General features: G+C 42.3%; 1 long non-coding RNA gene across 1 annotated transcript; it reads left to right on the top strand.

Annotated features, from left to right (window-relative positions):
• Nucleotides 1-2809: 2809 nt before the first annotated feature.
• LOC129049906 (uncharacterized) lies at nt 2810-18827 on the top strand. The gene is made up of 3 exons (XR_008513295.1): nt 2810-3529; nt 7137-7293; nt 18443-18827. It is a non-coding gene; the product is annotated as an uncharacterized LOC129049906 (long non-coding RNA).
• Nucleotides 18828-62964: the final 44137 nt, after the last annotated feature.

Below are 62964 nucleotides of genomic sequence, written 5' to 3'. Positions count from 1 at the left end.
GCCTCAGTAGGGTTAAGGAACAGACCACACCCACCACATATTTATAGCTATTGTTTTGATGTGTAAGTTTACATTTCATATTAGGAATGGCCATGGTACTGTGTACAAGTGAATGTAGGTGGGTATGCATGTTTAGACGTAGAGTCCTGCCTTTGGTCAAATAATGAACCAGTATTTAAAGGTGCACCTATTGAGAGGTGACAACGTGCTAGCAGCCCTCACTCGCTCTCAGCGCCTTCTCGGCCTTGGCTTCTGCTCTAGCCACACTTCGGGAGCCCTTCAGCCTGCCGCTGCACTGCGGGAGCCCCTCTGTGCTGGCAGAAACCAGAGCTGGCTTCCTCTGCTTGCAGGGCAGTGTGGAGAGAGATGTGCTGGCGGGAACCGAGGCTAGGCTCGGCCCTCATGGGCCAGCACGAGTTCTGGGTGGGCGCGCGCTCGGTGAGCTCCGCACTCGTGTGACCGGAATTGGTGGGTTCTTGATTTGACTTAAAGAATGAAGCCGCAGACCCTCGCAGTGAGTGTTACAGCTCTTAAGGTGGCACGTCTGGATTTTGTTCCTTCTGATGTTCGGATGTGTTCGGAGTTTCTTCCTTCTGGTGAGTTCGTGGTCTCGCTGGCTCAGGAGTGAAGCTGCAGACCTTCACGGAGAGTGTTACAGCTCTTAAGGCACTGCGTCTAGACTTGTTCATTCCTCCTGGTGGGCTCATGGTCTCCCTGGCTTCAAGAGTGAAGCTGCAGACCTTTGTGGTGAGTGTTACAACTTATAAAAGCAGTGTGGACCCAAAGAGTGAGCAGTAGCAAGATTTACTGCAGAGTGAAAGAACAAAACTTCCACATTGTGGAAGGGTACCAGAGCGGGTTGCCACTGCTGGCTCGGGCAGCCTGCTTGTAGTCTCTTATCTGACCCCACCCACATCCTGCTGATTGGTAGAGCCCAGTGGTCTGTTTTGACAGGGCACTGATTGGTGCGTTTACAATCCTGGAGCTAGACACAAAGGTTCTCCACGTCCCCACCAGATTAGTTAGGAGTATCCATACAAAGGTTCTCCAACGCCCCACCAGAGTAGCTAGATACAGAGTGTCCATTGGTGCATTCACAAACCCTGAGCTAGACACAGGGTGCTGATTGGTGTGTTTACAAACCTTGAGCTAGATAGAGTGCCAATTGGTATATTTACAATCCCTGAGCTAGACATAAAGGTTCTCCAAGGCCCCACCAGAGTAGCTAGAAACAGAGTGTCAATTGGTGCACTCACAAACTCTGAGCTAGATACAGAGTGCTGATTGGTGTATTTACAATCCCTGACCTAGACATAAAGGTTTTCCACATCCCCACCAGACTCAGGAGCCCAGCTGGCTTCACCAAGTGGATCCCGCACTGAGGCTGCAGGTGGAGCTGCCTGCCAGTCCACGCCCTGCACCCGCACTCTTCAGCCCTTGGGTGGTCGACGGGACTGGGCGCCGTGGAGCAGGGGGCAGCGCTCATCGGGGAGACTCGGGCGGCATGGGAGCCCACGGTGGCGGTGGGAGGCTCAGGCATGGCGGGCTGCAGGTCCCAACCCTGCCCCGCAGCTAAGGCCGGGCGAGAAATCGAGCGCAGCGCCGGTGGGCTGGCACTGCTGGGAGAACCAATACACTCTCTGCAGCCTCTGGCCTGAGGGCTAAGCTCCTCATTGCCCCGGGCCGGCAGGGCCGGCCGGCTGCTCGGAGTGCGGGGCCCGCCAAGCCCACGCCCACCCGGAACTCCAGCTGGCCCGCAAGCGCCGCGCGCAGTCCGGGTTCCCGCTCTCCCTCCACACCACCTGGCAAGCTGAGGGAGCCGGTTCCAGCCTTGGCCAGCCCAGAAAGGGGCTCCCACAGTGCAGCGGTGGGCTGAAGGGCTCCTCAAGTGCCGCCAAAGTGGGAGCCCAGGCCGAGGAGACACCGAGAGCGAGCGTGGGCTGTGAGGACTGCCAGCAGGCTGTCACCTCTCACTCGGAGCGGCCGGCTGGCACCACCAGCCCGGCGCAGTGAGGGGTTTAGCACCAGGGCCAGCAACTGCGGAGGGTGCATTGGGTCTCCCAGCACTGCCGGCCCGCCCACGCCGCGCTCGAATTCTCGCCGGGCCTCAGCTGCCTGCCCGGTGGGGCAGGGCTCAGGACCTGCAGCCTGCCATGCCCGAGTCCCCGCCCCCTACTCTCCGTGGGCTCCTGGGCGGTCCGAGCCTCCCCGACGGGTGCCGCCCCCTGCTCCACGGAGCCAGGTCCCATACACCGCCCAAGGGCTGAGCAGTGGGGGCGCACCCCGCGGGACTGGTGGGCAGCTCCAGCCAGGGCGCAGGATCCACTAGGGGAAGCCAGCTGGGCCACTGAGTCGGTGGGGACTTGGAGAACTTTTATGTCTAGCTAAAGGTTTGTAAATGCACCAGTCAGCACTCTTGTGTCTAGCTCAAAGTTTGTAAACGCACCAAGCAGTGCTCTGTGTCTAGCTAATCTAGTGGGGACTTGGAGAACTTTTGTGTCTAGCTAAAGGATTGTAAATGCACCAATCAGCACTCTGTGTCTAGCTCAAGGTTTGTAAAGGCACCAATCAGTGCTCTGTGTCTAGCTAATCTAGTGGGACTTGGAGAACTTTTGTGTCTAGCTAAAGGATTGTAAATGCACCAATCAGCACTCTGTGTCTAGCTCAAGGTTTGTACATGCACCAATTAGCACCCTGTCAAGATGGACCAATCAGCTCTCTGTAAAATGGGCCAATCAGCTTTCTGTAAAATGGGCCAATCAGCTCTCTGTAAAATGGGCCAATCAGCAGGATGTGGGTGGGGCCAGATAGGGAATAAAAGCAGGCTGACCGAGCTAGCAGCCTAACTTGTTGGAGTCTGTTTTTGTTCTGAGAGGTGGTTTGTTGTTTTGTTCTTTGTACTAAATCCTGTTGTTGCTTGTTGTTTGGGTCTGTACTGCCTTTATGAGCTGTGATAGTCCCCGTGAAAGTCTGTAGCTTCACTCGTTAAGCCGGTGAGACTATAAATTCAGTAGAAGGAACGGACAACTCCGGATGCACTGCTTTAGAGAGTTGTAACGCTACAAAGGTCTGCAGCTTCACTTCTGAGGTCAGTGAGACCCCTGAGGCCACAGGGAGGGATGAATAATTCCAGACGCGCTGCTGTAAGAGTTGTGACACTCACCGAGAAGGTTTGCATTTTCACTCGTGAAGCTAACGAGAGTACGAACCCACCAGAAGAAAGAAACTCTGAACATGTCCAAACATCAGAAGGAGCAAACTCTGGACACGCCATTTTTAAGAACTGTAACACTCACTGCGAGGGTCCGTGGCTTCATTCTTGAAGTGGGTGAGACCAAGAACCCACTGATTTTGGATACACTATTTTATGGTTAGGACTGAAGACTCTTTAAGCAGAGTGGCACAGTTTTAAGTGCATTTGCATATATTTGAAAGTAAACCAGGCTGGCTCTGGGTGAAACACTGAAATACGGTTGGCTGTTGGTGTTTTGGGCTATCATTCCTTATGTTTGACTCTCCTGTTTCAAAGGTGAGGATCCTTAAGGTTGGGCTGGTGTGTTGGACAAAAAGGGAGTGGTGGAAACATTTGCCGTTCTTGCTGTGCTACGAGGCTACTGAGGGCTGAATAGTTCCGGAAAGTGGGTGGGCTGTGGAGTGTGTGGGATGGTGAAGCACGCTCAGGTGTGCGTTTGAGTATGCTTAAAAAGAAAGTACCGCCGAATGGAAATTGAGCTCCAAAATGGGAACCAGGTTGTACCCTTGGAGAAGGGGGCGTGGCCCAGGAAAGTTGAAAACGATAGCAGAAGACCACAAAAGCAACTAACATCCAGCCCCACATTCAGTAGAATAAGCTCATTTAACCGTAGGCGTTTTCTGTGTCATTTCTTGGTGGACCATTTTAACCACAGGCTTATTTCCGTCCTGAACTCAAGATCTTACAATCAGCTGACCATTTCCTTCCGCTCTCCTTTATCTGACTCCTGGATTTTGAGAATGCCCACCCTGCCCTATCACCTGTCAGCTTGTCTGTGGCCAGCTGCTTCTCTCTGTCTCAACTCCAGCCCTGACTGCAGCCTCTGCGGGATGATGATGGTGCTCTTTCTTCCTGATCTTGTCATTCACTGCCTCAGGACCCTGAGTTTCTGCTGTTTCAACTTCTACATTACCCCAAACCTGGAATTGCCACTTCATTTTAAGAACAGTTGGGCTGGGCTTGGTGGCTTATGCCTGTAATCCCAGCGCTTTGGGAGGCGGAGAGCAGGTGGATCATCTAAGGTCAGGAGTTCAAGAACATCCTGGCCAACATGGTGAAACTCGATCTCTACTAAAAATATAAAAATTAGTCGGGGGTGGGGGTGCTGGTGGTAATCCCTGCTACTCGGGAGGCTGACACAGGAGAATCGCTTGAACCTGGAAGGCAGAGGTTGCAGTGAGCCAAGATCGTGCTACTGCACTCCAGCCTGGGTGACAGAGTGAGACTGCATTTCAAAAAAAAAAAAAAAAAAAAAAGCAGCTGGATATACTGCTGCTGGGATTGGGGTGGAGACAAGGGTTGGAAGGGAGGAACATGGATGGATAGTACAAGTGGGTAAAGCACAGGAAGTGGCTGTTGGGGTAGCAAATGCAATCAATTCATCTTTTAATTGTGTGTGTAGGGGATTAAGTTTTGAAAGACTACGTGTTATTTATAGATACTAGAAGTACGGCACAGGGGAAAAAACTTTGTTATTTAAAAAAATTTTTAACTCACATATTCTTTTTTTATAAATATGAGAAAAAAAGTCTTAACACGTGATAGGAAGCTAAGTATAAACATTAGAATCAAAATTAAGATAGAAATCTTAAGCACATTCAAAGCAGCAAAGCTTTGTTTCAATTCAGTGTTTCATGAACCTAGCATGCGTCAACCACACATGAAATTGTTAAGGAAAATAAATAGAAGAAAAACGTACAAAATATCATTAATGATATGATTGAAAATTCTGACCAAAAATGAAGATGTACTTAGAGATTTTATAGTATTTTAAGTTTTCTGGAATGGAGCCACCATCATCCCATGAATATCTATGTCTTTCACACATTTGGGGTTAGCACAAAAAAAAAACCTTTAAATTTTTTATTTATTTTTTTTGAGACGGAGTCTTGCTCTTTCGCCCAGGTTGGAGTGCAGTGGTGAGATCTTGGCTCACTGCAACCTCTGCCTCCCGGGTTCAAGCAATTCTCCTGCTTCAGCCTCCAGAGTAGCTCAGATTACAGGCATGCACCACCACACCCGGCTAATTTTTCTTTGTGTTTTTAGTAGAGATAGGGTTTCACCATGTTGGCCAGGCTGGTCTCGAACTCCTGACCTTGTGATCCCCCCGCCTCGGCCTCCCAAAGTGCAGGGATTACAGGCGTGAGCCACGGCGCCCAGCCTGATTTTTTTTTTTTTTTTTTTTTTTTGAGACAGAGTTTTGCTCTTTGTCACCTAGGCTGGAGCGAATGGCATGATCTCGACTCACTGCAACCTCTGCCTCCTAGGTTCAAGCGATTCTCTTGCCTCAGCCTCCCGAGTAGCTGGGATTATAGGTGCCTGCCATGATAGTGGACTAATTTTTGTAATTTTTAGTAGAGACGGGATTTCACCATGTTGGCGAGGCTGGTCTTGAACTCCCGACCCCAGGTTATCCACCTGTGTCAGTCTCCCAAAGTGTTGGGATTATAGGCGTGAGCCACCGTGCCTGGCTATTTTGATTTCTTATAAAGTTGTTAATTATATAAACACCTAATTGCTTGTACCCTTTTGCCAGGCATGTGATTATCTGTACATTTTATTTGGTTAGTACAAAACTGTTAATATATGTTTATGCTTCTTTTTGTTTTGCTTATGTATTCCAAATTTAAGAAATTAGGCCAGGTGCAGTGCTCATGCCTGTAATCCCAGCGCTTTGGGAGGCAGAGACAAGAGTATTGTTGGTGGCCAGGAGTTCAAGACCAGCCTGGGCAACATATCAAGACCCCGTCTCTACAAAAATTAAAAAATTAGCTGGGTATGGTGGCAGGTGCCTGTAGTCCTAGCTACTCGGGAGGCTGAGGTGGGAGGATCACTTGAGCCCAGGAGTCTGAGGCTACAGTTAGCTATGATTTTGCCACTGCATTCCAGCATGGGTGACAGCAAGACCCTGTCTCCAAAAAAAAAAAAAAAAAGATTTTTTAAAATGAAGGATATTGCCTTAGTGTGCCTGTGCTGTATAGAGCTGTTCTGTTAGATACTAGTGGGGGAAGAAAGCTAGAAGAGACTGAGTGATGCTAGCAAAATAAATAGCTGAGTTGAAAAGAGAGTGGAAGGTTCAGGAGGGCTGAAAAGAAGGAAGAATAAATGAGGTGAGGGGGATCATCTGGGAACTGAGGACTGGGACTGATACCCGCAGCATCTGGGTCAGCAGATGCTCCTCATTCTCTGTATTCGGGGGACCCAAAGAACCGAGAGACAATTGCTGCCTCCTTGGGTGGTCAGAAAAGGTCATTAAAAGAAAAACTTAGTCTGAACCACAGGCAGGAATGTGTAAAATTCAAAAAGAAAATATATGCTTCTTGGCTAGCTGATGGAATAAGAATCTGCATTGGACACAGAATGGAGCTCAGTGGTTGGGCAGAGGTTATTGAGAACTAAGTGGTCTTTAACAATAATGAGTAACAGTTGCCATTTTTTAAAGGGCTTATTATGTGCCAGGCGCTGTTTTAAGATGTTTGCCTGCATCTTTTCCTTTAACTGGCTTAGTTTTCCTAAGAGGTGGTTCAAAAAGATGAAAGCAACTTGCCCAAGGTTAACTGGCCCAGTTAGTAAGGGGTGGAGCTGGGAGTTGACTGAAGCAAGTTGACACTAGAGGCTGATACTCTTAAGCACTGTACTGCATCCCTAGGAAAACTTGGATCTGTACTTGAATCTTAAATATGTTAATGGGGATATGTTGATCACTGGGAAGGTACATCTCTGTTGTAAATGATGAATGTTTGATTTATATCTTGAGTTCTTGTTGATTTGGTTAGAATTTAGAAAGCCTTAGTCCTGAAGGGTTTTATCAATATGTGGTTTGATCAATACCGCTAGAATGTTAGCTCAGTTTTGTCTGCTTTGTTCTCTACTGTTTGCTCAGCATCTGAAAAACCTCTTGCACATGAACAAACATTTATTGGAGGAATGAAGACAAAGTTGGAGACTGCCTGTAGCTCCATGACGCCTCGTCTGACAAACTAGTCAGCTCTCCTCGGACTTAGCCATGGGAAGGCTTTCAGATGGTGGCAAGAAACTCAGTGAGTCGGATATTTTACCTTAATGGTTGGCAGCATTGTTGGGGGATACGATCTTTTTGATAAGGAACTTGAAGAAAAACTAAGGTCTGTCATATAGGTAAATAACAACTGTTGAAAAAAGGTAAGAGAAAGGAAAAATCAACATAGAAGAGAAATATCTGGGATGGCTTTGTAGAATAATAATTTATTCGACACTGTCAATTTGTCAAGGGCTGTTCTAATTTCTTCATATATTTACACGAAAGGTGGTAGGTAGAATTAATGGTCCCGACCTTTGTCTCTCTTTGTAGCCTAACTTTCTGCCATGAGATTTTGCAGTTCCTCCGACTAATATGGTAAAGTATATTTTCCAGCTCCTTGACTTTAGATTTGGCCATTGGAATGTTAGTAAGCATATATGATGGGGTGTCCTCAAAACCACCCTAAGGTTGAATGACTTGCTAGTATGGACTCACATGACTCAGAGACATTCGTAGTCACAGCTATGATTTCTTACAGAGAAGGAATACCAAGCAACATCAGCAAAGAGAAGGGTGCATGGGGCAAAGTCCAGAGGGAACCAAGTCCAGAGCTCTCTCCCCGGGAAGTCACACAGGACATGGCTAACTTTCTTAGCAATGAGTTGTGACAACACATGTGAAGTGTTGTCCTAGGGAGGTGTGTAGAAAAATTATCAGTAGGGTCCCATGCAGTAGGGTGGAACTCACTTGTAGTTATCCCTGTTAGGGGTCGTGGGCTTAGTCAGCTAAAATGAACCTCATTAACCATAAAGGTCTATTTTAGAAAGCCAGGTGGCTTCCTCCTTGAATTTCTGTATAAACCTTTTGTTTCTGGCCTGAGGTATCAGTTCAGGGGCAGCACAACTCTGGCCAGTAAGCTGGAGACTCCAGGGCCGGGGCAGTCCTCGGCTTTAGGGAGACTTTCTGAGACAGTCAGTTCCAAACAGCTCTGCTTGTCAGTGACATGGCTTCATTTGCCTCATGTGTGTGGACACTTACAGGTGTGCTGTACAGAGCGCAGGGGGCTGGAGCCGGCCAGCTGTGGGTGCCACGGTCAGCGCTGGCCCCATGTGGCTTTGGCTCAGGAGTCAGTTTGAATTCAAAGTGCCCGCTTCGATCTTGGAAAGGCAGCATGGGGAGTTTTCCCTCATGAAGAGGAGGAAGCTCCCAGAAACACTTCTAAAAACAGAAGTCATTAATGCCTCCCTGCCCCTGCCCCATACCTCCCCAGTGTTTTGTTTTTTCTTCCTTGTTACAAAATCAGTATTTCCCATTTTGTAAGCATTACTTTATGGTTTTTTCGTAGTCACTTTTTTCTTCTTTCATCAGACCTTTTGTCTGAAAGGTTATAGGCAAGGGGACAAAAGCATTTTCACAGAAAAACAGTTTTATGCCACTTAAGCAGAAAAGCACGTCATGTTCAGGAATCAGGACAGAGTCCTGAAGTTTCAGAAAGTTCCAAAATGATTGACATAACCTCCCACCTCTTTTGTCCTGATCATGTATCTAGTGAGCAGCCTAGAAAAGATCAACCCCTTTCTGGAAACAGTTGCATTTAACAATTAACCTGCCTTCTGTATTGTGTGTACCAGGAGAAAGGTGAGGGAAGTAGAATCAGGTTGTCAATTCATTATAGTCAACGGCAGCGAATCCAGAACACAACAGGTCAACGGATGTAAGACCCAGAGGGGCTTGATAGTCTGGTCTGTCTGGGCGGTGGAGGGGTAACTGGGATCTCTTCCATTTCAGTTGCTGTGATGTGCTTCCCCCAGGGTGTAACTTTTGGCAGTAATTGCAAGTTAGGAACACAGTCCGCAGGTGTATTAGAAACACAGAACGGAGCAGCTCAATTTCAGGTGGTCCCATCAGAGAGTAAACGTTCTTCCATGAGCATCTGTATGTGACCCAGATGGTCCAGCCAGCATCCGTGATGTTTTCATAGCATCCATGGTCCAGCCAGCGTCCTTGATGTTTTTGTATGTCTGCACGGAGGAATGTCTGAAACCTGCACTGGTCCTCAAGTTGAAGTCCTATTCACCTAACCTATGCCTGCTTTCAGTTGAGCACAGCTTGTCTGGAAGCTGTAACAGCTCATAACAGATAGTGTCTGCATTTAGCTTAAAGTCCCAGGAATTAGGATCTGTGATTTCAAAAATTCAAAAAAAAGCAGAGGCTTTGCTTTCGCAGCAGCAAAGGCAGTCTTGCAGGGGCAGACATCTGTGTTCCAAGTCCAGGTGACAAGCAAGGCTTTTTCTGAGGCTTGTGATAAATGTCAGTCCAAACTGACCTTAAAATATGCACGTCAGGCCAGAAATTCATCAGCCTTCCTAAGGGTCAGACATCTGATTTTGAGAGAGTTCATTAGCAAACTAAAAACTGGTCTTTAAAATTCTAAAAATGTATTTTTATCTGGAGATTGCTTCTCTTCTCATATTATCTCCTTTTTCCCTGAGGCTCCAATTGGCAAAAATAGTAAAAATCATCAGTTATGGAGACTGGCTCTGTTTTTTACTACAGGCCTATTTCAGACATTATAGATTCAAGTTTCAGACTGCCTCAAGAAAGTGAGTTACACAAATTTTTTAGTGTCCCAGTGCATGAAGAAGTTATATTTATGCTTTATGCAGCATTATGTATAGAGAAATACGTGTCTAAAAATGTCCATACCTTAATTTAAAAATACTTCATTGCTAAAAACTGCTATATACAGCATTATGTATAGTGTAATACATGATATCTAAAAATGTCCAACCTTAATTTAAAAATTCTTCATTTCTAAAAAGTGCTAATCATCATCTGAGCCTTCAGCAAGTTGTCATCTTTTTGCTGGTGGAAGGTCTCGCCTTATGTTGATGGCTGCTGACTGATCAGCTGAAGATTGGTTGCTGAAGGTTGAGGTGGCCCTGGTGATTTCTGAAAATAAGACAGCAATGAAGTTTGCCACATAGATTGTCTGTTCATTTTATGGAAGTTTCCTCTGTAGCATGTGATGCCATTTGATAGGAATTTGCCTGTGGTAGAATTTAAAAATTGGAGTCAATCCTCAACCCTGCTGCTGCTTTATCAACTGTTCATGTAATATTCTTATTCCTTCGTTGTCATTCTAACAATGTTCACAGTATCTTCACTAGGAGCAGATTCCATCTAAAGAACCAATTTCTTCTCCTCATCCATAAGAAGCAACTCATTATTCATTCAAGTTTTATCATGAGATTGCAGCAATTTAGTCATATCTTCAGGCTCCACTTTTTATTCTAGTTCTCTTGCTATTTCTACCACATCTGCGGTTACTTCCTCCATTGAAGACTTGATCCCCTGAAAGTCATCCATGAGGATTAAAATCAGCTTCTTCCAAACTCCTGTTAATGTTGATATTTTGGCCTTCTTCCAAAAATCACAAATGATCTTTATGGCATTTAGAATGGTGAATCCTTTTTGGAGATTTTCAACTTACTTTCCCCAGATTCTTCAGAGGAACCACTACCCATGACAGCTATAGCTTTACGAAATGTATTTCTCAAATAATGAGACTTGAAAGTCAAAATTACTCCTTGATCCACGAGCCGCAGAATGGATGTTGTGTTAGCACGCATGAAAACAACATTCATCTCCTTGTACGTCTCCATCAGAGCTCTTGGGTGACGAGTGCATTGTCAATGAGCAGTAATATTTTGAAAGGAATCTTTTTTCTGAACAGTAGGCCTCAATAGTAAGTTTAACATATTCATTAAACCAAGTTGTGAACAGATGTGCTGTTGTCCAGGTTTTGTTGTTCCATTTATGGAGCACAAGCAGAATCAATTTAGCATAATTCTTAAGGGCCCTAAGATTTTTGGAGTGGTCCAGGAGCATTGACTTCAACTTAAAGTCATCAGCTGCATTAGCCCCTAACAAAGGAGTCAGTATGTTCTTTGAAGTTTTGAAGCCAGACATTGACTTCTATCTAGCTATGAGAATCCTAGATATCATCTTCTTCCAATAAAAGGCTGCTTCATCTATCCTAAAAATCTGTTGTTTGGTGTAGCCACCTTCAATGATCTTAGCTAGATCTTCTGAATAATTTGCTGTGGCTTTTGCATCAGCACTTGCTGCTGTACCTTGAAAGAAGATTTGGGACACAGCTTCTTTCGTTAAACCTCATGAACCAACCTCTGCTAGCTCCCAGATTTTCTTCTGCAGCTTCCTCACCCCTCTCAGCCTTCATGGAATTGAATAGAGTTAGGCTGAGCGCAGTGGCTGACACCTGTAATCCCAGCACTTTGGGAGGCCGAGGCGGGCAGATTGCTTGAGGTCAGGAGTTAGAGACCAGCCTGGCCAACATGGTGAAACCCCATCTCTACTGAAAATACAAAAATTACCCAGGTGTGGTGGTGCATGCCTGTAGTCTAGTCCCAGCTACTCGGAAGGCTGAGGCAGGAGAATCGCTTGAACTCAGAAGGTGGAGGTTGTAGTGAGCTGAGAATCACGCCACTGCACTCCAGCCTGGGCGACAGAGTGAGACTCCATCTCAAAGGGGGAAAAAAAAAAGAGAGCGTTAGGGCCTTGCTCTGGATTCTGGATTAGGCTTTGGCTTAAGGGAATATTGTGGCTGGTTTGATCTACCCAGAATACTCAAACTTTCTTCATATTGGCAATAAGTCTGTTTCACCTTTCTGTCATTCATATGTTCAGTGGAGCAGCATTTTCAATGTCCCTCAAGAACTTTTCTTTCCTTTCACAACCTGGCTAACTAGTGCAGTAGGCCTAGCTTTCAGTCTGTCTTGGTTTTTGACGTGCCTTCCTCACTAAGCTTAATCATTTCTAGCTTTTGACTTAAAGTGAGAGATGTGTGACTGTTCGTTTCACTTGAACACTTAAAGAGGTCATTGTAGGGTTATTAATTGGCCTAATCTCTTTTTTTTTCTTTTTCTTTTCTTTTTTGAGATGAAGTCTCCCTCTGTCGCCTAGGGTGGAATGCAGTGGTGCAATCTCAGCTCACTGCAACCTTTGCCTCCTGGGTTTAAGTGATTCTGCTGCCTCAGTGTCCCAAGTAGCTGGGATTACAGGAGTCTGCCACCATGTCTGGCTAATTTTTGTATTTTTAGTAGAGACAGGGGTTCGCCATATTGGCCAGGCTAGTGTTGAACTCCTGACCTCAGGTGATCTGCCTGCCTTGGCCTCCCAAAGTGCTGGGATTATAGGGGTGAGCCCCTGAGCCCTGCCTAATTGGCCTAATTTTAATATTGTTGTGTCTTGGGGATAGGGAGGCCTATGAAGAAGGAGAGAGATGAGGGAATGGCCAGTCAGTGGGGCAGTGAGAACATAAACAACATTTATCAATTAGGTTTGCTGCCTTATACAGGGATAGTTTGTAGTGTCCCAAAATAATTACGATAGTAACATCGAAGAACACTGACCATAGATCCCTATAGTAATAATAAACAAGTTTGAAATATTGTGGGAATTAGCAAAATGTGACACAGAGATATGAAATGAGCACATGCTGTTGAAGAAATGGCACTGATAGACTTGTTTGGGGCAGGGTTGCCACAAACCTTCAGTTTGTAAAAAACCCACAATATTTGCAAAGTACAACAAAGCAAAGTGCAACAAAATGAGGTATGCCTGTATTCAAAGAGTTCACATTCGAATCCACCCACTGGTGGCAAAAAGCAAGAACCTTGTTTCTCATTAACACTCTTTGCAACTTTCTCTGATTGAGGTTATCCCAGTAGTAATTATGAAATTACAAGCATATAATATTTTGCATCAATTTATATCATACATCGAGATGCAATAGTCACAAAACAAGATATTTTAAAGAAATTTATTTTTTTCTCATTGCAAATTTACTCAAATCTCTAGCTGTAAATCTAGCATTTATAGGGTTAACATTCAGCTGTCAGGGAAGATTCTTGCTAGAATGCATGGGAATGGGAATGGTTACTGTAGCAGTGGCAGCAGCAGCTAGGCTGAAGACTGGACAGCCAGAGTGTCTTTTTCTTCCCCTGCCCTTCTCCACTTTCTGATTTATCTAAAGCTTTGTCTAGCCCTGGAATGGATTTAATGTTTTCCCCACTTACTTGGAGGAAAGAGCAATATAAACTTTTAAACTTAATTTTAATTTCTTGGAGACAGGGTCTCCTTCTGTCACCTAGGCTGGAGGGCAGCGGCACAATCATAGTTTACTGCACCCTTGAACTCCTGGGCTCAGGGGAGCCTCCTGCCTCAGCCTTTCCAGTAGCTAAGACTATTGACAAGCACCACCATGCCTGGTTATTTATTTATTTATTTATTTATTTATTGTAAAGATGAGATCTTGTTATGTTGCTTAAGCTGGTCTTGAACTTCTGGCCTCAAGTGAGCCTCCCACCTCAGCCTCCCAAACCTCTAGTATTACAGGCATGAGAGTCACTGCACCAAGCTCTTTATAAAATTTTAGTTTTTAGGTCTAAATCTTTTTTTTTTTCATTTATTAGAAATTTGGTTGATTTAAAAAAAATTTTTTTTTAATTTATTATACTTTAAGTTCTGGGATACATGTGCAGAACATGCAGGTTTGTTACATAGGTATACATGTGCCATGGTGGTTTGCTGCACCCATCAACCCGTTACCTACATTAGGTATTTCTCCTAATGTTATTCCTCCCCTAGTCCCCCACCACCCGACAGGCCCCAGTGTGTGATGTTCCCCTTCCTGTGTCCATGTGTTCTCATTGTTCAACGCCCACCTATGAGTGAGAACATGCGGTATTTGGCTTTCTGTTCTTGTGTTAGTTTGCTGAGAATGATGGTTTCCAGCTTCATCCATGTCCCTGCAAAGGACATCATTTGTTATGGCTGCATAGTATTCCATGGTGTACACGTGCCACATTTTCTTTATCTAGTCTATCACTGATGGACATTTGGGTTGGTTCCAAGTCTTCGCTATTGTGAACAGTGCCGCAATAAACATACATGTGCATGTGTCTTTATAGTAGAATGATTTATAATCCTTTGGATATATATCCAGTAATGGGATTGCTGGGTCAAATGGTATTTCTGCTTCTTGATCCTTGAGGAATTGCCACACTGTCTTCCACAATGGTTGAACTAATTTACATTCCCACCAACAGCGTAAAAGTGTTCGTATTTCTCCACATCCTTTCTGGCATCTGTTGTTTCCTGACTTTTTAATGATTGACATTCTAACTGGTGTGAGATCTCACTGTGGTTTTGATTTGCATTTCTCTAATGACCAGTGATGATGAGCTTTTTTCATACTTGTTGGCTGCATAAATGTCTTCTTTTGAGAAGTGTCTGTTCATATTCTTTGTCCACTTTTTGATGGGGTTGTTTGTTTTTTTTCTTGTAAATTTAAGTTCTTTGTAGATTCTGGATATTGGCCTTTTATCAGATGGATAGATTGCAAAAATTTTATCCCATTCTGTAGGTTGCCTGTTCGCTCTGATGATAATTTCTTTTGTTTTGCAGAAGCTCTTTAGTTTAATTAGATCCCATTTGTCAATTTTGGCTTTTGTTGCAATTGCTTTTGTTGTTTTAGTCATGAAGCCTTTGCCCATGCCTGTGTTCTGAATGGTATTGCCTAGATTTTCTTGTAGGGTTTTTATGGTTTTAGGTTTTATGTTTAAGTTTTTATCCATCTTGAGTTAATTTTTGTATAAGGTATAAGGAAGGGGTCCACTTTCAGTTTTCTGCATATGACTAGCTAGTTTTCCCAATACCATTTATTAAATAGAAAATCCTTTCCCCATTGCTTGTTTTTGTCAGGTTTGTCAAAGATCAGATGGTTGTAGATGTATGGTGTTATTTCTGAGGCCTCTGCTCTGTTCCATTGCTCCATATTTCTGTTTTGGTACCAGTACCATGCTGTTTTGGTTACCGTAGCCTTGTAGTATAGTTTGAAATCAGGTAGCGTGATGCCTCCAGCTTTGTTCTTTTTGCTTAGGATTGTCTTGGCTATACGGGCTCTGTTTTGGTTTCATATGAAATTTAAAGTAGTTTTTTCTAATTCTGTGAAGAAAGTCAGTGGTAGCTTGATGGGGATAGCATTGAATCTATAAATTACTTGGGGCGGTATGGCCATTTTCACGACATTGATTTTTCCTATCCATGAGCATGGAATGTTTTTCCATTTGTTTGTGTCCTCTCTTATTTCCTTGAGCAGTGGTTTGTAGTTCTCCTTGAAGAGGTCCTTCACATACCTTGTAAGTTGTATTCCTAAGTATTTTATTCTCTTTGTAGTAATTGTGAATGGGAGTTCACTCACGATTTGGCTCTCTATTTGTCTATTATTGGTGTATAGGAATGCTTGTGATTTTTGCACATTGATTTTGTATCCTGAGACTTTGCTGAAGTTGCTTATCAGCTTAAGGAGTTTTTGGGCGGAGACGATGGGGTTTTCTAAATATACAATCATGTCATCTGCAAACAGAGACAATTTGACTTCCTCTCTTCCTATTTGAATACCATTTATTTCTTTCTTGTGCCTGATTGCCCTGGCCAGGAGTTCCAGTACTATGTTGAATAGGAGTGGTGAGAGAGGACATCCTTATCTTGTGCTGGTTTTCAAAGAAAATGCGTCCAGCTTTTGCCCACTCAGTGATATTGGCTGTGGGTTTGTCATAAATAGCTCTTATTACTTTCAGATACATTCTATCAATACATAGTTTATTGAGAGTTTTTAGCATAAAGGGGTGTTGAATTTTATTGAAGGCCTTTTCTGCATCTATTGAGATAATCATGTGGTTTTTGTCATTGGTTCTGTTTATGTGATGGATTACGTTTATTGATTTGTGTATGTTGAACCAAGCTTGCATCCCAGGGATGAAGCTAACTTGATCATGGTGGATAAGCTTTTTGATGTGCTGCTGGATTTGGCGTTTGGAAGAGTTAATATTTTTAACTCATCCAAAACCCACCTTTGGGTATTTTTGGTCCTTTTTTCCTCCCAACTGGAGGAAAGAATGAAAACCAAAGGTATCACCCGAGCTATACTATTTTCTCTTCTCACTTTAGCCAGAATGGCTGAAAATAGCCAGGTGATCCAGTGAGTGGATGTCCTTTCTTGGGGAAGGATCTATTATTTAAAAATTCCATGGGTAACTTTTAACTCACAACACTCAGCAGCCAGCTGCTGTTTAATATCATGGGTAACTTTACAACCTTCCAGCCATTAAGGGTTTGTCACCTCCTGTCCCTTAATCCTTCCTTTAACCAAAGAATGCATTTGTTATATTTCATTGAGTCAGAGTTGGTCTAGGGAATCCCACTTTTGACATGAAATATATGTCAGGGAGATCCCTAAGACCACTTCCAGATTTGAGGATTCACCAGGATTGTCAGGATTCAGTATGCAGTTGCACGCATGGCTAGGAATTGTTAGAGTGAAAGGATACTGAGCAAATCAGCAAAAAGAAAGGGGCATGGGACAAAGTCTGGAGGCAACTAGGTTCAAGCATCTATGCATCCTCTCCCTGGGGAGTCACACAGGATGTGCTTAATTCCCCAAGCAATGGGTTGTGACAACACGTGTGAAACTGATACCAACAGGAGACAGAGAAATACTGGGTAGAAGAGGGCAGTTCCCTGGCAAAGGCCCCACCCTCAAGCCTGAATACCCACAGCCCTAAATGGGAACAGGCATTCCTGTTTTTGCACCGAAAAGTTGCCTTTTGGCCCTCCATGCCCCCCCTCCTGTACCCATATAAACCCCAAATCCCTGGCTCCAGAAGGAGACCAGGAGATGATCGGCGACCAGAAGATGATCAGAGAGCAGAAGGGTGGCAGAATGGTGCAGCAGAGAGAAAAGAAGGGGCATCTGAATGCCGAGAGGAGTTCGACTGGGGTTGGTGGGAGAGGAGATCGGCTACTGGGTGGCGAAACTCCAGGGGAAGATCATCTTCCCACTTCATCCCCCTTGTAGCTCCCCATCCGTCCCACTGAGAGCCACCTCCACCACTCAGTAAAACCTCTGCTTTTACCATCCTTCAAATCTGTGTGTGACCCAATTCTTCCAGGATGCTGGACAAGATCTCAGGATATAGAAAGCTGTCACATTGGCCCTCTGCCCTTGCAAAAAGGCAGAGGGTCTACTGAGCTGATTAACACTCAAGCTGTCCATGGACAGCAAGGCTAAAAGAGTGCACCCTAACACACACCCACTTGGGCTCCTGTACCTGTCCGTCTGTGTGCTCCCCATCCTGTCAGGGGTTTGAGCAGCGGTGGTGACCAAACAGATGAGCCCCACCCCTGTTGCCATCTGCAAGGGGGGTCAGGGAACTCTCCCATCTCAAAACGTTGTCTATCAGGGAAACTCATTAGAGACTCGGTGACCAGGGTTTCTAGTGGGGGCTGATCGTGCAGGCACCTTTGCCTGGCAGGTACTAAAATTTCAGACTCCCAGAAGGAAAGCACTTCTTCAGGGTAAAAGTATTGTTTGCACAAAATGTTTAGGTACAGTGAGGCTTTCTTATCAAAGATAGTGTTATCTCTCCACAAATTCAAGTTTCCAGATACTAGCCAAGGGCAACCTTGCAAGCAGGTTTTTCTAAGGACAGCAGTATCAGGCTTGCTATGCTCTTTTCTGCACAGCATGATGTGGCAAAAATTTCAAAAAGTTTTTGCCCAATCAAGCTTGTCCTTGTTTCCCTCCTCTGTTATGATGAGAAAAACATGACTGATGTAGCCCACTTATCTGAGGAGGAATATATGACATATAGGAAATAAAGCTGGGTCTCCAGCAGACCTCAGTCAAAATCAACCAATAACCCTAGGCATTCTCTGTACATGAGGAGCTCAGCTGAGATAGGTAGAGTTGTCCAGCTGAGTCCAGCTTAGGTAAGCTGACCCTCAGTCAATCCTTAGCTGACCCTTACATCTGTGAGAATAATTGTTTTAAGCCACTGTGTTTTGGGATGGTTTGTGGCAGTAGCTAAATGATACACTAATTTAACACTCCCAATAGCACTATGAGGTAAATAATATTATTATTATTTTGGAGACAGGTTCTTACTCTGTTACCCAGGCTGGAGTGCAGTGGCATGATCTCAGCTCACTGCAGCTTCTGCCTTCTGGGCGCAAGCGATTCTCCTGCCTTATTCTCCTGAGTAGCTGGGACTATAGGCACGTGCCACCACTCCCAGCTAATTTTTGTATTTTTTTCCTTGCAGAGATGAGAGTTCACCACTGTTGCCTAGGCTGATCTCGAACTCCTGGGCTCAAGCGATCTGCCCGCCTCGGCCTCCCAAAGTGCTGGGATTACAGGCATGAGCCATGGTGCCTGGCCGAGGTAAATATTATGAACTTCATTTTAGAGATGAGGAAACTGAGAAAACCAAAGAGGGAAATTAAGGTCCCGTTTATCCAAAGTCCCACAACTTCTAAGCGGAAGGGCCAGGATCTGAAGGCAGAATTTCGGCTCCAGAGCCTGCATGCCTAACAATTGCTTGATGCCATCTTGGAGCTTTGGCTGGAACTGGGAGAAGGGCAAAGCCTCAGGTAAGAATAGGCACATCTTGTAAGGAAAGCAGTTGGGAGGCCAGCAAGCGAGAAGGGAAATCATTGTGTTAGAGACTCATGAAGAATCATGTTAGAACCTTCCTCTCCTACCTTTGTTTTGAATGTAATGTTGTGAAGGCAAGCTTTGAGATCTCAGGGGAAAAATGGAAAAGAAACCTCAGAATCATGTTCAGAAAACCTCGAGGATGATGATGATTAATAGAGATTGGGCATCTGCTAAGTGGTGGATACTGCTAAGCACTTGTAGTAATCTTTGGTGCTGTCCAAAAATACCTTCAGTATTTTCTCCAGGGTCCACAGTAGAATTTCACTTTCTTGCTTTCTGGAAGTAGAGATGGCCAACTGATCAACTTTACTCTAGGGTCAGCAAACTACATTCTTCAGCCTGTAAGCTAAGAATGGTTCCTACCTTTTTTATAGCATTAAAAAAAAATAAAGTATGTGAAAGAGACCACATGTGGTTACAAAGCTGAAACTTTTTACTATCTGGCCCTTTACAGAGAAAGTTTGTTAATCCGTGTTTTAGTCAAATACACTGATAGTGGAGGTGGCATGTGTCACATCCAGGTGGAAGCTTTTAAGGGCCAGCATATGATTTTTCCACTTTCTCTTTTCTTCTGTCCTGGTTACAGAGAGAGGATCTCAGTCTGGAGTGAGGATAGTGCAGGTGGAGCCTTTACCTGACTTGCTGTGGACATGCAGTATGATAAAGGCATAACATTATTGTAATTTTAAATCACTGAGACTTTTTATTACTGAGGCATACCTAGACTATCCTGACTGACATAGCACTTTACAGACATTTAATCCACACAATTGCCCTATAAGATATTATACTCTCCTTTTGAAATGTATCCTGAATCAGATAATTTAAAACACATGAACACCACCATACTCCATATCATCATCATATCTCTCTTAGACTATTGTCACAGCTCCTGATGGCATTTCTTTTTTTTTTTGAGACGGAGTCTTGATCTGTTGCCCGGGCTGGAGTACAGTGGCTCGATTTCAGCTCACTGCAACCTCTGCTGTCTGGGTTCAAGTGAGTCTCCTGGCTCAGCCTCCTGAGTAGCTGGGATTACAGGCATGCGCCACCACACCTGGCTAATTTTTGTATTTTTAGTAGAGATGGGGTTTCACCATGTTGGTCAGGCTGGTCTGGAGCTCCTGAGCCTCAGCCTCCCAAAGTGCTGGGATTACAGGCGTGAGCCAGTGCGCCTGGCCTCCTGATGGCCTTTCTGATGACATTCCTGCCTCTTATAGACTGTTCTCATCAGTCAGAGACATCTTTTAAGAATTATAATAGATGATTCCAGGATTTCATTTCTGGCAGTGATTGGCTAGGTAGTTTAGACAAGTCTTCCCATTTAATACAACTAGGGAAGCTGGATAAAAATATTTTAAAAAATGTTTCAAGGCATCAGAGAGCTACCAAAGAGGTGACAAATTATAGGGCAAAGATCTAGGAGGGGAGAAGAATGCAGAGATGTGGGTCTGGCATTTGGGGCTATTTGCCCCTAATGGGTGCTTTTAATTCTGAAAGTGGAGCTTTCTATGGACTCACAGAGCCAGTAGATAAAAAATTGAGTTCAGGGCCTGTGGAAAAGGAGGGTCTTGGTAAGAACCCAAGGCTTTCAACTGGGACTCTAAAGGGCCATACCCTAGGAGTAAGACTGAATGAAAATAGGCTAGTTTCCAGAGGATCTGAAGCCAGCTCTGAATCATCTCAGTCCCTGTTTGCCTTAAGATAATCTGAAACGGCTAAAACACCACAAATCAGCCTTGATTTATTATTTTGTTGGTAGTCTAGATCTGGGGTTCTGAACCTCAGCAGTATTGACATTCTGGACCAGGTAATTATTTGCTGTGAGGGGCTGACCTGTGTATTGCAGGAGGCTTATTAGCATCCCTGGCCTTTACCCACCAGATTCCAATAGAACCTTCTCAGTCATAACAATAAAAATGGCCATTTCCAAATGTCCCCAGGAGGGCAAAAGACAGATTCAGTTTATAGTGTGCTATATCTCTAGCTGTTATGTTGTGAGGAGCACCAAAATGTTGAGGAAATGTTCTCTTAGTATTTGACAAGTGTTATCCTATTCAGCAGACTTTGCTCATGTCATTGATGAATGAGTGCAATTCTTTGTTGTTTCACTTTTGTCTCGCTCATTAACGTAAATGAATGTGCCAATCAAAATTCATGCTACAACTACACTCGTCCGTCACTTAAAAGCATACAAAAGTTTGGCAAAAAATCAACAAAAACATTTTATGAGAATCAATTGGCTATATGAAATTTACAATGAGGAGTATTTCTACCTTTCATTATTACCTGTAAATTATTTATTTCAAAGAACTTCTGGATTGTTGACCCTCTCTGTTGTGTGGTTGTTTGCTGCTATTTCATTAATTTTTTTTTTTTTTTTTTTTTTTTTTTTTTTGAAACAGAGTTTCGCTCTTGTTGCCAGGCTGGAGTGCAATGGCATGATCTCAGCTCACTGCAACCTCCGCCTCCCGGGTTCAAGTGATTCTCCTGCCTCAGCCTCCCAAGTTGCTGGGATTATAGGTGCCTGCCACCATGCCCAGCTAATTTTTTGTATTTTTAGTAGAGATGGGGTTTCACCATGTTGGTCAGGCTGGTCTTGAACTTCTGATCTCAGGTGAATTTTTGTTTATTATTTCATTTCTTCTTTTTGCTTGGTTTTAATTTTTTTTTTTTTTTAAAGACAGAGACTTGTTCTATCACCCAGGCTGGAGTGCAGTGGCACGATCTTGGTTCACTGCAAGCAGCCTTGACCTCCTGGGCTCAAATGATCCTCCCACCTCAGCCTCCTGAGTAGCTGGGACCACAGGTGTGCACCACCACACCTAACTATTTTTCTGTATTTTTAGTAGAGATGGGGTCTCGCCATGTTGCCCAGGCTGGTCTTGAACACTTGAGCTCAAGCAATCTGCCTGCCTCGGCCTCCCAAAGTGCTGGGATTATAGGCATCAGCCACCATACCTGGCTGTTTTTAATTTTTTATTCTTTAATTTCTTGAGACAGATGCTGTTTTAGTTATTTATTACTGTGTAACAAGTTACCTGAAAACTTAGCAGTTAAGAAAAATGTAATCATTTATTCATTCCTTTTTCATCAATCTTGTTCTGTTTTCCTCCTTTTTTTCTGAATTTTTTGTCCTTTTCCTTATTCTCTTTCTGTCTCCCTCCCTTTTCACCTTTCCTTCCTCTGCTTAATTGCTTCAAATATGGGATTGAAATAAATTAAAGACCAAAGCATGGGTGGTAAATTGATGGCTAACAGGCTGAATCTGGTCAGGACATCTTGGGAGCTTGTACAGTGTTCTAATCATTGGAAAAGTCTACATTAAAAAAAAAAGGAGAGGTGGCTGGGTTTGTTGGATTATGCCTGTAGTCCCAGCACTTTGGGAGGCTGAGGGAGGAGGATTGCTTGAAGCCAGGAGTTCAAGACCAGCCTGAACAAAGCAAGATCCCATCTCTACCATAAAAACAAAACAAAACAAAAAAAGCCAGACATGGTGGCATGCACCTGCAGTCCTAGCTTACTCAGGAGGTCAATGTGGGAGGATCACTTGAGCCCAGGAGTTTGATGCTGCCGTGAGCTATAGTCACAACACTCCAGCCTGGGTGACAGAGTCATACCCTGTCTCTTTAAAAAAAAAAAAAAGGAACGTGCGGGTGGGGTGGGGTAGATTTCTCTTAAAAAAATCTGATGTCACAGCAAAGGGTTTGTTTTCCCACGTGGAAAGCTTCCCACATGGAAGCCAGAGCTACTTTCTTTAATTCTGTCTTCCATTCCTTGAAAGGCCATTAGACCTCTTTTAGGCCAAATTATTTGTCCATAAGCTTCATCACTCCCTATTGCCATATACAACCTTATCTCGCTTAATTCTGTTCTCTTTAATGTCCCATGGGCATTGAAGTTTGAGGCTTTTGAAATAAAATTGTGTAATCTTCACTTTTTAAATTAACAAAGGGAATTCCTTCTCTGCAAAAACAGCCACCCTCAAACAAATCAACTGATACAAGAAAATAAAACCAAAACTGAAGGCAACACTATAGTTAATCATGCAAGCCCTCTTTTTATGTGGCATAGTCACATCTCTCGTTATTCTTGTGAGTGGGGTTATAGGAAAGGAGGCAGGGATTGGTCTAATGGGCTACGGACTGGTTAGTTCTGTTGGTTCTCTACAGTGGGTGGCCAGTGTCCATGGAATTATTATGGAGCAGAGGGCCCACCACTTTCTGAATACCTTCTTATACATCTTCTTCAGGCCAGATACAAATTGTATTAGGGTTCTCTAGAAAACAGAACCAGTAGCAGATATACACACATACACATACACATTATTTATCTATCTATCAATTGATCAAGATATTTAGGTTAAGGAATTGGCTAATGTAATTATGGAAGCTTGGAGGTCCACATTCTGCAGGGCTGGCAGTCTGGAGACCCATAAGAGCTGGCACTGCAGTTCAAGTCCAAAGGCTGTCTGCTGCAGAATTCCCTTTTGCCTGGTCAGTCTTCTGTTTCTATCCAGGCCTTCAACTGATTGGATGAGGCCCAACTACATATGCAGAGCAATTGTCTTTAATCAAAGTCCACTGATTTACATGTAAATCTCATACAAACCAGTCTCACAGAAACATTTAGAATAATGTTTGACCAAATATCTGGGCCCCATGGCCCAGCCAAGACCACACATAAAATTGACCGTCACAGGCAGGTTAAATTTTAATTCATCTATTCACTCAGTAATTTTTTTTTTGTTTGTTTGTTTTTTTGAGACAGAGTCTCACTCTGTCCCCCAGGCTGGAGTGCAGTGGTGCGGCCTTGGTTCATGGCAACAGTTGCTTCCCAGGTACGAGAGATTCTCCTGTGTCAGCCTCCCGAGTAGCTGGGATTACAGGTGCCTGCCACCATGCCCAGATAATTTTTGTATTTTTAGTAGAGATGGGATTTCATGGTGTTGTCCAGGCTGGTCTCAAACTCCTGACCTCAGGTGATCTGCCTGCCTCAGCCTCCCAGTGCTGAGATTACAGGCATGAGCCACCACGCTTGGCTTCACTCAGTAAATATTCATGAGCACCATCTATACCCCAGGTACTATTCAAGGTGCTGGGAATACTGTAGTGAATAAAATAGACAAGATCGCTGCTTTTGTTTGGGTTCACATGCTCTTGGGAGTGATAGTCAGGTGGTGATATGTGTTATGGAAAAAAATTAAAACAGAGTGGGGCCTCATAAGGATGTTATTCTAGATAGAAAAGTCAGAGAAGGCATCTCTGCGATGTCATTTGAGAAGCACCCGAATGAAGAGAGGGAGTGAGCCATGTGAATATTTAGGGGAAGAGTTTTCAGTTTCAAGAGTAAGGAGGTACAAAGGCTGGGTGTGTCTGAGGAACAGCAAGGAGGCCAGTGTGGGAGGAGGACGGGGAGGAGGGGAAACAGGACCTTGTGGGGGCTTAAGAAGTTCCTACGTTGAAGGATCCAAGAAGAGGGTCCAGGTAAACAAATTCATACCTGTGTGTGACACAGGGGACAAGTCCTTTCTGGGTGGGCTTCAGGATGTTGGGTACTCCCTCACTCTCTAACTCTCACCTTCTCCCCATTCTCCCAGAGTTAGCTCCCCAGATTTTCTTTTTATTCTTCGGCATCAGGTGTCTGCTCATTTCCTCAGAATCTATTGTCTCCCCCACCCCACTCCCGGTGATGAAGGAAATCCCAGTCCCTTAGAGTGTCGTGCAAATTCTGCCACCTCCGGCGTCAGCAGGATGTGAGCAGAGTCCTAATCTGTTCTAGCTCCTGCTGACTCTGCAGAGAGGGGAGGACCAGCTCTGGTCCCACGGTAGGAAGGAGGTGGGGGACTAGGGTAAATCAGGGGTGTTTCAGCTTCCATTTGTTCTCTCCGCAGGCAGGGTTTGCCCAGGTTTTCTCTTTAGCCCGTGACAAACACAATTCACCTCTGTGTTGTAGCTGGTTGTTTTTTTTTTTCTGTGTAGTCCAGGGGTTGGCAAACTGTGGCTGATGAGACAAAACCCACAGGCCTGTTTTGTCAAGCTTCACACTCCTTTCTGCTGGTATTATCTATTGCTGCTTTTGCACTACAACAATAGTGATGAGTAGTTGCAACAGAGACCTTATGGCTGGGAAGCCTGAAGTACTTACTATCTGGCTCTTTACAGAAAAATTTTGCCTACCCCTGGTCTAGTCTCTGAGAGAAGTATGTGCTTCTTCTAATGTATTTTTTAAGTCTACTTGCAAAGCAATGATTCTGGCCTTATAATGCTAAAGCACTCTCTTCTGCTCGGCTTGGTCCCTTCATCATGGAGGGTCTCACATAAACAGACAAGGCCTCTGGCTGCGCCATCTGGTTGGATGGCATCATAGTCACCTGGTTTGCCGCTACTCCCCAAGATTCTCTCCTGAGAGGAAGAGGGGAGGGTTAGTTCAGCCTGCCACACCTGTAGTCTTCAGTTAAATTTTTGATGTATGACTGACTCATGGCTGTTAACAGAAATGTATGTGTTCAAAACAATGTGGAAGATTTTTCAAACTACCAGAGAGGAAAGTGTTAACACATGTTCATAGACAAGTGAGTCTGTTGAGAAGTGCTCAAGGAGAAATTAAACATCATTCCTATCCATAGTTGTACTTGGATGTGTGTTTTACCACTAGATCCATATTTTAGAAATATTTTCATATTAATGCGAATGGATTTGACATGTGTTAGGTAGAGAAGGCTGGAGTTTCAGAGTTGAATGTAATTTGGAGGGAACATACTTCCTCATTCTTGACGTACCAAGTTTAAGAATTTCTCACATGATGCTGGGCATGGTGGTGTGCTCCTATAGCCCCAGCTACTTGGTAGGCAAAGCCGGGAGGATTGCTTGGATCCAGGAGTTTGAAGTGACAGTGAGCTATGATGGCACCAGGGCACTCCAGCCTGGGTGACAGAGTAAGACCATCTCTAAAAAAATACAAGAATTTCTCTTGTATGACCATCAGATGCAGACCGTACAATTTCTCTTGTATGACCATCAGATGCAGTACATGAGGTCTGCAGTAGACATCTGTTCTTTCCTCATTGCTTCTCCCTTTGGAGAATTGCCCCTCTCTTATTTCATGTGGTCTTGTTGGGCACATGGTTAGGACTCACTCATAAATGTACCCTATTTCTACCCTATTTGTCTGGTCATAGTTATGGGTCCAGGGAAGGCATATGACCCAAGCCTGCAGCATGTGCTTTAGTGGCTGGTGCTCTCACTTTCTTCTTTACCTTCCTAAGCTTTCTGCTTTACCCCAAGATGATGCTGAGTTCTAATTTGCACTGGATAACTGGAGTAGATTGTAAAATTTATTTAAAATATTCCTTAAATTTGAAAAATTCTATTGTATTTTATAATAGGAATAAATTGTGTTTTCATAATAGCATCATTCATCCCACTTACTCTACTGTGATGTGGCTTGCCACTCCCCGTCAAGAGGTGGAGTTCAATACTCTCTTCCTAAATATGGGCTGGCCCTAGTGACTAGTTCACCTAGTAGAATGCAGCATAAGGGACAATAGGATCGATAAATTTTCATACCCATGTAACCAGCACCCAGATCAAGAAATGGAACATTCCCAGCACCCAGAGCCTCCTTTGTGTCCCCATCCACTAGCCCCTTCCCAGGGTAACATCTATTTTCTCTCCTGATGCCATGGCTGAATTTCGCTTGTTTGCGAATTCTATCTAAATGGAATCTTTTGTGTCTGGCTTCTTCTGCTTGACTTTATGTTTGTGAGATTCATTCATTTTATTGTGTGTGGTTGTACTTGTTTGTTCTCATGGCAGTATTCCATTGTATGAATATACCATAAGTTATTCATCCAATCTACTGTTGGGTCATTTCCAGTTTGGGGCTATTATGAATCGTGCTGCTGTAAACATTCTTGTCTATGTCTTTTGGTAAAAACATATTGTATACATTGCTCTTGGGTATATAACAGGAGTGGAAGTGCGTATGTTCATCTTTTAGTCGATACTGCCAAATAGTTTTCCAAAGAGCTTATATGAATTCACATTCCCACTAGCACTGTGTTAGAATTCTAGCTCAACATCTTTGCCTGTGTAGTGTCTGTGTTATCATTTTAGCTATTTAGTGAGTGAGCTGTTTTGTTTCAAAGCAGCATTTAATTTCAAATGGTTGAAAGACTAACCAGTTGAATGTTAGAATCAGTAGATGACATTCTTTAAGAGATAGCAAAAGCCCATAATTTGTAGGACTTTTTAGAAAATGTTTCTATATTACGTGTTAATTAACCATGTGTAAATATTTTGCTGCATTATTTTATAAATGCACATATAATTGCAGTGTATTTTGGGAGTATGTGTCTACTCCAGACCATACTAATGTAAACTGAGTGGCTCCAAATTAAGGTTCTCTAATTTAGACATAACATCAGTGAGTACCTCACACTCTGATGAAAGAAATATTACCTAAGTTTTCCAAACATCACAGATTGGGAATGAAATTAAAGTCACAGTTATTATCTTTTACAAAATATTGTTTCTCTGGTTCTTCCTCTGTTCACTGTGTGAAACTGCAGCCTCTCTCAACTCCTCATAATAGTTCAGTGAGTCCTCCAGGATGGCCTCTGTATCCTCTAAGATATAAGAGCAAGGCACCCACCATCTTCTGGCTCTCCTTTACTGGGGTAAAGTCTCAGATCACTGCCCAAGCCCACCAATGTCCCACTCTACTGCAATGCCAGCTGCACCTTCTCTGTTGCTGCTGATATGGCTGGCACAGGATTTTGCTAATCCTTGCAACTTCAAGGTCCTGCAGAAATTTTAACAAAACAGCTCTTTTTAGTTTCATCTGCTTTTAAGATCCATGGTGTCTGGATCAGAGGACGCTGGGGCTGACCACCACTGGGAGGCACCAAGACTCGCCCCTCCCCTCTGGCCCTGTCTTGACGTCACTGAACTCAATTTGTGTGCTTTGACTTTCTCTTCCCTTAGGGTGAGTTACTTCCCAGGAGTCCTCTGGCCTCTCCTGTAAACAATCCTAGCAAGATTACCTCACCCTCTGCCAGTTGTGCCCAGGCCTAGGTGAGTCCTGAGAGCTTGGTCTCAAGCTGAGGCTGACCGTGTGTCCTCATTGGCATGGGTTAGTCTTGGTTTGTGACTGTCGTACTGGCATAATTATTAACAGCTCTCCCTTTCACTCTTGCAAGCCTCCTGCTTTGAATGGTTAATTATACAGGGTCACCCTCTCCCAAGCCATCTTTAGGAAAATGTTACAGAAGTAAAACAATCAACAACACGTTTTAAAATAGTCAAGAAATACACTATGTAGAGAAGAATTTTGACCTCCGATGGCTGGAGTGAGCATTGCAGTAATCTGCTAGCCTGCGGGTCCTGCCTTGCCTCTCAGCCCCTAGCTGGCAGCTACTTGGCTCCATCTACAGGCTCTGCTCTGCTCTGGCTGAAGACTGTTTCTTCCTTTCTCCTGTGATTGAAAGAGATCACAAGAGATCACAAGGGGGGATTGAAGGAGCTGGGGTAGGATGCTCTGAAACCCAGCCAGAGGTTAATCATTGTGGTGGTGGGTCCTCCCCATACCCTTGTGCCCAGTTTTCCTAACCTGGCTTTGGCTGTGTTCCTGAGACAGTTTCTATTTCATTTGTTTCCTAGTTCCTAATGGGCCCTAACGGTCTCTTGCTATTTCCTCCAATCCTTGGCCTGCCTTGGACCTGGACTCTGGCTCCTGACCTCAGTGACAGGGGATCTGCCATCCACTGCATCTCTCTTCACGTGGCGTGCCTTACTCTGTTGTCTCTCCCCCCTTCCCCAAAGTGCAGTTTGCTCTTTTTGGAAGCCATGCTGTAATCTCTCGTACTTGCATGTGGGGTTTCCACCAGGAAGGCAAGGTGCTGTAGCAGAAAGGAAAAGGGCTCTGAACTCAACAGACCTGATTCAAGTCCTATTTCAGCAATTAGCCACGTGTCCTTGGACAAATCACCTAGATACTTAACCTGAATGATAATTCCCTCATCTGTGGCAGGTAGAATGAAATTGCCACTTGAAAATGGATGAACTGACTTCTGAACTCAGAGGATTTCCTGCTGAGTTTGGTATCAATCAGTTGACTGGGGCTGGGTTAATCTTTGGGAAAGTCAAATTTCTGGACTTGAGGAACTAAGGCTGTATGTCAAGGATGCTGGGATAATCAGCTTGGAACCAACATGATTCCCAACTTAATTTTAGGGGAAAGTTCAGCCAGCTTCGGAAGCTGGGCTATTCATCTACCCAATTGCTCCAAGCCCAGACAGGTCTTGAATCAGACAACTCTCACAGGAGAGTGTAACTGGCATCTTTTCCCTATCTCATCTTGTTGGTTTTGGTAATGAGATGAGATTGGGTAGTTAAATTTGCCAGGAATGGAGAACGGCCTGATACTCTTAAATCTCTATCTTTTAGGAATACTTAGTTCATTTTATCTTATCTTATTATTTATTTTTTTGAGACAGGGTCTTGCTCTGTCATCCAGGCTGGAGTGCAGTGGCACAATCGTGACTTACTGCAGCCTCAACCTTCATCTCAAGCATTCCTCCCACCTCAGTCTTCCGAGTAGGTGGGACACAGGCACATGCCACTACACACAGCTAATTTCTTTTTTTTTGTATTTTTTCGTAGAGACAAGGTTTCACCATGTTGCCCAGGCTGGTCTTGAACTTCTGGGCTCAGGCAATCTGCCTGCCTTGGCCTCCTAAAGGCCTGCATTTACAGGCATGAGCTACTGTGCCCAGCACTTAGTTCTGTTTAAATATAATCTAAAATAAGGAGAAAGAGCCTTATTTTAATCACTTCATACTGAAGTACATTCAGAATGAGTTGAGAACCCATGTATTATAATAATCCATATTAATGACCAAAAATATAAAACAGAAATGGCAAGGCCATCCAGTAGTTCTGTTCTTCCTGGAATGGGAGATGGCAGCCGAGAAAAGCGGGATTTCAGTAAACATCTCCCTCTTGTGCAGAAATCCCCAGTCCGGGATTCAATTCTGATTAAGTGAGTCAGGCTTACATTTATTACCGTATATTACAAACATTTTTCAGCATTCAGGAGTGATTAGTGTCTCTGTGGATTTGGCCAGTTCCTGGCAATTATGCACTTGGCTGCTAGTGCGAACCAGCATGCCAAATGCCTGGAATGACGATCCATGTCTGAGCAGCTTTCGGTCTGAGAAGGATGTTGTCCAAACATCACATTCCTTCCCAAGGTGGCCAAATCCTGGTTACAGTTCTGTCTTTTAAATCTATGTATCCTGAAACTTGGCCAGAAAGGATATGGCCACATCCCTTTCCCCCTTTCAGCTTCCGCAGCAAACACCTGGGGGAACTTGCATTGATTTTGCAGTGTCTGGCGGCTGCTTAGTCCAGAAGTAGTTTCGTGCCTAATGCCTTAATCAGAAAATCACATTCTGAACATAATCTGTCAGGTGGATTATTAGAAAACACTCATTCTTTCAGAGACTAAGTCTGGAAGCCTGGTGAAATGCCAACTGAGTGATGGCATTGTTTTCCTGAAATGCCCTTCCAGCTTTATTTGCATGGGTATTAGCCAACCTGTCCAAATTGTAGCTGATTCACACTTGTTTGCACTTCAGAAAACAGCCCTGGATTAGAAAGAGAGTCTATCTCTTGGCATGCCCTGTACAGCAGTGGGTCCTGGTAAAACCAAAAACTTTTAATGAAATTTAGCAAGGACTGTCTTGGTATACAATTGGCTGTCTCCACTGGTTTTGCATCCACAGAGTCAACCAGCCATGGATTGAAAATATAGTATTTGCGGGACGCAGAACCCACATATATGGGGGGCCAACTTTTCCTATCATTGGGTTTTACGGGCCGGCTATGGGACTTGAGCACTTTAGTATCTGCTGGGGGGTGAGGGTGGCAGAGGTGTGGGGATAGGGTGTCTTGGAACCAATCCCTTTCAGATACCAAGGGATGACTGTATATGGGGAGGACTAAAATGTATGCTCAGTGAGGGGGGAATTTGGTCTGTTTACCATCTGTTGAATGAATAAATAAGTGAATGAGCTTGTGAGGAGGCTGAGGCAGAAGGATGGCTTGAGCACAGGAGTTCAAGACCAGCCCAGGCAACACAGCAAGACCCCTGTCTTAAAAAATAATGATGAAAAATAAATAAGCAAATGAATAATTATAAACCTACCCTCTTCTTAATTACATAGTATATATCATCTTGTCCATTTCTTATTTCCTTTTATATTTCTCACTTTCTTTTTATTCAATTTAGATAGAAGGCAGTTAAAAGCCTTTCTCTATGAAATAGGCAAATGGAAAGTGAAAATGCCTTGAGTAGGGTCCTGTGCCCACTTGTCTTTTTGGTTATCCCCCACTTCCTCCCATGAGCTTTGCCACTGTCTTCAAGAAGTAGCCCCACTCCCTTGCTTTCTCAGCTGGTGGCCTGGCCTTCTATCTGCCCCTAACAACACTCATGTGTTTTTTCCTGTAGTCCAAATGAGGCATCTCTTCTATAATGAAAACCCCTTCTCTTCTGTGGAACCTTGCAGCATTAGTTACTCCTCTCTCCTCTGCCTTTTCTTCGTATTGGCTTTTCAGAGTCCATAGAGGAGCTCAAGTCTCTCCAATATTAAAGCAAAAAAACACAAAAGCACAAAAACAGAACAATTGCCATACCCCCAAACCAAAAAAAATCCCACCTAGCCCCATATCACTTTTACCTTCACAGCCCAGTTTTTCAGTTGAAAGATCTATATTCAGAGACTCTATTTTCTTCTTTTTTATCCTTTGTAAAATTAAATAAGAAAAAGGTTTTTTTTTTCCGGAAGGTAAATATAAAATTAGAAAATCGGAACTATGTCTCTCCTTTAAGAATAGAAACCAATTTTTTCCCTTGCTAGCTAGATTTCTTAGGGTAAGAATATAAATCCCAAATCTGATTGCATTTCGTTTTGACAACAAAGGAGAAAAGCACAAGAACAATCTTTTATTATAAGACTTGTTTATAATCTAAGAAGCACTGGATGCAATTCCACGTGATTCCCTGTCCTAGCTCCTTTCCTCAGACGGTCCTCTGACTGTCCTGCAGGTCCTTTCCTGGGCTGTCTCCTAACTCCACATGCTTGTCTTTAGCTGTTTTATTGCTCCTGTGGTTTCAGCTGCCAGCCATCCAGTGAATTCCTAATCACCACCTCTGGCTGTTCTCTGTTTTCTGAGTTTCAGACTCATGTATACAAAACACCTCCATCCTGATGGTCCCTGAGCAGTAAAAACCAACATGTACAAGACTGAACTTAGTGTCTCTTTCTTAAACTTGCCTCTCCTCCATATCTCTGTAGCCCCACACCTGACAGTCATCGTAGCTCTTCCTTCCCTGTCATTGTCTGTATTTAATTGGTGATTTAGTATTGCCTTTTCAGCTTTTTAATACTTCCTGTTTTGGCCTCCTCCTGTCCATTCCCATGCTGATGGCCCCAGTTCAGACCTTATTATTTTTCATCCTTTGAGTTTTCCACCTGCCTGCTTCCTCCTGGTCATACACTTCTCCAGTGCCTTCTCTATGTGAGTATTTTGATGATGTTGAAGGAATCACTTTAAAATGCATATCTGATCATCTCACTTCCCTGTTGAATACTCCTTTCTAGCTCCCCAATGCCCAGAGGATAAAGCTAAAATCTTTAGCATAGTATAAAAGATTAAAGTTTGTTACTTGTTCTCCCTTCCTCAACTATGCATCTTAGCTTTCTCAGTGATTTCAGACTCAAAGGTCTACAGTGGAGGGGATAGTGGTGACTAGGTAGGGCTACTGTGAACTAGAGGATTCATAATCCTGTTGAAAAGGGTGAACTGTTGCTACAGACCAGATTTTCTCTTCAACATGCACATGTTGAAATCCCAATCCTTGATTTGATGGCATTAGGAGGTAGGGCTTTTGGCAGGTGATTAAGTCATAAGGATGGAGCTCTTACAAATGGGGTTTTTACCATTATAAAAGAAACCCTAGAGTCCCTTTGTCCCTTCCACCATGTGAGGCACAGCAAGAAGACGGCCCTCTATGAATAAGGAAATAAGCCCCCACCAGACACTGAATCGGAGTGCCTTGATCTCAGACTTCTCATCCTCCAGAATTGTGAGAAATAAATGTCTGTTGTTTAAGCTACAGTCTACAGTGTTTTGTTACAGCAGCCTGAATGAACCAAGACAGCCACTCTTTGGCTCCAGCCAATTACTGGTGAGTGGGAATTTGGGCTTAGTGTGGCCAAAGTTCCAGCCAATTACTGGTGAGTGGGAATTTGGGCTTAGTGTGGCCAAAGTAACAATTTCTTTTTTCATGAGAAGCTGGATTTTTACATCAAACTTTCTGTTTACTAAGTGTTAGAAACTAATTTTAAAACATTAAAACTCATTTTTTATTTTGAGTCTCACTGTGTCACCGAGGCTGGAGTGCAGTGGTGCAATCTTGGCTCACTGCAACCTCTGCCTCCTGGGTTCAAGTGATTCTCCTGCCTCAGCCTCCCACATAGCTGGGATTACAGGTGCCTGCCACCACGCCTGGCTAATTTTTGTATTTTTAGTAGTAACGGGGTTTCACCATGTTGACCAGGCTGGTCTCAAACTCCTGACTTTGTGACCCACCTGTCTTGGCCTCCCAAAGTACTGAGATTACAGGTGTGAGGCACCGTGCCCAGCCAGTCATTGCGTTTTTAAATGTTCGTTATTAAAGTGAAAAAGAAAAACATATAACCTGTGTACCAAATTAAACACATCTGTGTAAGACTGTGCAAGATTGATGCCCATGTCCATAAGTTCTTCCCGAATTCTGATTCTTAATCATGTGGAATTGCTTCTGGTACCCTAAATATGTACTGTGCCTCCTCACCTTTGTTTTTGCTGGCTTTCTCTGTTTGGAATGCCCTCTCTCTTCCTCACACTCCTTCCATCCCACTCTTACTCTTATCCCAAACATATGGTAAGGATTTTGAAATGTATCCTTATTTGTCAAGATTCCTCTCATGGGAGGGAGGTTGCAGCAAGATGGTGGAGAACTCTTCAGTGATTTTCACCCCACAGAAACATCAATTTGAACAACCACCTACACGTGAAAATACCTTCACAAGAGTAAGGAAACCAGTTGAGAGATTATAGTACCTTGTTGTAGCACAATAACAAGAAAAGATGCATTGAAGTGGGCAGGAAGAACAGTTTTACATTACATGTGTTATTCTTTCTCCAAGCCCAGGCAGCATAGTGCAGAGACAGATATAATTCACTTGGGAGAAAGGGAAGTGAGCACAGGACTTTGGCTGGAATCCCACACCAGGCCCATAACAGTAAAACTCAGCACTGAGAAGGCCCCTCATGGCCCCAGACTCCAGGCTGGTACCCAAGGATGAAACCTTTAGATCCACCCCAGTCCCAAGCCGGACCACACAGCCCAAGGCTTCAGGCTTGTGTAGTAGACTTGATCTTTGGCCCACACCACTGCTGAGCAAACATCAGTGGCTCCATGCTTTGATCATGTCTGGCAGCCCTCAGTGTCCCTGGGTGTCTGGTGTATACCAGTGCAATGCTTGTCACAGCAGGTCCTGGGCTTCTGGCTGTGCCACGCTGGCCATAGCAGGCACTAGAGTTCTGATGCACCCTGGTGCTGTCCCTGCTGCAGGGCTTTTCCAAACAAAGCCAGTCTCTGAAAGCTGGAATAAGTACCTATTTCTTCAAATATGCTGACATTGGTGCACAGCCACAAGGCTCAAGAACAATTAGGTAAACGTGAGATCCCAAATGGACAAAATGAGATGCCAGTGACTGGTGTTAAAGAAATGAAGATGTATGAACAACCTGACAAAGAATTCAAAATAACTCTTTTAATGAAACTCTTTGACTTCAAAACAATACAGAGAAACAATGAAATGAGGAAGTGACTAGAATGAGAAATGCAATAGAGAGCATTAATAGCAGAACTGATTAAGCAGAAGAAAGAATCTGTGAACTCAAAGACAGGTTATTTGAAAATACAGTCAGAGGAGAAAAAAGAATAAAAAGGAATGAAGAAAGCTTATGGTTTGTTTTTGTTTTTTTTGTGTTGTTGTTTTTTGTTTTTGAGATGGAGTTTTGCTTTTGTTGCCCAGGCTAGAGTACAATGGCGTGATCTTGGCTCACTGCAACCTTTGCCTCCCAGGTTCAAGCGATTCTCCTGCCTCAGCCTCCTGAGTAGCTGGAATTACAGGCATGCGCACCACCCCGGCTAATTTTGTATTGTTAATAGAGATGGGGTTTCTCCATGTTGGTCAGGCTAGTCTTGAACTCCCGACCTCAGGTGATCCACCCGCCTTGGCCTCTCAAAGTGCTGGGATTACAGGCATGAGCCACTGCCCCTGGCAAGCTTATGGGATTTATGGAACAGCATCAAAAGAGCAAGTAATAGTTTAAGAAGGAGAAGAGAAAAATAAGGGAGCAGAAAGCCTATTTAAAGAGATAGTAACAGAAAATTTTCCAAACCAAAATGTGGTATATGTACATAATAAAGAAAGGTGCAAGTATTCAGGTACAGGAAGGTCGATGGTCTCCAATCAGATTCAATCCAAATTAGACTACCCCAAGACATTATACTAAAACTGTAAAAAAAAAAAAAAAAAAAAAAAAAAAGACAATCCTGAAAGCAGCAAGAGATAAGCAAATAACATATAAGGGAGTTGCAATATGACTTGCAGCAGACTTCTCAGCAGAAACTTTCAAGGGCAGGAGAGAGCGGGATGATATATTCAAAGTACTGAAGGAAAAGTATTGTCAACCAAGAATAATATACCCAGCAAATATGTTCTTCAGAAACGAAGCAGAAATAAAGACTTCCAGACAAATAAGAGCTGTGAGGGAGTTCATCATCACTAGACCTGTCTTACAAGAAATGCTAAAGAGGAGTTCCTCAAGCTAAAGGAAAATGATGCTAATGAGTAACACAAAAACATCTGAAAGTATAAAACTGACTGGGAAAAGTACCAGTCAAATTTAGAATACTGTAATTGTGGTATACAAATTATTTATGAAGGTTAAAAGACAAAACTATTAAAAATAACAGCTACAATAATTCGTTAAGGAATATGCAATTTAAAATGATATAAATTGTGACATCAAAAGTTCAAAATGTGGGAGTGGGGAGCTGGAGTAAAAGGGCAAAGTTTTTTGAAGTGGAATCAAAGTTAAGTTGTTATCAGCTTAAAATAACCCAGTACAACTATAAGATGTTGAGCATTTTTTCATATATCTGTTATTTGTATATCATCTTTTGAGAAATGTCTGTTTAGGTCCTTTGCCCATTTTTAAGTGGGTTATTTGTTTTCTTGCTATTGAGTTGTTTGAGTTTCTATATATTTTGGATATTAACCCCTTATTAGATGTATAGTTTGCAATTTTTTCTCCCATTCTGTAGGTTGTCTCTTCACTCTGTTTATTGTTTCCTTCATTGTGCAGAAGCTTTTTAATGTAATGTAATTCCATTTGTCTAAAAAAATACATAGGAGTAAATTTAACCAAGGAGGTAAAAGCTGTGAAAACTATAAAACATCACTCAGAGAAATTCAAGAGGACACAAATAAATGGAAAGATAGCTGTGTTCATGGATTGAATAAATATTGATAAAATGTCCATACTACCCAAAATCATCTACAGATTCAACACAATCTCTCTCAAAATAACAAAGACATTTTTCACAGAAATTGAAAAAACAATCCTAAAATTTGTACGGAATTGCAAAAGACCCTGAATAGCCAAAACAATTTTGAGCAAAAAGAACAAAGCTGAAGGCATTGCACTACCTGGCTTCAAAATATACTACAAACCAAAACAACGTAGTACTGGCATAAAAACAGACATGTAGACAAATGGAATAGAGTGGAAAGTTCAGAAACAAATACCTGCTTTTACAGCCAACTGATTTTTAACAAATGTACCAAGAACACACAATGGGGAAAGGGCAGTCTCTTCAATAAAGGGTGTTGGGAACACTGGATATCCACATGCAGAAAAATGACATTAGACCTTTATTTAATAACACAGACAAAAATAATCTCAAAACGGATTAAAGACTTCAATGTAAGACCTGAAACTATGAAACTACTAAAAGAAAACATAGGGGAAAATCTCCATGACATTGGTCTAGGCAATGATTTTAAAAATATGACCCCCAAAAGCACAGGTGACAAAGCAAAAATAGACAAATGGAATTGCATTATATTAAAAAGCTTCTGTACAACAAAGGAAACAATAAGAGTGAAGAGACAACCTACAGAATGGGAGAAAAATTTGCAAACTATACATCTAATAAGGGGTTAATATCCAAAATATATAGAAACTCAAACAACTCAATAGCAAGAAAACAAATAACCCACTTAAAAATGGACAAAGGACCTGAACAGACATTTCTCAAAAGAAGATATACAAATAACCAGGTATGTGAAAAAAAATGCTCAATATCACTAATTATCAGGGAAATGCAAATTAAAACCACAACGAGATATTACCTTACCCTGTTAGAATGGCTATTATCAAAGAGACAAAAGGTAACAAGTGTTGGTGAGAATGTGGATAAAAGAGAGCCCTCATGCCCTATTGGTGGAAATCTTAAATTAGTATAGCCATTATGGAAAACAGGATAGAGGTTCCTCAAAAAATTAAAAACAGAACCATCATAATGATCCAGCAATCCCACTACTGGATATATATTTAAAGAAAATCATATCAGCTTGTCAAACAGACATCTGCACTCCCATGTTTATTGCAGCATTATTCACAATAGCCAAGATATGGAATCAACCTAAGTATCTGTCAATGAATGAATGGATTTAAAAATGTGGTATATATACACAATGGAATTCTATTCATCATAGAAGAAACCCTGTCATCTGCAACAACATGGATGAGTCTGGAGAACATTATGTTAAATAAAATAAGCCAGGCACAGAAATACAAATACTACATGATCTCAGTCATATGTGAAATGTGAGAAAGGTGGTCTCGTAGAGGTAGGGAATATAATGGTGGTTACCAGGATCTGAGGTGGTTGGAGGAGCAGGGGATACAAAATTTCAGAAAGGATGAATAAGATACCCATTGTATGACATGGTGTCTATAGTTAATAATATATTCTTGAATAATGCTAAGAGAGTGGATTTAAAGTGTTTTCACCACAAAACTTATGCCTGTGTGAGATAATGCATGTTACTTAACTAAAGGTAGTATTCCACAATGTATATATACACCTCAAAACAATGTGTTTTACATGGTAAATATGAATAATTTTACCTGTCAACTTAAAAATTTTTTTTTAAAAACTTGCCCCTCATGAATCCCTTCTCTCTAAAGCATTTCCTAACATTCCTTTACTCCACTTTAGGGAGAACCAACTCTTTCCTTTGCACTCCCAACAGAGTCTGTGAAATTTTTCTTTCCACGATGCACACTCTAAGACTCTAAGCTCCAAGAAGACAGATTTCACGTCTTAGTTATCCACTTACCCTCCAGACCTAGCACAGTGATTGGCACATAGTAGGCACTCAGTAAACTTTTGTTGAATGAATAAACTAGACAGTAGTTAGTTGCCAAGATGTGTGCTTTCTAAAATTGGGACTCACTTTAATTTTTATTAAAAAATTGCCAAAATGATATAGCTGAAACCTTAATATCATTCCAAGATCCTCATAAATATTGATGGTTCTTTTGGAAGCTAGTCTCCAGTGATGGTCCCCAGTGAAACGTGCCTCCTAGTACTCTTGTGTAGTTCCCCACCCTTGAGTCTGGGCTGGCCCTGTGACTTGCTTTTTGACCAATAAAGTGAGGTGGAAATGACACTGTATGACTTCCAAGGCTGGGTCAGGTTTTACAGCCTCTATCCAAGCCTCTTGGAATGCTTGCTCTTGGGATACTTCCTCCGGGATCCCAGCTACCGTGCTGGGTGGAGCTCAGGTTACACGAAGAGGCCACATGTAGGCTATGTGATGTGCTTTCCCAAACTGCTGCTGGGCTCTTGGCCAACAACTAGCTTCATCTGCCACCACAGGAGTGAGGCACGGTGAACGTCAGGCCCACTGAGCCTATAGATTGAAACTCACTCCACTATTTGACTGCAACATGACGTCCCTGGATGAGAACTGTTCAGCTGAGCCCATTCAACCTTCAGAATTGTGGGAGATAATAATAAAATTATGTTTTAAGCCAATAAGTTTTGGACTGGTTTGTTAAGCAGCAATGGATAGCCAGAACACCTTCAAAGTGAATAAAATATGTTTGAAATTATTAAGTCAGGATAGTTTAAATTGTCTTGCTATGATTGACTTTGGAATTCTGTGCTACATTATTTCACAAATAACCTACTTGACCTCATGCCTCAGTGATATTGCTTTTAAGTGTACAGTTTCCTTTATTTAGAGAGTTAGTATTGATACATTTACATAGTTATCTTTAAAAATCTTAGTTAAGTTCTCTAACACATTGATACACACCAAATTTTTAAACAGTGAATAACAGGATGATGAAAAATGACAGTATAAATTCCATCCTATAGTAGCCAGTAAATTTTTATTTTATTAGATTGAAACTAAAAGAAATCTTTTAATGATCCTATTAGCAGTCATTCTCTAGTAAAATAATCTGGCAGGGTTTAGTCAGTAATATTTATTTCACTTCTATCTGTTGGATGGTTCTCTCCCTCCATTTAGAAATTAAACTATAATTTACACAGTAAAATCATGCTTATTTGTATATAGTTTTATAAAATAGATGCAAAACTATTCAAATGTATAGTTTCTACATTTGACTAATGTAGATAGCTGTGTAACTACTGCCACAATGAAGATACAGAATAATTCCATCATCTCCCAGAGTAGTCCTGTGCCCCTTTATAGTCAAGTCTCTTCCCAACCCCTGGCTACCACTGATTTAAAAAAATAATTTATTGAAGTGAAACTCATATAACATAAAACTAACCATTTTAAAGTGAACAATTCTGTGACATTTAATACATTCACAATGTTGTGCAACACTACCCCTGTCTAGTTTGAAAACATTTCCATAACTTCAAAGTAAAATTCCTTACAGTTTTCTCCCTCTTCCTTGCTCCCCAGTCCCTGGTAACTATCAATCTGTATTCTGTCTCTGTGGATTATCTAGTCTGGATATTTTATACAGATGGAATCATATAATATGTGACCTTTTGTATCTGGCTTCTTTAACTTAGCATAATGTTTTCAAGGTTCATCCACATGGTAGCAAGCATCAGTACTTCATTCTTTTTCATGGCTGAATGATATTCCACTGTATGTATATAATCTGTATTTTTTTGTCCCTATAATTTTGCCTTTGCAAGAGTGTCATATAAAATGCAATTATATCATCTGTCGGCTTTTGAATCCAATGGGATGTTTTGATCTGTGCTTTTAGAGTGTGTGAATACCTTCGCTATCATTTACTAAACTTTTTTTTCTCATGGTTCTGTGGTGGCATGATATTTTGGACTTATAACTTACGTGTACCCTCCTGCTCTATGCTTTATCAGATTAACTCATTTTTACATTGAGGCCTTGCCCTAAGCCTGAACACTCAATGTTAGTCACCATCACTTTAAGGAAAGATTTTTGGTGTGAAATCAGTGAACACAAGTTCTGAATCTTCATTTTAAATTCCAAAGCCATTTCATGGGTATAAGCAAGATTGTGAAGAATACTTAAGGAGTCGGGATATTTTTCCCCCATAAGACACAGAAGAGAAGAAGAAAACTGTGGGCTGGAGAGGTGAGATAGAGGCAGGAGTAAATGATCTCTGAGAAAGCAGAACCTTCTGCTACTCACGCCCATCCTAGAGAGCAGTGCTGGGGAAGGAGCAGTGTGCTGGTGAGGGAGAAATGGAAAAATGAGTTGGGCAGACAGCTAAAGATGGGTCCTTGGTAAAACTCTTTAAAACAGAGAAACGGCCTGAAAAATCAAAGCTGTAGACACAAACAGAGCAGCCTGGGGAAAACTCAGGCTGCATCTGCACAGGTAAGAAAGCAAGACCCAACTCAGCAGCCTTTGTTCTTGGTGTAATCAGCAGGCTCCCAGGAAAAAGTTTCCTCCCCTTTTCAGGTATGTACATGGGGGGCTCCATGGGAACTTGCACGGGGAGGGGGTGGGGCTTACCCAAAACATACCCACAGTTGCACAAACAAGAGAAGCTGCACTTTGTGCTTTCCTAAAGACATGCCCACAGCTGCACAGATCAGGAGAGTTACACAGACAGTTCCACAGATAAGGGAAGTTACCCAAACAGCTGCAGAGATGAGAGTTTCTCATAAAAGCTTTTGGATTCAACTGTAAAAACGGCAACTCCTCTTTTGGGCCCTCTCTCCATGGCAGCCCCTCTTTTGGGCCTTCTCCTTTCACTTATTAAACTTTCATTCCAACCTCGCCCTTTGTGTCCACACTCCTTAATTTTCTTGGTTGTGAGACAAAGAACTCTGGGTGATACCTCACAAAGAGAGACTGCTACATTGTGGTTCATTGGCTGAAAGCCAAGAGGTGACTGTGTAACGCTGGGACATTGAGATCCACATGGGCACACGAGGGCAGAGGGAGCTTGAGATGATGTCCAGGATGAATTCTGGGACAGCATGCCATGCTCTGGAGCTTCCCTCCCACACTGGTGGGATGCCTCACACAAGTAAAGACAAGGAGCGTAGATATCAACACAGCCAACAACCTACCTGGTTTCCTGCCCTTGGCAGAGCACAGTTTCATATCACTCAAGAAGGGCTTGCAAATTAGCCAAGAGGAAGTGTGAGAGCAGGTGGGCCTGAAGGTGTCCCTTGGTAGAAAGACCAGCATTTTGAGTGCTCACTTTGTGGCTGGAGACCGGATAGGAATTCAGCTCCCCCAGCACATGCTGGCTCTGGAGGGTCATCAGATCTGAAGACCAAACTGAGAGGAACATCTCAGAAGTTGCCAGTGTAAGGCAGATGATGGCCACAAGGGAGGAGATGCCTTTTCCAGGTGTCACAGTGCTACACAAGTCCCCAAGAGCTTAGAAACGACCTTGAGAAATGGAGGAGGAGGAGGAGGAGGAAATGCTGAACTGTTTTTAAATTTGAAACGGCTAATGTACCTGGAGTTAGCTAGGAGTGTTATTTCTGCCAGCAGTTGGAATTGGAGCTTGATAGAGATGAGGAGTGGCAGACTTACTAGCCTCTGTGTGCCTCAGTCGTTTCAGCTGGCAAAGAGGGAGGTGGTCATAGTACCTCCCCGCGAAGGTTACTGTGAGCGTTAAATAAGCTAATGTGTGCACAGAATTTAGGATGGTGCCTGGCACACAGCAAGCATTCAGTAAATGTTTGCTCTCATTGTCTGCAAAATACATACCTACATACCACGAACAAACAAACTGAAAAACAAAAAGTGACAGAAAATAAAAACATTGTTGGAAAAACTTACCTATGGTAGTTCTGTGGTATTGACAAGTGAACCAGGAAGTCAGACTTCCTGCCCTTTGGAGCTTTCAATTTAAGACATATTCAAACTTCTGACAGTCCCTAATGTTGCCGATAAAGCTAAAGATGAAATAAATGTTGACTGCGGCCAGGCGTGGTGACTCACGCCTGTAATCCCAGCACTTTGGGAGGCCGAGGCAGGCAAATCATGAGGTCAAGAGATGGAGACCATCCTGGCTAATGTGGTGAAACCCCATCGCTACTAAAAATAGAAAAATTAGCCAGGCATGGTGGCACGCAACTGTAATCCCAGCTACTTGGGAGGCTGAGGCAGGAGAATCAATTGAACCCAGGAGGTGGAGGTTGCAGTGAGCCGAGATGATGCCACTGCACTCCAGCCTGGCAACAAAGTGAGACTCAGTCTCTTAAAAAAAAGAAAAAAATTGTTGGCTGCACGTTAAGCATCAGCCAATTGAGATGATAAGACTGGTTATTTTAGGAAGGCTTTATAGGGTCTTTGCATCTGGGGAGTAACTTGGGATCTTTTATTTATTTGTTTATTTTTTTGAGACAGAGTACAGTGACGTGATCACAGCTCACTGCAGCCTTGACCTCCCAGGCTCAAGTGATCCTCCCACCTCAGCCTCCTGAGTAGCTAGGACCACAGGTGAGAGCTACCATTCCTGGCTAATTTTGTTTAGTTTTTGTAGAGACAAGGTCTCACTAGGTTGCCCAGGCTGGTTTTGAACTGCTGGGCTCAAGTGATCCTGCCTCAGCCTCCCAAAGTGCTGGGATTACAAGCATGAGCCACTGTGCTTGACTTTCACCTGGGATCTTACTTTCAACCTTGTACCTTGATGGGCTTGACTCAGTGTGTACTCTTCCTGTAATCTGACTCTCTCTCTTTCCTTTCCATATATATTACATGCAAAAATATTTTTCTGTTCAGCCAACCTTTTCAGTGGTTTAAAAGATGTATTGGTCGGCCGGGCACGGTTGCTCACGCCTGTAATCCTAGCACTTTGGGAGGCTGAGGTGGGTGGATCACGGGGTCAGGAGATTAAGACCATCCTGGCTAACACGGTGAAATGGTGTCTCTACTAAAAATACAAAAAATTAGCTGGGCGTGGTGGCAGGCACCTGTAGTCCCAGCTACTTGGGAGGCTGAGGCAGGAGAATGGCGTGAACCCAGGAGGCGGAGCTTGCAGTGAGTCAAAATTGTGCCACCGCACTCCAGCCTGGGTGACAGAGCAAGACCCTGTCTCAAAAAAAAAAAAAAATGATGTATTGGTCAATTTGATAATAGAATATCATTATAAATGTGTTATTGCTAGGAATTAGCAGCCAAAATATAACATACGATAGTGTTCCTTGTAGCTTCCATGCTCATCTTACATTGCCCATTGTAACATTTTTAGCATTGTTAACCATATTATTTTTTCATGTTTCACAGTACTGCACTTATGATTAGTGTCTATCAATATCTGTTATCATACTGTCCTCTTGGCTTTCAACCAGTTAATTATTTGTTGGATTGCTTTTCAGAGTACTGGCTGTCTTCCCTATGACGTGCTGCCTCCCTTCCCGCTGATCATCTTACTCTTCTGTTCTTTGCTATTTTCAGACACTATTTTGCACTCATTATGCACAAGTTCAAACCTTAGTCCTGTGAAGAGAGTTTGAGTGCCTTGTCTAATTTTTCAGCACCAAAACCAAATAAACAAAAAACGCATAAAGTCCATTTAAAAATATCCACACTGCATCAGGGAACAGAGAAGCTTTTTCTCTCATGTGAAATCTTCTCCAGGAAACCACGAGGCCTGAGGTCTGAGGCCCCCATGGCGCACACATGCTTGCTTTAGGTGCTTACGTTAAGATGGTATTTCATTGGTTTTGGATGGTCCCTTCCACAGAGCTCAGATGCTATGCTTCTTTCTATTTTAAAAGGGGGGAAGAAAAGATTGGCTTTTCATCCAAACTACTCATGTTCTTCTAGCATATTAAAATTCATTCGTGACTAAGTCATTATAGTGAAGTACTTGGAAACCTTTCTATTCTAGAGAGTTCTGGGCACAAACACATTTACAGTGTGCACTAATGCCAGGCTCATGTCCTCGCGTCCTCCAAGGGACAGGGATGAGCTGGGTCGTAAACCAAACAGTGGGACTCTGGCAATCTCTTTTAGCTCAGGCAGATGCAAAATTGAGGACCCAAAAGAAGCCTTCCAAAGGTCACAGCAGGTTGCTCTCAGGAAAAGAGAATCAGTAATTTATTTTAAAGCAATCTCTTAGCCTCTGTGACAGTTAATGTTTCCTTGTAAGCTGCTTTGGAGCCACTCACCACTCTGGAATTGCAGAGTAGGCTACGAACTGTCCGGCTTCGTAAGACCATGCAAGTGAGGACCCACGAGGAGATATTCATGGGCTTTTTAAAGTGCTTCTCTCACTTTGCTTCCTAAACTGCCTTAATTGAGGTAAGGGAGCCAACATGAGTGAGTTCCCTCCCGCAGCTTGCTCTGCCGTGGAGTTCAAGGATGCCTGAGCCCTGAAAACACGGCGCGGTGCAGTTGAGCTGATGGGAAGTCCTGAACAGTTTGTTGAATTATTACTTCATTCTCGGCTGAAGCAGCAGGAGGCGAGATGATGAGTGAAGGAAAAAACCCATGGACTCCAGCGTGGGCTGAAGGAACCAAAACAAACACTGAGAAGACAGGCCAATACTGAAATCTGTTTTAAGGATGGAGCGCGCAGGAATGTTTCACCATATTTTGTCTAAGGAACAGATTTCATTTTTTAATGGCTGTATTAATCAGTGGAAGCAGAACGGCAGGAAGGAATCCGTTTTCCCCTCTCCCCAACGCCTCCCGTGGCTCGCAGGGACATTCCCCCCCTTCTTTGTACGGAAGGTGGCCTGGAAGTTTTAGAGGCGTGAGACAGGTTCTGAACTTGCGTGCCCTTTCTTTCTCCTTCCTGAATAAATTTTGCGTAAGAATATTTGGGACAAGGAATCCACCATGGCGGGGTGCAATAAAAGCATTTCACAAATTATGATTTCCCATTCTCTAGGCAGTTCAGCTCTGCCTAACAGCTCTAATTTCCTAGACAAATAGTCCTCCCTCTCCTCTCCAGCTGCTCACAGGCGCCTCTCTCTGGGTATTCTTTTTAAAATCCCTCTCCTGGGGAATTTTTAAAAAAGCTTCTCGCACTTTTTCATGCGATTTTCATGGTTCCATCCATCTCCCCACTTTTTTTGGTCAAGGCCTTCCTCCCAAATATCCATTGCTTTTTCAATCCGTCCATACTGCTCAACTGTTGGTTGAGCTTCTCCCAGCCTTCTGCCACTGTCACTGGGCCAATAGAAGCCAGTCCCTTGCCTCTTTGTTCTATTATTTTATGGCAAGATAATAAACTTCTACGTTTTTGAAGTACTTTTCACTGACTTGATATCAAGTATTTTGATAATCACAAAGTGATCAAACACATGTTCTCTTTTTCCAGTTACATAATGAGATCAAATATTGATTAGCAGTGAGTAGATAGATGTATATTGTACACACACACACACCCGACCATCCTCCTTTTGGCCTATGGAGACTATTATTCCAAAGGGCAGACACATTTGTGTTGACATTTCAGTCATACAAGAAAGCTGCCAGTTTCACTTCCTTTGAATATTTTCCTCCAGTTTTCAGAAAAGAGTTGGGGGAACTAGCTTGTCATGGATGGCATGAGCTGAGGGGATGGTAATTTTTCACAGTATTAATAAAAGTAGACATTGTTCCAGGCTAATAGTAAGCTGTAATCTAGACTCATAACTGTAGAGGGCGCTCTTGACTTAATAATGACAGCATTGCCATTGTCACTCCAGGAAGCTGTGTGGTGACAGAGTATCCTTTTATTACTAAGTATTTTATGGGGAAAGAGATAAAGTGCCTTTTGGAATAGACAAGAAATCCATATTGTTTCATATTACCTTTTATAACGTCTTCTTAAGAATAAGCTCATCTTCTAATTCGTAGCCCCTGGTTACAGTTTTGTTAAAAGTGCAAAAGCTTCCAACTAATGAGAATGAATCTCATCAATGTCTCATACCTTGTGTTGGTCCTGCCACTTGGTAATGGGTGCTTTGAGTGCTGGGAGCTGGGAGCGATCTTCCAAAAATGGCAAGTGGGGTGGGCACTCCTTTGCAGAAAAGCCTTCCGTGGGTTTCAATTTCATTTAGCATGAACACCCCACTTCTTACTGTGCCCTACCAAGGCCTTCTAGGATATAGCTTCTTCCTACCCTTCAAGCTCTCTTTCTCTCTTCCTTCCCAGTGTCTGGGCTGAATCTGGGACAGCACATGGACCTTGCCAAGCGGGGCACACTCTGTGGCATCTGCATTTGCTCTTCATCTGCACAGTGAGCTCTTCCGTGCATCTTCCAAAGGGTGGCTCCTTCCCATTTCTCAGTCCTCTGGTCATAGAAACCCCTTGGAAGGAACTTTTTTGACTACCTCATCTAAAATAGGCCCGGCCCCAGCCAGCTTTTCTTTTTTAATTAAAAATTTAATTGTGATATAATTCACATAAGATTTCACAAAACACCACATTCACCATTTAAAAGTGTACAATTCAATGGTTTCGGTATATTCACAGTATTATACGGCCATCACCACTATCTAACTTCAGAACATTTCCGTTGTCCCCAAAAGAAACCTCATACCATGAAGAAGTCAGGGCCCACCTCGTCGCATTCGTCACAGCCTCTGGCATCCACTCATCTACCGTCTGTCTGTATGGAATTGCCTGTGCCGGGTATGACACACCCACTTCTTTTTAAATGTTAAAGCACGCTGTTTGTTTCCTTCCTGGCATGGATGTATTTGCTCATTTACTTGTTTACAATTTATTCTCACAATCTATGAATAAGTCGCAGAGTTTCTTCACAATTCAGTCTGCCCAGCCTTAAAGTGAGCCCAGCCTTTCACCATAGGATCCAATCTATCTGGTGGTGCAGCCACTTCTGGGGCTACTGTGGAAGAGACTCCTCTGTGGTAGCATGCCCTCCAAGAGCTCTTGAGGGCTCCATATCTTTTGAAGGATTTTCTGCTTTTCACTTGCAACCCACAGAGTGATAACTGATTTAATCACCTTCTTCAGAGTACTGTGTGCATTTGTAGAAGACTCTTTAAGGCCTGGGCTTCTTGCTGCAGCAATAAATACCAGTAACCTTTACAGAGCATGGGCCATATGTCAGGCACAGGGATATGTGCTTCACTTGCATTTTTTCCACTTGGTTTTATTACAGTCCTGTGAAATAGGTATAATTATTGCATCCCATTTTAAAGATGAGAGAATTGAGGTTAAGGGAATTGGCACATTTTACTCAGCAAGTTTGTGGCAGAGTGGAGACTGGAGTCCCAGCAGTTAGACCTCCAGGGCTCATGCTTTTAACTACTCTGCTCTTTCTTCAGCCTCTCAGACTTCATTCAAGTGTTAGCACGAAGTGATGGTGTAATGTTTGCATGCAGCATATGAATATTATTGTTCCCAGTAAGATTGTGCATGATGACATCATAGACAAAGAAATGTTTCCTTGAGTTCCTAGTATAGCAGCTGCACAGCAGTTTTTGTTATATGGGATTCTTTTCTGCCCTTTAGTTTGGGAAGTGACCAGCAAGGCATCCTGGGAATGCCAGGGGGCTGTGTAAGCCTTTGTGCATGGATGAAGGGAAGAGGTATGAGATGGCAGCTCATGCTTCCAGAGCAGACGGCCCTTGGAAGAACTTGGTTTCCTGCAGGAGGGTTGACTCCTAGGAGAACTACATCTCAACAGCTTAGGCATGTGTATTAGTCAGAGTTCTCTGGAGAAATATAACTAATACATGATATGTTTTATAACCATAAATATAATTAATACATGATATGTTTTTTATGTATATGTATATAGGTATATATATGTATATATGTGTATATATGTATATATGTGTATATATGTGTATGTATGTATATATTTGTATATATGTATATATAGTGTATGTATGTATATATAGTGTATATGTATACATATGTGTGTATATATATAAAGAGATTGATTTTTAAAGAATTGGCTTATGTGATTACAGAAGCTGGAAGTCCCAAATCTACAGGGTGGACCAGTAGGCTAGATAACCTAGGAAGAGCCAGTGCTGTGGTTCAAGTCTGAAGGCTGTCTGCTGCAGGGTTTGTACTTGCTCAGGAAAGGTCAGTCTTTTGTTCCATTTAGGCCTTCAGCTGATTGAATGAGGCCCACCCATATTATGGAGGGCACTCTGCTTTACTCGAAGTCCACTCAGTTAACGTAAATCTCATCTAAAACCAGTTTCACGGAAACATCCAGAATAATGTTTGACCACATATCTGGGCTCTGTGGCCCAGCCAAGTTGATATAAACTTAACCATCAAGGTGAGGTACTCAGTGCTCAGGTCCAGTTCACTTAGGATCTAGGCTGGAAGGCAAGGAGGGCAGTGTTGTTGGGAGGGCATTCTACCTCCTACAAGGTGAGGGGAGTCTGGATCTCATCTACTGTAAGGGATGACCAGTCGGCTCTCCAAGGGTGGTTCTGGTGGAGAAAGATGTGTCTCAGCCATCTTGAGTTTGCCCGGAGACTAAGCACTTGTCAGAGACCCACCTTTGGATTGGTGGGTAGAGGAGCAGATGGTCTCTGCACTTTCTCACTGGGTGGATCTCAGGGACTAAGTGATTATTCACCCACAGAAGGCCCACTTGATGCTGGCTTGAGCCATCTCTGGATTGTATTCATCCATTCAACAAATACCTGTTGACTGTTTATTACATGCCAGGGCTCTTTTAAGTAGTGGGGATACAGCAGTGAACAGACAAAAATCTCTGTCCTCAAGAAATTTACATTCTGGGAGTGAGAAGAGACAGACATCTAAAGAAAATAAAGAAGTAAAGTAGTATGTTGTAGACCAGATAGTGATAAGTGCCATGAGGAAAAATAAAGGTGAGAGGGGAAATGGGGAATGCTGTGGTCAGTGGGGTGGGGGTTAGGGGTGCTGGTGGCTTGTACTGTGACGTAGGGTGGTCAGGGAAGGCCTCCCTGTATCAAAGGTGCCTTTTGAGTGAAGAGCAAGTCATGAGGATAACAGGAGGAAGGGAACTCCGGGCAGAGGGCACAACAAGTGCAAAGCCTCTGAGGAAGGACTGCGCCTGCTGTGTCTGAGGACCCCAGAGGCCAGACGGCCTGGGACAGAGCAGGGAGGAGGAGCATGGGGGGAAGTGCAGCGAGAGAAGACCAGGACCAATAGGAGGCCAGAGGGAGTGGGGCCCCAGCACCACTGTGAGGCCTGACTTCTAATCTGAGAGATCCGGAAGCCAGTGGAGGGGTTTGTGTGGAGGAGTGACACGGTCTGGCTGCTCTGCTGGGACAGACGGTGGGGTGTGTGTGGGAGCGTGGAGGGGAGAGCCAGGCAGAATCAGGGAGACTCTTCCTGGAATCCGGGGGAGAGATGGTGGTGCCAGGGACCAGCGTGGTGGGGAGAAGTGGCCGGGTTCTAGATCTGCCTTGAAGTTCAGGCTGAAAGGATCTGCAGCCTAGAGTGAAGACTCTGTGAAGTGTGTGTGTATGTGTGTGTGTGTGTGTGTGTGTGTGTGTGTTGTTGAACAGGGGAGGTTTAAAATTTACCTTCCCATCCAGCCCTCTCCTGCACAACCTCACATCAAGGTTGGAAGGGGATGGTCTTTAGACTAGGATTTCTGCCCTCAACACGAATGTCTGAGAACTAACTGCCTTTGGGGTCTGTTGTAGGAGGTGAAACCAATTTGATGGTAATGGGAGAGAAAACCCCTCCGTGGCCCAGGGTGGATTTACCTGATCACCCATCTTTCCCGGTCCTTGGTGCCCTGTAGACATCTGCGACCCAGTGGCCACTCAAAGGAAATGACCTCATGAGCGTGCCTTTCAAGCCACACAGGATGGGTTGGAGTGCGACATTTGGCCGGTCGCTCTGGTTTACACCAAATCCAACAACTTGTGGCCTGCAGATCCTCAGTATAAATAGCTGGAAAAGCCTGACCTTGACAAGCTCATTTCTCATTCCTTTCTTGTTACAGGTAATAGAGCTGAAAATGTGGTTTTAATTATAGCACTAATGAAAACTGAAAATCCAGACAGACACTTGATGAACTCTGCTGCGCTTTATATTACATTTGTGCTAACTACAAAGTGCCCAGCTGGGTGTAACATGATCCCCTTTCCTCGAGCATCCGCCTGACTGAAGCTGTATAATTGATGTGTACTTTGGCAGGAGGTCAGCTTAAAGGGTTTTTTTTTTTTTAAGATTTTTTTTTTAAACATCTTTAATGGTATTTTGGGGAAAGGAGTACGTTTATTACCTGGGCTGGGAGAACGTTTCTCTGGGTTGCCTGACATGCCCCACCCCCATTCCAAACTTCTTCTAGAGCATTCCGTACAGCACCTTCAGGAGAAGCTCCAGGGCCAGAAATGAGCTGAGAGACTTGACTTTAACTTGGAGCCCTGTGACTTTGTTTTTGGCTGGTGACTTTACCGTGCAGCCCTCCTCTCTCTATTCCTACCTGTCAGAAGGACGTGTTCAGAGTCTCTGAAAGGGACAGTTTCGGTAGCTGTGACATGGAGGCTGTGACCCATTGGCCTTGCGTGCTGGCCCTTGTGTGCTGCACTGTCTCTCTCCCCAGGCCATGGGGCTCCTTACATGTAGAGGTGCTGAATAAAATACAGGACACCCAGTTACATTTGAATTTCAGATAAACAGCAAATGCTTTTAAATTATTTTTGTTTATCTGGAATTCAAATGTATCTGGGCATCCTGTAGTTTTATTTTTGAATCTGGCAACGCAGCTCATAGAGTTTCTGTGGCTGGACAGGGTCTCGGAAGGGACTTAGGAAGAATTCCTGCCATGACTTAGAGACAATGTAAGATTAACTCTGCTTTAGCTAACCACAGACCTTCATCCACATCCAATCAGACTACCACATCGCGCTCTCACCCTGCTCCTTAGGCCACACCCTGCATTCACTCCTGTGGTTCTAGATGATTGGAATTCATGGCGCGGCCAACCTCGAAAACAATGAAAGGTTCTGTAAAGGCCCACTGGTGATCATGGTGTCTTTACCGGCTGGGTGGGTGGCCAAGTTACATAATCTCTTTCTTGTTTAGTTTATAATCTTTTTGTTTTTATTTACATTTTTGAATGGGTAATCTATTCATATTACTTACAGAGATTTCAATAAAACATGAAAGGTATACAGTAAGAAGTCTCCCTTTCCCTTTTCTTGTTCAGCCATCCAGTTCCTTCTCTTGTAGGCAACACATACTATTAGTTTATTATTTTTCCTTCTAGAGATATTTATGCATAGATACACAAATAACTATATATCCTCCCTCTTCCTGATTTCTACACAGCTGTCAGCATATTGGACCCACTGTGCTCATTGCAGTAAAAGCGTCTTCTCTTCTTCACCTCCAATATCTTGGAGATCTTCTCATACCACAGCATAAAAAACTTATTTTTTTAATGGCTGCATTGTGTGGTCGTATCATTATTTATTTGTTTATTTGAGACAGGGTCTGGCTCTGTCACCCAGCCTGGAATGCAGTGGCGTGATCTCAGCTCACTGCAGCCTCGACTTTCTAGGCTCAGGTAATCCTCCCACCTCAGCCTCCCCAGTAGCTGGGACTACTGGCATGTGCCACCACCCCTGGCTAATTTTTGTATTTTTTGTAGAGATGAGGTTTTGCTGTGTTGGCCAGGCTGGTCTTGAACTCCTGGGCTCAAGCAATCTGCCCACCTTGGCCTCCCAGAGTGCTGGGATTATAGGTATGGGCCACTGTGCCCAGCCCCATCATTTAATCAGCTTCCTTTCGATGAACGTTTATGTGGATTCCAATTGTTTGCTGTTACACACAGCAATGCAGTACATGCATTATTTGTATTTATGTGAATGCCTTAGGTTAAATTCCTAGATATGGAGCTGTTGGGCCAGAGTACATGCATACATTTGTAGTTTGCCAAGTTGTTCTCCATGTTAGTTTCCCTTAGCTGCTACAACAAATTTCCGCAAATGCAGTGGTTTTAAACAGCACAAAATTATTATCTTACAATTCTGGAGGCCTAAAGTCCTCAAACCAAGATGTGGCAGGGCTGTACTCCTCCTGGAGGCTCTAGGGGAGAAACCATTTCCTTGCCTTTTTCAGATTCTTGAAGCTGCCTGCATTCCTTGGCTTGGGATCTCTTCCTCCATCTTTAAGGCCAGCTGTGTGGCATCTGCAAATCTCTCTTTCTCTGGCCACTGCTTCTGTTATCACAGCTCTGCTGGCTCTGACACTCCTGCCTCACTTTTATAAAGAGCATTATGATGATATTGGGCTCACCTGGATAATCCAGGACACTCTCTCCATTTCTAGATCTGCAACTTCAATCACTTATACAAAGTTTCTTTTGCCATGTAAGGTAATATAGTTACAGGTTACAGGGAGTAGCATGTGGGCATCTTTGTGGGGTCATTATTCAGATGGCCACACTCTCCATAGAGTTTGTTCCAATATAAACTCCCAACACAGCCCTGACTCGCAGAACGTGCATTCAAAATTTCTGAATCTTTACCAACCTGAGAGGTTAAACAAATGGCATCTCCATGTAAATTTTACATAGCATTTTTCCTTTTATGGGGATGGGGGACCTATTCTTTAAGAATCATCTCTTTTGCTTTCTTTTTGAATGTCTATTCAAATACTTGCTTATTTGTCTATCAGGTTGTCAGTTGGAAAGTGATTATATATTAGTGAGAGTAGATGGTGTTTCTGAAAAACAGGTTGCACATTTTTTTTTTTTTTGCAGTTTGTCATTTATTTTCACTTTGCTTTTAAAAGCTTTTTCACCATGTAAGAGGCTTTAGTTTTATGTAGTTGAATTTATCAAATTTATCTATTGCTTCTGGGTTTTGTGTCATAGTTACAATGACCTTCTCCACCTCAAGGTAATAAAAGAAACAGTTTCTTTTTAAATTTAAGTAAACAGAAAACATACAGTCTTTTTTGAAGAGGTAGAAAATACAGATTGACAATAAAAAAGAAAAGCCACCTAAAACATATATAGTATTCTGTGGTATATTTTATGTAAGAGGGGCCTACAACATTATACTTTGTTTGAATGTGGGGGCAAGGCAGTGGGTCGCTGAAGCTGGCCCACATTCAAGGGTAGTTGAGCCTATTGTGAGCATCTCTTCCCAACACCATGTTTGGTAACATCAATTTGGGAGTTTGAAATTAATCCTGTTGAGGGCGTTTACAGTATAGAAGTTGGCAGAAGCTACAAATCAGAGCTTTTTTCCCTAGCGAACTAGTTGTTAAACATTTATCAGTACACCACTAGGGCTAGAGAACTTGTTTTCAAAGCTTTTTTTATTTAAAAAAAATCCAATAACTCAGTTTACTTAGGGTTTTTTGTTTGTTTGTTTTTTCCGTTTGAGAATAACTGAATGGCTATTGGTGGGACTAATAGGGATTGTGTGTGGGTAGCTTTAGATCAGTGGTGCTTCTGTGCATGAGTGTGTGCAAACACACATTTACTAGACGATCACGTGGTGCATTAAGTCTGGTGACCTTTTTTTTTTTTTATCTCTTTAATGGTATTGTAGCCATCTTTCTACCGCAATAAATATTTATCTGAATCATTATTTTAATGGTTGCATTTTATGCTGCAAAATGATTTATTGCATTTTGATCAATCCCCTGTTGAGACACTTAGGAAACTTCTGTATGTCTCTGTTTCCCCCTCCAGTTGCTAGATGAGGCTATTCAATTCTTCTCAAAGATGTTGGGATCATCAGTGAGAAAACTTTCAAGGAGTGCTGTGATACCCTCAGATATGTGAGATCTTTCCAGTGTTGGCATCACTCTTCTAACTACCCCCAACTGGGCAGGCCTTTTGGTATAACTAGCTCAGACCCCTTAGAAACGTAAATTCTGGAGCTATCTATGTAGCAACAGCACCTCAGGAAGAGCTGAGCTAAATAATGCTAGCACTAAAGATGTGGATCCCAAAACACAGAAGCCCTGCCATGAGACAGACAGGGAAGGTGACAGTTAAGTCATAGATAACAAGACGAGGACAAATTCCATCAACTCACTGTGAAGTTTCAGACAGGCCAGCGGGAATGGAGGATTCAGGGTGGGTGATAATTAGAGAAGATATTTTTGGGCTAAGAGACGAAGTGGAAATGACATTTCCTAGTTAGCATGGACTAAAAAAGTGCCACACAATAATTCTTTCTCAGATTATCTTTTTTTTTTTTTTTTTTTTTTTTTTTTTTTATCTTACTCTGTCACCCAGGCTGCAGTGCAGTGGTGTGATCATAGCTCACTGCAGCCTCAAACTCCTGGGCTCCGGTAATCCTCCTGCCTCGGTCTCCCGAGTCACTGGGACTACAGGTGCATGCCACCATGACTGGCTATTTATCATTACTATTATTTTTTTTTTTGCAGAGACAGAGTTTCTTAGGCTGGTTTTGAACTCTGGCCTCAAGTGACCCTCCTGCCTCAGCCTCCCAAAGTGCTGGGATTATGGGTGTGAGCTGCTGTGCCTGGACTGAATATCTTCAATTCTGTGTTTTGGAGAATTTAAGAGAAATATGAGAAAGGAATGAGTAGACTGATTTTAGTGAGGAAAAAATTGGACATTCTTTAAGTTCATAAACATCTTTGAACAACCACTTTGCCAGGCATCAGTTTGATTTTGTTATATCCAGAACCACTGGCTACTGGTGATGCTTTGATGATGAAATACAGTATTACTGCACTCAATTTAGTCCACAGAGTTACGCTGTGATGTTATTTGAATAATGTAATTGCTCTGAGTAGGATTCCCGTCTACTAAAGGGAGGAAGGTGCTCTGAACATTTTCAACAAGTGCTAAGAAAGATTATTAATATGTAAATTTTAAATCAGTGCCTACACTGAAGCTTTGAAAATACTCTTTTGGTGTTTCCTTGACCTTAAGGACAAACGGGCACTACCAAGGTGAAATACCATAACCTACTCTGGTTTTTGATTTCTTAAGACATGTTGTTGCCACTGGAAGGCAGTGTTGCTTAGCCACCGTGTGCATCCAAGACACTGGGCAGATCTGAAGATTTGTCCTGAATTCGCAAGGAATCCTATTGAGCTAAAGAAGCGCTTTTTTATATGCCTCTTTTCAGAATATGGCAAAGATCACGGGCTGCTCATGGATGCACCTTGCTTTTCGGGTGTTTCCTTTAAGCAGGAGTGTTGACTTTAATTATGTGAAATCAGCCTGTATGTACTAAGCTGGTGAGCCTTGATTCCCTTTGGTCTCCACCTTTCTCAATTGTGAAATGGGACCATCAGTCCTTGAAACCTAACAGCATAATGCAAACACAACACAACACAACAGAACAACCAAACAAACAATGGCGGGGTTTCCATATAGTCACACGAAAACTGACCAGTTGATCAACGAATTATAGAGGTATTCTTTCAGAAATCTCACTTTGACTATTGACTCTCATTAGACAAAATTATTTCATGATTATCCTAGTTTTTTTTTTTCCTATCACCTACCGTACTCAGTAGAATTCTAGGTAAATCATGAGTTTTCTCAAAGAAAACTGATTTAACAATTAAACAAATATTCTTCCTGCATTTTTTTCTCCTTATCAACAAATCTTCAGGTAGGGTTTTGATTTAGAAGCACACTTCAGGATGCAAATTAGGGAGTACTCTCTGTTGATTTTTTAATAGTATACATCTCCCCTTTAGACTGTTAATAGTAAACTTTATCTTTGTACAGTAGATTCAAAATTTAAAGCCTTTGAATATATTTTCTCATTGAATTCTCCTAACAGTCTGTGAATTTGGTAAAGGAGGAATCATGATTTCTATTTTGATGCTCAGGAAACAAGTTCAGGTTGAGTGAAGCTCCCAAAGCCAATTAATCAACTTCTGGTTTTAAACTGTGCTTTCCCTCTTCTTTGTATACACTACGTATTAACAAAGGCCTCTTCGTGATACAGGCTGTGGTGGGAAGGCTGGAATTATAGGCTTTTATTCACGGCATTTTTTTGTCCCATCTTTCTTTCTTCAGTTCATAGACAAGCTTACCTCATTTTGGTTTTGTCAATAAACGGTCAGCACAGCATCATTTTTCATGGACTTATGGTGAATAAGGGGCTCCCTACGTTAAAAGCTTTTCTGCTTCTTAGGGGGCTTTATTCTAAAGAGTGTTTCTGCAGAGATGTCTTTTACCTGAAAGACTGTGGATCACTTTTCAAACGCAGAATTGTCTTATCTGAAATACATTTCTACCTGTGCTGAAAGACACAGGCATAATCAATGCCTTGATCATAGGAACAATCTTTATCAACCATGCCTTAGATCCTGAAGACCCTAAGGGTAAGAGAGAGAGCGGCCCTTTGCTGGTGTCAGAATGTGGTCAGGAGCTCAGCTCCCTCGTGGACTCGGCTCGATGGAAGATTTCAGCAAACGCTTCGGAATCCCTCTAATCCCTTCCATGTTTTCAGCATCAGGTAATTAACATATTTCTAGATGCAGGTCACTTTAGTTCAATTGTTGCCTTTATATCCTGCAGCGGCTTAGTTTTAGTGTCATTTTAAAAACTGAAAGCTGCAGTGTACCAGGTAGTGAATTAGTTAATGAGGATTCTTTTATCTATTATGCTGGCTATCAATATGGATTGAAAGTTAAACTCACCTTCCTCATTGCCCTCCAGCAAAGTTCATGAATGAGGAATAGTCCCTCAGAAGCTGCTTAAAAAATCAAAGTCAGACTTACTATTAATAGCAGTATTCAGACATAGTTGGTAAGACCTATAAGGTAGGGTCCTTTTATCCTTGACTAATCCAGCTCAGAGCTAGGAGTTTTGAGAAGACTAGATAGATGGATCACAGCTGACGTTCTTCTTTTTATGTTAACATTGTACCATGCTAGTGAAGTCTCTCACATTGTGCCTATATAATTTAATAATATATCACACACATATAACTTTTAATTTAAAATTTTAATTTTTCTCTTTTTTGAGGCAGGGTCTCACTGTCGCCCAGGCTGGAGTGCAGTGGCACGATCACGGCTCAAGTGATCCTCCACCTTAGCCTCCCAAGTAGCTGGGCCAACAGGCATGCACCACCACACCCAGCTATATTTAAATAATATATATTTTGTGGAGACATAATCACAAATGTTTCCCAGGCTGTTCTCAAACTCTTGGGCTCAAGTGATCCTCCCGCCTTGGCCTCCTGAAGTGCTGGGATTACAGGCATGAGTCCCTGCACCCGGCCTTAAGATATTTTTAATTAAAGTTTTTACTGAGATAGTTTTAGATTTACAAGCAGTTATAAGAAATAGTACAGAGATGTATTAGTCTATTTTCATGCTGCTAGTAGAGACATACCCAAGACTGGGTAATTTATAAAGGAAAGAGGTTTAATTGACTCACTGTTCCACATGGCTAGGGAGGCCTCACAATCATGGTGGGAGACGAAGGAAGAGCAAAAAGATGTCTTACATGGTGGCTGGCAAAGAGAGAATTTGTGCAGGGGACTCCCCCTTATAAAACCATCAGATATCATGAGATTTATTCACTATCAGGAGAACAGCACATGAAAGACCTACTGTCATGATTCAATTACCTCCCATGGGGTCCCTCCCATGAAACATGGGAATTAAGGGAACTACGATTAGAGATTTGGGTGGGGACACAGCCAAATCATATTGAGAGAGATACCACATAATCTTTGCCAGTTTCCCTCAGTGGTAACATTTTGCAAAAAACTATAGTATAATATCACAACCAGGGTATTAACAATAATACAATCCACCGATCTTGTTCGGATTTCCTGGTTTTATTTGTGCTCACCTGTGTGTGTGCATATGTGCATGCATATGTGTTCATGTGCTTAGTTCTGTACAATCTTGTCATGTGTGTTCATTTTTCACCACTACGTCTAGACCCTGAACAGTTCCGTCACTGCAAGGATCCTTCACATTGCTCTTCTATAGCCACACCCACCCCTATCCTGCCCATGCCCTCACCTTTCCTTAACTCCTGGCCACTACTAATCTGTCCTCCATTCCTAAAATTTTGTCACTTCACAAATGTTGTATAAATGAAATCATACACTACGTAATCTTTTAGGATTAGCTTTTTTTTTTTGGCCTCAGCATAATCCCTGGATAGTCATTCCAGTTATTATGCCTATCAATAGTCTGCTCCTTTTATTGCTGAGTCATATTCCATAGTATTAATGTACCACAGTTTGTTTAACCATTTACCCATTGAAGGACATTTATGTTGTTTCCAGTTTTGGGCTATTATGAATAAAGCTGCTACGAGTATTCATGTACAGGTTTAGCATTAACATAGTTTTCATATATCTAAAATAAATGCCCAACGCATACATCATTTAAAGAATAAAAGGAGTAGAATTTTTATGCTACCTTCCAGAAGTTATATTCTTCTAAAAGATGACTCACTTCAGCTTGTGTAGAGACTCCATACTTGTAAACACCATGAATATTTATTATTTCCATCTTGTCCTAGGTAAACAGAAAGGTTTTTTGCATGAAAATAATTTGGATTTCAGTCAATTCATTATGTGGCTATTTCATGGGGTGATGAGGTATTAGTAATTAAAAAAGAAAAAGGATGCACAGGCAGAGTTATCACCTCCTGCTTTGCCTTGCCACCTCTCAACTCTCCCAGTTATATGAAGTCCCTCTGTGGCTGTCATAGTACATTGTGGTCATTTGTTTTTCACACCACACTCCCCACCCTGATGGTCTTTCAATTCCTTGAGAGCAGGCATCCTGTCTTAATTATCTCAGTAATGCAGAGTAGATTCCTGAAAAATGTTTCTTAAAGAATGCATTCCTTTTGTGCATAGAATATTTTATAAGTCGTCTAATATATTTAATTTTCATTGAACTCATTTGATTAGAAATAGGAAAAATGTACCTTAATATTTTCTAATTATGTTATTATGATCTTATATATGAGAAAGAATTCCTGATTAAGACCATGCTTCATAGAAAATTGGAGAGTAGTTTAATATGTGTTAGGATGAAGGGAATTTGTTAAGGATAGAAGTGATATAATCTAGTACTTCACCTGAGATAAACTAGATGGAAAATTGAACTTTTCCCCTTGTAACATCAAAAAATGACTTAAGCCAACAGTAAGCCCAAGCCTGCGTTTTGTAGTGTGATTAGTATATGTGTAAATGTAAAAATTCTCTACATTTTGACAGTTGAAAGATATTTAATGTCATTTTAATTCAGGCTTATACAAGGGAGGATTTCAGCGACACTCTTTGGAAGCCATAGCTATCGCAACAGAAAGAGTATCAGAAGTCTAGGTAATTTTATTTTTACCATCAGTGGTTTGAGTTTGGTATTTGATTTTGAACTTCATGGTGAATGTGGCATTCCTGGTATTACTACCATAGCCTTTATATATTACATTGCTTTGGTCCACAATCAAGATGGTAAAGCTCAACAGTCCTGGAGCCCACAGTTAGGCTTTATTCATAGAAATTAATTCAACTTTGAAATATCTATATGGTAAAGAAAATATTTACAAAGACCAATGAAATGTGCACATAATTATATACCAATTTTTAAATTATAAATTTGAACTTCTTTCATAAATCTTTTATAGGAATTTTTAAAGGTAACAATATCCAATAATTGCCTTATGATCTCTCCTTTTGCAACCTTTCCTAGGGTGCTACACAGATATATAAAGCTGCCAAATGGCATGTTGAAACATTGAAAAAATTAGTGTTTGAATGATATGAAAATTTAATTTTCTGAAGCAGCCCATACACTTCTATGTGATCTGATATAAAAGTTGTCCTTTCCTTTTAAATTTGACAAATTTTATATCAAGGAGTTTTTGGACATTTTCCTTCTGGGAAGACTAGAAAAAAATTAGAAACTCTTCCATTCTTGACATCTTTTCTGTTATATTTTGGAGAGTTCACATTGGTAGGCTAATATGTGATATTATTTAAGAAGCAACAGCAATTTATAGTTTGGCTGAAGCCAGTTCTTGTAATAATGACAGGCACGATTCAGCACTAATCCATGGGGATCTATGCAACATGGCAAACAATACACTTTCCAAGACGTGTTTGAATTATGAATCCAGTGGTGGGCAGTCTCTAAGTTTTGTGCAGAATAGCTTTGGTGTGAGTTGATGGAGCATTTTGTACCTGGGATTCAGAACTTTTACGAAGGCCAATACCCTGAAACTCATTCAAGCAATAAATTCACTTGTCTTTGAGTTTACAAGGCAATAAACAGTGAAGGCCTTTGACCTTAACATTTACTGAATACATTTGCAGCAGTTGTGTTTATTGACAACTATTTATAGGGAAGCATTGGGCACTGAATTTCCTAAGGGCCGGGGCATGGGGGGGTGGGGTTAGGGTAACCAATTTTGCAGGTCTTTTTTTAAAAATAAAAAATTTTAATTTAATTTTCAGCTATTTGACAAATTTTTAGTTTTAGAGTTAGGGTTTGATTCTGTGTATAAATCATGCTTTGAGTATTTCTTTCATTGTGATAATAGCTTGATTAGGTTAGGTATTTTTAAAGAAGACTCATAGGGAGAGGCTAACATTGGAATAAATGCTTGCCCATTAAATTCAACTCTGCACTTTGAAAGTAGTACAGACGAGAACGGTAAAAGGATTTAAAGTTATTATTTTTTTTTCCCATGGATTCATTGTAGGTCGTGAAGTAAATCACTTTTCTTCCATACGAACATACAGTTGTAAGGACTGATAATACGATGTCTCCGAAAGATGTTGGAAGAATTTATTAATCCCAAGCACATTGTGCATTTTGAGTTTCATGGATTAAGCATGTAAAAGTAAAATAGGGATCTTTATTATTGAAATAATTGCTGTCATGGAACAGGCAGCCTGCTGCTCTTTGCTCTTCCTGAAAGTTGGGAGGGATCACCATTGCTCCACATTGCAGATGGGAACCTAGGCCATGGTAATCAGTTTTGTTTTGGTCGGAGAGTGAGTCCGTGGTGATCGCTGAATTAGGAAAGATGTAGCAGGGCATGAAGCAACAGTAACGGGAAGGGCCACTTTTACTCAAGGAGATGCTTCCAAGTCAAGTTTTACTATAGACTCAAACCGCAGTTACTTCCCACCACAAGGGAACCCCTTATGGTGACTCTATTTGAACATGCTTGAAATAGACAGAAATTCCATGCTGGTTTCGGTGGAGCTCAGGCTTTGGAGAACAAGATGTGCTGATCGTTATCTTAACATCTGATGATGGTGGGAGTACCTGGGGGAGTAGTTAACAGAATCCATCCTTCTGGATTCCACGGTAACATTGACACCACACTCTCAGTAGAGGAATTCTGCAAAAACTGCATTTGGCAGCCTTGCAGTTAGCTTAAAATACTTCAGCTCCCAAAATTCTTCACAAGCTTTCTTAGCACAGGAGTAAACTGCAAATGAAGTATGTGTTCTTTTTGTCTGATAAAGTGACAGCACTTTTTATTAATAAAAAATTTATTTATTAATTAAAAAGTGCTGTCACTTTTTATTAGATATTATGTATCTGCGGACCAACTCTATTGAGTCCTGGTCTGTATTTTTGCTTATTGACTTGCATCTGGGCTTGCTTACATGTCTGTTTCAACAAGTTGTGAATATAAAGGCTGTTGGATTTGCTTGTTAAGGGGATGGCATCTGATTTGGTTGGTTTAGCTAGGTAAATCTGGTGTTATGGTGTTAGTGGCTAAGGTTCTAGTTAGCCCTGCCTAGAGAAAAAAACATGTTTCAATTGCATCGAAATTGAAATTTGTGAAAGAAATGACCATATTTCTTTCACAAAATATGGTCATTGTTCTGGGGGAGTGAAGGCATGGTGTGGGTGACTCTGGACAATTCATTGATTAAACCCAGCAAAGTCCAGGGTAGATACTACTGTTGGAAATCAGTTGGTGAGATTAACTGACAATAGCTGGAATCATGCATCTTATAGAATTAAGAGTTTTGCATTATTCTTTTCCTAATGATCAGACGCTTGTCAAGTGTTTCCCCATAGTCATATTCAGCATGACATTTCAATATGGTCTCCTCACATTGAAATTAATTTCATCTTAATTTAGCCGTTTGCTGGTGTGCTTCTGGCCTGTAATTGAAGACAACACTCCACACAAAGTTATGGGGTTGTGTGGTGATACTAGTTGGGCAAAGCAAGTGGCTGCTTTCTAAGGTTATCCTGTGTAATGCCTTTTTCCAGTTCAAGAGCATATCTTGTGTTAAACAACTTTTTGAAAGGCAGCCAAAGAAAAGGTTGGCTCTGATATGCCCTTACCCGTCCTGTTTATGGGATACAGTGTTCCATTTCTTGGAAGAAGATGATAAAGTGAAGCTGGATTTCGGGGGTGCACAGGAATATGTGTTCATGTATTTAAATTCCAAGGGTAAGAGGAAAGCCCAAAGGAAACGAATAAAATAGAAAAACATTACAATAGGAAGATGGATTACCATGTTATACTTAGTTACAGGTACCAAAGTAGGAGTGAAGTTCTAATCTTTTTTAGTGAAAAGAGTACATTAGGAACACCT

Source organism: Pongo abelii, chromosome 15 (assembly GCF_028885655.2).
Source record: "Pongo abelii isolate AG06213 chromosome 15, NHGRI_mPonAbe1-v2.0_pri, whole genome shotgun sequence".
Classification (NCBI taxonomy): domain Eukaryota; kingdom Metazoa; phylum Chordata; class Mammalia; order Primates; family Hominidae; genus Pongo; species Pongo abelii.
The sequence above is the reverse complement of the archived record's forward strand: the minus strand, read 5'-3'. Positions and strand labels throughout refer to the sequence as shown.